This window comes from Nicotiana tomentosiformis, chromosome 4 (genome assembly GCF_000390325.3).
Source record: "Nicotiana tomentosiformis chromosome 4, ASM39032v3, whole genome shotgun sequence".
Lineage (NCBI taxonomy): Eukaryota > Viridiplantae > Streptophyta > Magnoliopsida > Solanales > Solanaceae > Nicotiana > Nicotiana tomentosiformis.
Window position 1 is genome coordinate 2083386 of NC_090815.1, and position 72089 is coordinate 2155474.

At 37.4% G+C, this 72089-nt stretch overlaps 3 protein-coding genes and 1 pseudogene across 4 annotated transcripts; 3 read left to right on the forward strand and 1 right to left on the reverse strand.

The window, feature by feature from the left end:
- The first annotated feature begins 11239 nt into the window (after window positions 1–11239).
- Window positions 11240–23142, forward strand: LOC104095793 (nuclear pore complex protein NUP93A-like). Of its 2 annotated transcripts, none has more exons than XM_009602000.4 (15): window positions 11240–11415; window positions 11666–11757; window positions 12367–12433; window positions 12998–13060; window positions 15212–15301; window positions 15530–15799; window positions 16712–16807; window positions 16906–17040; window positions 17397–17450; window positions 17602–17685; window positions 18559–18645; window positions 18723–19622; window positions 20732–20913; window positions 21041–21332; window positions 22622–23142. In XM_009602000.4, the coding sequence occupies exons 1-15, from the start codon at window positions 11314–11316 to the stop codon at window positions 22697–22699; spliced, it is 2592 nt and encodes an 863-aa protein (XP_009600295.1). In that variant the 5' UTR covers window positions 11240–11313; the 3' UTR covers window positions 22700–23142. The 2 variants fall into 2 exon arrangements, with proteins under 2 accessions (XP_009600295.1, XP_009600297.1); XM_009602002.4 differs by having other exon boundaries at window positions 11241–11415; window positions 13001–13060.
- Window positions 23143–23832: 690 nt separating this feature from the next.
- LOC104095794 (zeatin O-glucosyltransferase-like) lies at window positions 23833–25619 on the forward strand. The gene has a single exon (XM_009602004.4). The coding sequence runs from the start codon at window positions 23943–23945 to the stop codon at window positions 25344–25346; it is 1404 nt and encodes a 467-aa protein (XP_009600299.1). The 5' UTR covers window positions 23833–23942; the 3' UTR covers window positions 25347–25619.
- Window positions 25620–37805: 12186 nt separating this feature from the next.
- On the forward strand, window positions 37806–38168 carry LOC138909172 (zeatin O-glucosyltransferase-like). Its single transcript, XM_070200357.1, has one exon. It carries the CDS (start codon window positions 37806–37808, stop codon window positions 38166–38168), a length of 363 nt encoding a protein of 120 aa, XP_070056458.1.
- Window positions 38169–64030: 25862 nt separating this feature from the next.
- Window positions 64031–65058, reverse strand: LOC108947527 (zeatin O-xylosyltransferase-like; annotated as a pseudogene).
- Window positions 65059–72089: the final 7031 nt, after the last annotated feature.

Genomic DNA, 72089 nt, shown 5'->3' on the forward strand with positions numbered 1-72089 from the left:
AGATTATAAGTATTATGATACTTCAAACAAGTGATAAGTAAACTCGTGAAGGTGAGAGAGTAAGCAAATCAAAAAAGTGAGTTTTCGTCGAAGTTTGACAATTTGGAGATAAAATACGGTTCAAGCTATAATACCCCGTATTTATGGACTTGTGCCATACAAGGTACCATATGCCCATGAAAGTGAGGTGTATAAGGTATGTTAAACGTGATTAGTATTTTAAGTAATTTGGGATAATTCTTAATTATACGAGTAAATAGTTAATTATTGGATTAGTGGGAGATTAATAAGTTGATTAAGGAAATGGATAAATTATTTTAGATAAACTTGATAGGCTCCTAACGTGACAACAACTTTTGGCCAAATTAATGACTCTTAAGTCATGTAATTTGGTGGCAAATTAGAGGACTTGTGGACAAAGTCATCAAAGTGTGAGGCCCACACCCACTAATACAAAAGACTTCTTGAATTCATAAAATAAGATACTTACACTTCTAAAGTGAAGGATGGACTTTAGTAAAGAAAAGTTATATAAGATTATGATCAAATTCAAAAGTGATGGCAAATGGTGGTGGACCCCACTGTCCAGTGATTACAACTATTATATTTACTTTTTGATGGATAAACTTATGTCTTGAAAATCTATGTATATCATCAGCAACGCTTTAGCAAGTGTGGAGGAAATAAATATTTTGCCTCTTCTCAACATAGTTTAGAAAAAGGTCCCCTTGAAAAATATGAGGTACAACGTGTGGAGGTAAAGATATGTACTTGCATGGAAGAAAAATGCGAAGAACGACATAGAGATTATGCCTACGCCGATTTCATCCGGATGATTGCAAATCAGCTTCATTGCAAATCAGCAAAGTAAGTTAGAAGAAGAGTGTAATCTTTCTCAAAGACAGTATACATGTTTTGCGCACTACCTCGATCTCGTTGTTCTGTTTTGGCGTGTTGGTTAATCCGAGCTTTTTCCATGTGAAGTAAGGAGGAATAAGAGTATTTCTTGAAAAATAAGGTATGAATTTTCCTCTCCTTGGTATATTTAAATTCTTCTAGGTAATGGCTAAATTGTAGGATGAGAATTATGGGATTAATAACGGAAACTCGTATTTTGACGTTGTTATTGTTGTATCAGTTATTCGGTAATTTTCTAAGTTTTTTTTTTCCGTGGCTGGAAATCATTGGAGTAACTTAGATATATAGTTATAGTCATCATTGATATGTGTTTTGAAGGAAATAAAATATTAAAGAAGTATGTTTGATAATCGTAGCGGAGCTTGCCGCTCGTTGTATCATAGTTTGGGTTGTAAAACTTATTGTGGGAGTTGCTAGTTGTGTTGTTGTATTACCTTGACCATGGTAGGCTTGAGGGAATGATAAGAACTAGGAAAATGTCGCATGTTTCATTGTAATATTGGTTACCTTCTCTTATGGATTAAGAGAATTGTTAGTGTGGTTGACAATAGTATTATTCGTGTTATTGATAATTATATATTGCTGGATTGCTCTGGTTATTGTTGTTGGTATATGGTATAGGAGGAGGCTCTTGTTACGGGGGAGATGCTGCCCAAATTTACATAAACGAGCTACTAGTTTAAGTTGCGGACTTAGCCTTTACTCAACATTAATTTTGAATCTCCTTATGCTATGGTAGATTAAGTTGAGTTGTTTGAAGTATTGCTTGGAAGGTATTACAGACTCAATGGAGTTAAGGTATGTTAAGGCTATCCCTTTTTCCTTTTGGCATGATCCATACGATACAAACGAAACGAGTAAACGCACAACTTTCATAAATATTTTATTCATAGAAATACTAGAGATGCCTATATTCTTGATTCCCCATGTGTCCTTTTATTCTATCATCTGTTCATGGGTCTCGGAAAATACGTAAGTTGATTAAGTTTACTTTGTGACATTAATCAAAGGTATAACGATCTTATGGCATTCCGAGAGATTTTATTGATGTACTTCTCATGCATTGCATTCATTTACATTGACCCATGACCCGATGGCGTTATATACGCGTATATATGTATGTGGGATATGAAAAAAGGTTACGACATTATATACGCACCATCACCTGATCAACTGGTATACATTGATGATTTTCCCATGGTTGCCGAGATGATACGATGAGATGCCCTCAGAGGCTTGATGGTGTTATGAACGTATATACCTATGCATGGTATGACAGTTATACGCATATGCATGACGTTATAATATTAAATTATTCACAAAACTATTCAAACTTACATGTCAAGTCTTTTACTCCATGTTTATCTCATGTAAATGATTTATTGATTTTCATTCCTTACACTCAGTACATTATTTGTACTGACGTTCCTTTTGCCTGGAGACGTTATGTTTCATGACCGCGGGTCCCGATAGACACGTCGAGAGTCCTCCAAATATGTTATCAGCTCAACGGAAGATGTCGGTGCGCTCCATTTGCTCCGGAGTTGCTTATTTGGTCAGTATGATTTGGGCGTGTATTGTTTAGTATGGCGGGGCCCTGTCCCGACCTTTATGAAGTTTATGTACTCTTAGAGGCTTGTAGACATATGCCACGTATATGTATACTTGTATGGCCTTATCAGCCTATGTTTTGAGTATACTAATGATCATGTCGGCCTTATAGGCCCGCATGTCACATGTATGAGTTTTTATATCATGTTGGGTCGAACTGTGTCTAGTATTCCCTTATGTTTTATTCCCGTTATCTCATGACGGCCCTTCTGGGCCACTTACCTATGATAGTATGACAAGAATGATACGTTACGTTGGTACTCGATTGAGTTAGGTATCGGGTGCCCGTCGCGGCCCTACGGTTTGGGTCGTGACACTTTCGCATAACGTCTTCATGCTTTTATAAAAGTAATAGATAATAAGATTAATTATACATTTTCAAAACGAAGTAAAAGAAATAGGTAATTTGCTTATCAATTTTGAATTTGAGGAAGGATGGGATAGTTAAAAATTAACATTCCAAATAATTGAATTTTAATGATTTATTTTTAGGGTAAACTTTTAATTGATTTAAGTCCTAAATTTTAGGTACATAATTCAAATATGAAAAGATTTAATAACCAAATTTTAATAGATTTTTCAGTCCTTAATATTAGAAAAATAATTGAATGACTATTTTGTCTAGTGTGAAATTTATTTTTAAAGGGTAAAAAAGACGAACAATATTTCGTTAAGGATTTTCGTGTTTTTAATATATAGTAATAATAATAATAATATAATATAGATATAGATATAAATTAACCAAACACAAAATATTTTTCAAAAAGAAAAAATACTTTTAAAAAAAAATATTTTTGAAAAAACACTTACTATCAAATAAGCTGATTTAAAAAGCTTGACCAAAAAGACTAATATTGAATTACATGTTTGGTGATACCAACTAATTTTCGATTAGGCATATTATTGTTGCTTTGGGAGTAGGTTTCTTTGTCAGCCACTTTATTATATTCTTCGCTTTGTGCTATTTGAAATGTTATTTTATTTTTTAGGTGTTCATCTGCTAGTGCTTAATTGCCGTTTGAAACATTATTTCAATCAACTAATCAAAGAATTAAAGCTATAACTACAAATTTGATTTGAATGCTACAGTAAATATGTTGGCTGAAGAATAAGAAGTTGCAATATTGACTAGTCTGAAGTTGTTTAAAGTTGGCTAAATTTTAAATAATTATTTTAAATTGAATCTATTTTCCTCAAAGCAGCTACATGGTACGTGAAATTTATTATTTCTTATATTTTAACATTAACCTACATTGGATTCATGTTTCTTTGTTTGATCCATTTTCTTTTTGTCGATTACAACATATTTTCTAATGCTATAACTACATTAAAGCAAACTACTAAAAGTTTCACTTTTAACAAAAGATCCTTCACAAAATTCATATATGATTTATGATATAGACGCTAAGTAAATAATTTTGTTAATATCTAGATAACTTTACACTATGCTAGTTACTGTTCGTGATTGCGAATTAGTATTTATCATAACTAGTTTTGCATGTAATCATGTTTTAAGTGATTTAATACTGCAAGTATTTTTCACATCGTTAGTGTTTTTAAATTAAATTTATATGAATTAAAATTTCACAAATGCTTGGTAAATATGTGAGCGAACTTAATTAACTATATTTCATAAGCTATTACATTTCTATTATTATTATTATTATTTTACATATTATTTAAAATTCTACATATAATTAGTATTATTTTTCTTGCTTGTATATGGCTAGTTAATTTTGAAGTAGTAACTAAGTATATAAAGCTAAAAGAATTATAGGTTTATAGTGCAACTTTAGTAGTCCTAAGTCCTAACATCAATGAAATATTAAACACGGGAGTAAGGTGTAATTGATGGATTGATCGAGCTTGAAAATGAGGCACAACTAACGATAATTAGATAGATTGATAGATATTGACAATATATGAAGTATCAATATATAACACAACAAATCAGCTCACCATGTATTTGATTGTGAATATTTGCAAGTACTTAAAGTAGTTTTATTTACTTTTGACCTACTTTTTGATTTACGTGATAGACAATCCCAACCATATACATGTATTCATCTTATATTTGTTATGTCAAGTTATACTATATGACTAAATAAAATATTCTATAATAATAATAATAATAGTAATAACATTTAAAAATATTTTTTTTGTCCATTTATGGGTTACAATTAGCTTAAATTATTTAATAGCATGTTTGGCCAAGCTGGAGAAATCAGCTTATTTTGAGAAATGCTTTTGAAAAAAGTACTTTTGGACAGAAGCAATTTGTGCTTGGCTAATCACTCTGAAAAGCACTTTTGAACAATAATTTGTATTTGACCAAGCTTTTCAAAAAGTGCTTTTAAGTATCAAATTACGAATATATTTACTTAATAGTTAATATTATAAGTAAATAAATAATCTCAAAAATTATTATTATAGACAATAATTAAATCTTTTTATTTTATTTAAGTAAAATATGAAAATAAAATTTAAAAGTTCTTAATTCTTTTAATATAAATTAAATATATTAAAATTCATTCAACAAATATAAAAGCATTCACCCCTAAAGTCACTATATATTAGAAAGTTATCCTAAAAATAATAAGAAATATGTATACATTAATATCCTAAGTATTAGCTTTAACGGTTATTTTGGTATATACTATATTTTGTTAAGGGTATTCTTGGTAAGAAGAGAAGTCAAAACTGCTTTTGCTTCTCCTTTTGGGAAAAAATTATTTTTTTTTGGTTCTCAAAAGCTGCTTCTGCTTCTTCCCAAAAATATTTTTTTTCCCTAAAAAAATTTGGCCAAATACCTCAAGTTAGGGAAAAAAGTATTTTTGGGAAAAAAAAAATACTTCTGCCTCTTGGCCAAACATGCTATAAATATGGATGTGTTATAAAATAAAAACTGTAAAGTAAAGACAAGTGTAGAGAGAAACTGATATATTATTCAAACTTATGTACATAATGAACTGAAAACTCCTCTATTTATAGAAGAAAGGAAGCAGCTGAAAGGTTTTTCAGGAAGCAGCTGCAAGGCTTTTCTTTAGCTGCTTGTAAGTTGTCTACATGAGTTGCTTGCAACCTGCCTGTTTAATAAGAAGCTGCTGCAAACCATTTCATTGAGCTGCTTGCAACTTGCCTGCATCAGCTGCTTGTAGATAAACTTCAACAGAGTACTAAATGGATAATCTTTTTCACGAAGATTATCTATAGCGGAGTAATAAATGAACATCCACAATATAATTATTTTCATAACACTCTCCCTTAGATGTTCATTAAAAGGTATTATGCCTCGTTAAAACCTTACTAGAAAAAACCCAGTGGGAAGAATCCTAGTGAAGGAAAAAAAGTACACATATTTAGTAATACGCATTTCTAACTGCCTTATTAAAAACCTTATAAGGAAAACCCTGTGGAAAAAAATCTTAGTAAGGAAAAAAGAGTACATAGCGTATTTTACTCCCCCTGATGAAAACCTTGTTTCAAATATTTGAGTCTCCACATTCCAATCTTGTATACCATCTTCTCAAAAGTTGAAGTTGGCAAAGATTTAGTGAATAAATCTGCCGGATTGTCACTTAAACGGATTTGTTGCACATCAATGTCACCATTTTTCTGAAGATCGTGTGTGTAGAATAATTTTGGTGAAATGTGCTTCGTTCTATCTCCTTTTATAAATCCTCTCTCCAATTGGGCTATGCATGCAATATTGTCTTTGTATAAAATTGTGGATCTTTTATCACACTCCAAACCACATTTTTCTTGAATAAAATGAATCACTGATCTCAACCATACTTATTCCCTACTTGCTTAATGAATAGCTACTATCTCAGCATGATTTGAAGAAGTAGCAACAATTGACTGTTTTGTGGAGCGCCATGATATGACAGTACCTCCATATGTAAACACGTATCCGGTTTGAGATCGAGCTTTATGGGATCAGATAAATAACCTACATCTGCATAACCAACAAGATCTGCACTACCTTTATTAGCATAAAACAAACTCATATCAAGAGTTCCCTTTAAATATCGCAAAATATGCTTAATCTCATTCCAATGTCTCCGAGTAGGAGAAGAGCTACATCTTGCTAGTAAATTAACAGAAAATGCTATGTCAGGCCTTGTAGCATTAGCAAGATACATAAGTGCACTAATTACACTGAGATAGGGTATTTCAGGACCAAGGAGTTCCTCATCCTCTTCTAGAGGTCAGAACAGATCCTTATTCACTTCAAATGATCGAACAACCATTGGTGTACTCAATGGGTGCGCTTTGTCCATGTAAAAGCGTTTTAAGACCCTTTCTGTATAAGCAGATTGATGCATAAAAATCCCGTTTGCTAAATGTTCAATTTTGCAATCCAAGACAAAGTTTTGTTTTTCCACGATCTTTCATCTCAAATTCTTTCTTAAGATATTCAATTGCCTTTTGGAGCTCTTCTGGAGTTCCAACAAGATTTATGCTATAATAAACAGCAAGTATAACAAATTCTAATGTCATTTATAAAAATACATGGACAAATAACATCATTTATGTAACCCTCTTTCAGTAAATATTCACTAAGGCGATTATACCACATGCGCCCAAATTGCTTTAAACCGTACAAAGATCTTTGTAATCTGATTGAATATATTTTCCGAGATTTCAAATATGCTTCAGGCATTTTAAATCCTTCAGGGATTTTCATGTAAATCTCATTATCAAGTGACCCGTACAGATTAGCTGTAACCACATCCATCATATGTATTTCAAGTCTTTCACATAAGGCTAAACTGATGAGATATCGAAATGTTATGCCATCCATAACTGGTGAATATGTTTCTTCATAATCGACTCCAGGTCGTTGTGAGAATCCTTGTGCGACAAGGCGAGCCTTGTATCTTTCAACTTCATTTTTGTCATTCCTTTTTCGCACAAAAACTCATTTATGACCAACTGTTTTTACACCAGCGGGTGTTTGGGCTACTGGTCCAAAGACCTCTCTTTTAGCAAGTGCGTTAAATTCCAATTGAATTGCCCCTTGTCATTTTAGCCAATCAGATCTTTGTTGACATTCTTCGACAGATCGGGGTTCACAATCCTCACTATCTTGTATAATATTAAGTGCAACATTATATGCAAAAATATTATCCACCACTATTTCAGATCGATTTAAATTAATCCCATCACAGTAGAACTTATTAAAAGTTCCTCACTCACTTGAGTCTCGGGTTCATTGATTACTTCAGGAATCTCAGAACTAATCAGATCTTGGGTCTCTTCAGGAGATCCCTTCATAATATAATTTTGATTATTTGTCGATTTTCTTTTTCTAGGATTTCGATCCTTAGAACCCAAAGGACTACCACGTTTCATGCGTGCTTTAGGTTCACTAGTTCTTATGCTAGTAGATGGCCCTGCTGGGACATTAATTCGTATAGGCACATTCTCTGCAGGGATATGTGACTTAGTTATCCTTTTCAAATCAGTAAACGCGTCTGGTATTTGATTTGCTATATTTTGTAAATGGATGATCTTCTGGACCTCCTGATTACATATAGGGGTACGTGAATCAAAATGAGATAATGATGAAACTCTTCACATAATTTCTCTTTTGATTCCCTTTTTCTCCCCCTAATTGTGGGAAATTTATTTCATCAAATCGACAATCTGCAAATCGAGCAGTAAATAAATCTCCCGTCATTAGTTCAAGATAGCGAATAATAGAGGGTGATTCAAACCCAATATATATTCCTAACCTTCTTTGGGGGCCCATCTTACTGCACTGTGGTGGTGCTACTGGCACATATACAACACATCCAAAAATTCGTAGGCAATATTTGGTTCATGATCAAAAACTAATTGTGACAGAGAATATTTATTATAATGTGTTAGTCTGAGACGGATAAGTGATGATGTGTACAATATAGCATGGCCCCAAATAGCAATGGACAATTTTGTTTTCATAAGTAGTGGTCTTGCTATCAATTTCAGCCGTTTAATAAATGACTCTGCAAGACCATTTTGAGTATGAACATAATCTACAGGATGTTCAACTTTTATTCTAACTGATAGATAGTAATTATCAAAAGCTTGAGATGAGAATTCTCCAGCATTATCAAGGTGAATAGCCTTTATAAGATAATCTGGGAATTGTATCCTTAATCAAATTATTTGGGCTAATAACTTTGCAAATGCCAAGTTGCGAGATGATAGTAGGCAAACATGAGATCATCTTGAAGATGCATCTATTAGGACCATAAAATATCTAAACAACCCATTTGGTGGGTGAATAGGTCCATAATATCCCCATGTATACGTTCTAAAAAGGTAGGGGACTCAATGCCAATCTTCATTGGTGATTGTCTAGTGATCATTTTGCCTTGATAACAAGCATCACAAGAAAATTCATCATTTGTAAGAATCTTCAGGTTCTGTAATGGATGCTCACTCGAATTTTCAGTAATTCGTCTCATCATTATTGATCCATGATGGCCCAAACGGCCATGCCAAAGCACAAAAGTATTTGAATCAGTAAACTTCTGGTTTACGATAGAGCGTGCTTCAACTGTACTAATCTTTGAATAGTATAAGCCAGAAGATCAAGTTGGTAACTTTTCTACAACGCATTTCTAACCAGAAATATTCTTTGTAATACAAAGATATTCCACGTTCATTTCATCTATTGTCTCAACATGATACCCATTTCGGCGGATATCTATAAAACTCAACAAGTTTATTTGGGACTTAGAGGAGAATAGTGCATTGCCTATAATAAGTTTGTTCCCTTAGACAGAAATACAATAGCTCTTCCGGAGCCTTCAATCAAACTTATATTACCAGAAATTGTAGAAATATTTGCTTTTTCCTTGTGCAAATAAGAAATGTATTTCTGATCTTTGAATATGGCATGAGTTATTCCACTATCAATTACACTAATATCTTCACGATTGGTCTTTGATCCAAACATAATTTGAGGATTATCCATATTCTTCAAAATGACATAAACAAAATAAATATGATAGTAAACATTATTATCAAAGCATAACTTTTATTTATGTATAACAATTACATAACCATACTATCTACTACAAACAACAAAAATTAAAATATTTACATTTCTACATATTCACTACCGACCGCATGACTTGTTTCTCCTTCTGGGAGTGCAAAATAATCAGCTACATCCAAATACATAAAGTCTAAATTATCTTCAGAAATAAAATTTGCTTCAGCATTTTTCTCTGTCTTCTTCAGGGAGGCTTGATACAGCTCAACCGGGTGCTTTGGCGTACGACATGTACGCGACCAGTGCCCTTTTCCTCTACATCTATAACATGCATTTTCTGGCTTTGTTGCTTGCACCGCTTCATGCTCTTGTTCCTTCCTTTTCCACTGATCGTGGTGAGGAGGGTTCTTTGGTGCATTGTTATTACCACGATTAGAGTTTCCTCCCCGACCACGGCTATGACCACGACTGGGGCCATGTCCTCTTCCACGCTTAGCTTGGTGGAAGTTCGTCTCATTCACTTCAGGGAATGGACAAAAACCAATAGGTCGGCTTTCATGGTTTTTCATTAATAACCCATTATGTTGCTCGACTACAAGAAGATGTGAAATAAGTTCAGAATACTTTTTAAATCCCATCTCTTGATATTGCTGTTGCAGGAGCATATTCGAGGCATGAAAAGTGGTGAAAGTTTTCTCCAACATATCATGATGAGTAATATTATCACCACATGGTTTCAATTGAGAAATAATTCTGAACATAGCAGAATTATACTCACTGATAGATTTAAAATCTTGTAGCTTTAGATGAGTCCAATCATAGCGTGCCTGTGGAAGAACAATCATCTTCAGGCGGTCATATCTATCTTTCAAATTATTCCACAGTATGACTGGATCTTTAACAGCAAGATATTCCATTTTCAGGCCCTCATCAAGGTGATGACGTAGGAATATCATTGCTTTGACATGGTCTTGGTTTGATGCCTGATTTTTATCTTTGATGACGTCTGCCAGACCCATCGCATCAAGATGAATTTCGGCATCAAGCACCCAAGACATGTAGCTTTTGCCCGATATATCCAGAGCTACAAACTCAAGTTTAGAAAGATTTGACATTATTTAGAAAAAGAAAGTTCGTACCTCTAATACTTTCAAAGTATTTTCTCGAGATGGCAGAGTCTCGTGCTGATAACGTGTTATAAAATAAAACTGTAAAGTAAAGACAAGTATAGAGAGAAACTGATATATTATTCAAACTTATGTACATAATGAACTGACAACTCCTCTATTTACAGAAGAAAGGAAGCAACTGCAAGGTTTTTCAGGAAGCAACTACAAGGCTTTTCTTTAGTTGCTTGTAAGCTGTCTGCATGAGCTGCTTGCAACCTGCATGTTTAATAAGAAGCTGCTGCAAATTATTTCATTGAGCTGTTTGCAACTTGCCTGCATCAGTTGCTTGTAGATAAACTTTAATAAAATACTAAATGGATAATTTATAGCGAAGTAATAAATAAACATTCATAATATAATTATTTTCATAATAGGATGACCTTTTTATGCTTTTTTCGGTTTTAAATAAGTTTTTTTAAAAAGGTCACCCGTTGAAATTGCGACCTCCTTAAAAAAATTTCTGTAGGGGTAAAACAGTCATTATATTACAGTGTGCCCGATTGCAGAGAATAACTAAAGAGTAACTAAAGAAAAAGGAGAAACTTTACCGCTCAAATTAGGGCAGCTCTCTCTCTCTCTCTCTCTCTCTCTCTCTCTCAGTTCAGTAGCCACAGGGCAAAAAAAATGGCGAACGATGTAGACATGAGTGGGTGGAGTGAGCTTCTACACTCTTCTTCGAAGCTTCTAGAACAAGCCGCTCCTTCTGCTCAGTTCCCTCCTCTTCAGGTTCCATTTATAAAACTCCTTCATTCCTTTTTTTTTTTTTGAAATTTCAATATTTATTAACGGAGGAGAAAATGTGTTAATTGACAGCTTTGATTAGTTTAAATTGTTGAGTAATATATTCCGAAATTTCAATGTTTTGAAAACGTGTGTGGATTATCGTTATTTTCTCTTAAAATTTTGATATTTATTGTAGTTTTGATAGTTTAAGATGTGTAATGTTTTTTTCTAATTTTTTTGTTGGAATATTTAGAGGAATTTGGATCAATTGGAAGCATTAACGAAGAAATTGAAGGCTAAAAATCTAAGAACTGAAGCTCCTTCTCAATCTATTGCTGCGACCAGGTACATTTACTTCTTATGCATGCATTATTAGTACTAGTTTTAATTTAATTTAAAATCCTCATTTTTTTTTGTAAAGTGATGTATTTGATTATGAGTTTTAGCATTATTCTTTAGGATTTTGGTAAAGTAAAGTTGCAACTTGTGGTACTTTTGTATATCAGTATTTTGTAAAAAAATCAATTCATATCCGATCTAGCTTCAAATGTAGATTAAAGATTTTAAGTTATGTGCACAGCTGGTTTAAAGAATATTTACGTAATCAGTCACTTATCAGGTAGTTATAGGTAAATCTCTTAATAAGCCTTAAATTGGTAACCTTGTAAAAGTAGCAATTAACCTGCTATCATAGGTTAAATTCACCCATAAAACCTTATTTCTCTTCCTCTTTATCTCCTTATTTCCCCTCCTTCCTGTAGTTTCCAAAATAGGGCTAGTTTCATATTCCCACATGTTCTTTCAAAACATTTTTGAAGTTTTATTTATGTACTCGTAATCTTTTTGCATACATTTTCAATAGATCAGGGGTTAGTGGTGGGAAATATGGAGACTTAAGACTAATGGAAATGTAGGTTATGCACTGTTTGATTGTTTGTTCCTTTGTTCTGAAAGGCTACTAGCTCGTGAGGGCATCAACGCAGAGCAGCTTGCTCGTGATCTTAAGTCTTTTGAGTTAAAGGTACAGTTTTCCTTCTCACTTTGAGCTTTGCAAGTTTGATATTTATTCAGTGCTTATATTTGATAGTGCTCCACTTTGAGAATTTATACACATAAAAGATGATTACATAAAATGATTTTGAGGTAATGGATGAAAAAATCAAAGGTTTGGTAGATTTTTTGTTAATGATGATGTTTATCCAACAACATCAGATGTGAGTACGTATGAGTCTTACTTTAAGTCGTGCCAACTGTTTGTCCTCCTCTTTGTGCTTATAAATAGGCCCTGAGAAGGATGTGAGCACTATGCATGACTATAGTCCTTTTGCTGCATGCGAGTGAGTTAGCTCATCGTAATGGCATACTAGATTGGAATTAAAATTAGTAGTTCGTAATATATAAGAATAAAATAAGGGTTTCTCCTTTTTCCTTTTTTTTTTGAATAAGAATCTAAAGGATCATTTTCTGCTACTGAATTCTAAATTAGTTCTGGTGTGAAATTGGGTTAGAAAAATGTCCCTGACAGTTTTTTTCTGATTGTACCTTTTGTTCATTTTCTTTCCATTCATCTGTTCACTTCCCTTAGCAGACGACATTTGAAGATGTTTTCCCTGCGGAGGCAACAACTGTTGAAGAGTATCTGCAACAGGTATATTCATCTTTTAATGTGCAGATAACGTTCTGTGTAAGTACTACCGTGATGTTACTATCATGCTGCATTTTTTGGCAAGTCATATGGATTGCTCATTCACATTTTTTTGAGAAGAAATAATGGACTGTATAACTTGATCTGTCCGTCTTTTGGGAGATTGGTCATCAAAGTATTGTTAGAACAGTAAGGACTACGATGAGCAGATTCACATAGGGTAACTTAGCTGGCAAGGTAGTGTCTAGAGGTGAAATATAGAAGCATCATGAATAAGTAAGTGGTGATATGGATATAGATAATGAAAAGGAAAGCAGAATTAGCTTGGACACGCCTTTGCTTGTAGGTGTCCTTATATCCTTGTTAATGGCTCTCGTGATATTTGAAAGGTAAGATATTTCCTAGATTTAGTGGTGTAATTTAGTGTGGCGTGCGAGAAAATTGTTTGACTTCAATTTGAGATGCTTGGTTTAAACTCATACTAAGGGTCTCGTAGCAAGATTTGGCGCATGCATTTTAATAGCATAAGCTAATAAGTGAACTTCAAATATATTAAAACAGACTGGAATACAACATGAAGAAGTGTCGGCTGCAGTAGGATTTAGATTTTTACCAGTCATTGATCACTTTATGCTCTTTCAATTTTGTCGGATGTTCCTGAAGGGTCTGACAAAAAATTTAGGATATCAGAAAAACCATTTGACAACAAAGCAAGTAGAAGAATGCAGTTGTCTGGTAGGGCCAATTGTTATGTCTCATTGGTGTCAGCATTGTCACTCTTCAATGCACTTTTTCTACAACTCTTCTGTGCACTTGAAAATCCCAAATCTTTTAACTAACAACACTTTCGATAGTGAAGAGTTAAAATGTTATTGAAGGATATTCGAAGGATGAAAGCATGTGGAAACTGTCCTATTTTTGTCTTTCCTTGTTTAGTATATGTTACATGTTCTCTTTCAAGGGCATGTAACTGAGATGGGTGTGTTTAGGTATCAGCTATGCCTACATGCAATTTTTTGCTAATTGAAAGTGTATTTTCGATGAATCTGCACGAAGTGTCTTTACCCATGTCAGATCACTTCGACATGAGTCGAATAAAGAAATCGTTTATCTAGGTTTCAGTGTCTGTCAACACTCCTATCATGAGGCAAAGTGAGGCTGCATGAGCTGGATGAGAATTGGAGAAGGGAGAATGGTGACATTTAGGGATTGGAGATGAGAAATGATATCATCGAATACAAGAGATTGATATTTTGTTACAGTAACTAGGTTTCAATTTCAACACTTCTATTGAGAAGCAAAGTCAGACTGCATGAGCTGGATGGGAATTGGAGAAGGGAGAATGGTATGTTGAGGGAGTGGAGATGAGGGATGATATCATCAAATACGAGGGAATGATACTTTGTTAGAGTGACAACCAATTATACCTTAGTCCATTATTTTGGAACGATTAGTGGTGTTAAGGGGGAATATTCCTGAGGAGAGAGGGATAGCAAACTAGCAGTGTTGTAAAGTCATTTCTCTTTCATATTTTCGTTTGGTGTAAGGAGAAAATGCCCTTATGCATAGATGTTTGGTGCAACATGTTAGAAGATGATTGTTGAGCCACTTATTCACATTGCAATAATTTTGGTACCATCTTGATGCGATATCAATGATCAAAATTTGATTTATCAAAAAGAAATAACACTTTTCCCCCGATCAGGAGATCCTGCAACCAAAGAGAGATTGTTCTTGTTGTTGTGGTTTTTCTAATTATGGATTTTAGGAGTTGTAAGGTACTTGTAAAAGCCACAAATTTCTTGTGTGTTTTGCAAGACCTTTTAGATGTTTTTCTGCGCACTGTGCTCAATCTAATTTAAGTTCTTTCAAAATGGATATTCTCTACTTAGTGCTGTCTTCTTTCCCTCCCAGCAATGAGTAAAGGAATAAATTTCAGCATTCTCAACGGGTGACCTTCTGTTTCTCTTGAAATGCATCATCGTCTCAGGATATCACATATCCTCTTCTGCTGTTTGATCTTTTGTTCTTTGTCAGTTTGATACTTTTGTAATATCCAACTGCATCATCATATTTTGTGCATTGCTCTATTTTACTTCATACGATAAAGGATAATAATGCTTGATGTTGTAATCTTGGAATGCTACAAAACAGATCCATGAAATGGCGATGGTCTCTGCTGTTCAAGAAGCTCAGAAGGATAACCTAAAAAATTTCAATGATTACATGATGAAAGTTCTGGAGGTTAGTTGTGCCGCTGCTTTCCATATGGTTATCTTCTTTGTGGTGTGAGTTGCTTACATCTTTTGATTCTTATCAGAATCAATCATTTGCTGCTTAAGGTCGACATGAAAAGGCTATCAATTACTTTTATTATATTTCTTTTCCATCTAGATTTTGATATGTATCTATTTGGTTCCTTTGTTTTTATGCTTATTTTAAGGTCTAGTTGCATTGTGGACTTTGTTACAGAACGACTGGAAGAAGGAAAAAAGGGACTTCCTCCAGAGCCTAAGCCGAATTTCAACCTTACCTAGGACCAATATCAGTGAATCAAGCCCTTTAGGTGGTCGTCAGGGGCAAATAGCGTCTTTGACATATAGCCCTCAGATTTCGTCTGGTACAGCTAGCGTGGAGTCTGTACCATTAGCCAATAGGCCCATTGTTGAGAAAAAGGCTGCTGCATATGGAGAAGTTGTCAAGAATCTCAATAGTGCAAGAGAGCGTAGTTTTCCCTTCAAAGTAAGTTCCCTGTCTTGGTTCTTCATTTGGTTCCTCCTTCCTGTGAAGCCAGTGTATTTCTTCTATTTAGTTTTTGTGATTATATCTGGTACTGCTTTATTATGTAGTCAGAGGACTAAGATGTCAATTGTTACGCCTTTAAAAGAACATGAAGATTGTGACGTGGGGACTTGAAAGGGAGTAGTTGCTAAGTACTTAAATTCTAAGAATGCTGCCCAGTCATCTAGCAAAAGTCAAAGGGAAAAATGTACTTGAATCGCTTATGTTGTAGTTTTCTTGGACAAATAAAGTAGTATATTAGAAAAAAAGCATGCAAGAAAGAACACAGACAAGATTGAAATACTGTAGTACACAAGACGCAATGTTGTACTCTCTGCTTGCTCATCAAAAAAGAAAAAAAATGATATGTTCTGCCTGTCCTACTTCATATGACGATGCTGTACTATTTGAAGAGGCATAGTTTTTTGATTAATTGTTTTTTTCAAACATATCAAAGTACTTTAAAATAAGTAAAGTTGATTTATGGTAGTTTTTATGTTGTCTCTAAAAAGATTTATTTTTTCAAAAAAAAATGAAGGAATTGATGCTCAAATGAACATATAAAATGACATTCATTGACCGTCGTTCACCAATCCCCGTCTTTCCTTTTTGGGACAGAGGGAGTATTTGCATATTGCTGTTGGACACTAACTAGATAAACCCCAATACTTGATAATTCAAATTAAGAATTCATGCATACTATCACTTTGGCCTCTTTATTTGGTAGCCTCCTCTTGGTGTTCATTTGATGTTTCACTATGTTGATCTTGTTTATTGGATGGTCTTCTTAATCACTTTAAAGAATTTTCACTGTGTTATTGTATTTGGTTAATTAATTTTTGTATTTGGTTAATTAGTTGTTATTATTGTTAGCCTGCTACAGCTTTTAAGCATGCTCTTGAGGGTTTGGGTCTCAATGCATATGGTGGGAAGTCAGTTGGCATTCAGAAGATCTGGCATCTAATGTCGGTATGGTGGCAAACTTGACTTTGAATCTCTCTTTTAATCTTATGCTGTTTAGATTTTCCATCTGCAAATGGTTATCAATTAACAAAATTTAATGATAGGCATTGATGGGTGAAGATCCAGCTTTCCAACATAATATTTCAAAGAAAATGTCCTTGGTAATTGGAGCTAGACGCCACCTAGAATGGGGTCACGAGAAGTATGTCATGGAAACAATTCAAGCTCATCCTGCTCAGGTAATGTATTGGGGCTGGTGTTGTCATTTGATAAGCATTTCTTTGGTTGACTACATGCTCTGCAATCTATTTAATGTACTGTTAATTGGATTTTTCAAATTGACTGAAGGATATCTTGTTACTTTGAGTGTGTATGAAGTCTCTTTTGGTCCTTTTCAACATTCTGTTTTATTCTTACCCTCACCCCCCCCCCCCCCCCAACAAAAAAAATGAAAGGAAAATTCTGTCTTCTTGGTTTTTCTTCATTTTGGGTGGGGGGGGTGCGGGGAGAACGGTTTCTTCGGCTTGTCACTATTTGTTGCCAATTTGATTTAAATTGACATTACTGATAACTGAGGTCCTGCCGACTATTGTAGGCCGCACTTGGTGGTGCTGTTGGTAATTTGCAGAGAATCCGCGCCTTTCTCAGGGTTAGTTTGGCATCTCTTCAGAATGTCATTATTATCTGCAATCTTCGTTTTAGGAGGCTTGCATATATCATTTTCCATAGTTATAGCATTGTGGAGATTGGTTTTCATTTTCTATGACTGGCATTAGCGTGATTGTTTTTCCCTACCTCAGATCCGTCTAAGGGACTATGGGGTCCTTGATTTTGATGCGGTTGATGCCCGTAGACAGCCTCCTGTTGATACCACCTGGCAGCAGGTTTGAATGCTCTACTCTGATGACATAAACCATCACTATGCAGGCTTTTGCATTTTGTTATGAACTTTAGATGTTTCCATTAAGGTTTCTTTTCTTTTTCTTTTCTTCCCTTTTTGATAGGTGATATTTCAGTTATGGTTTAGATCAATCAATCTAATCATATGTGCAAGTTACAGCTCCATTCTTATTTGTTCTTGTATTTCAAGAATTGCCATTCCTTGTGTAAAACCTTCAGGTTTGCAAATCATGTAATTGAAGCATATCAAATAAACTAGATCATCTCCTTGTGATTTGAAATGAAATTTGACCATATTCTTTTTATAAACATATATGTTAGGCTATATTCTGTGCAATTGAGTAGTTTCACTTTCTTGTTTTTTCGTGAGCTGGCTGGTGTTATTTTCCTTCAGGATCTTAGTGTTGTTTGAGATTTAATTTATCTAACAATTTCTTGAATTAACTAGGGGGGTCTTTTCTTTTCTCTTATATTTTCTTAGCAACCGTTTTTGTCTTTAGATGCTTTCCTTCCAATATTTGCTGGCTTATGATTATTCGACAATCTTAAATGCATAGTTGGTATTTGTTATACCTCTTGCTTCGACCAGCTGAAAAAGTTTATATAGTTTCTCTGCTCTAAACTTCTGCTATTTTCGTCATTTTAGATTTTCATAATTTACTATCAATCTAGCAACATGGTAGTAGTAGAAGAAAGTAAATACGAGTAGAAGGTATTGCTCCTATTATAAAATGTGCATTTTTGCTGCTTTACCATGTTTTGGAACAACTTGAACTTTTAACTGCACATTTAACTTTACCAAGAAAATGTATAGATCAAATCATCAAACTGATTCGGTTTATTCCATCTTAAAATAGATATACTTTTGCTTGAGAACTGGCTACTACAATGAAGCAAAAGAGATTGCCCAACTATCTCGCATGTCCCACCAGTTTGCTCCTCTGGTATGTGGTCTCTCGATTTCATATTTCGTATATGTTATCCATTCATCTTTAATTTTAACAGTCCCTGTTTATTGCAGCTGACAGAGTGGATTTCCAGTGGAGGCATGGTATCAGCAGAGACAGCAGCAATTGCTTCAGAAGAATGTGAGAAGATGTTAAGGTTGGGTGATCGAGCAGGTCGACCAATGTACGATAAGAAAAAGTTGCTACTCTACACCATAATATCTGGTTCCCGTAGGCAAATTGACAGATTTGTTCGAGAATTCCCTACACTTTTCTCTACTATAGAGGATTTCTTGTGGTTCAAATTATCTGCTGTACGTGAGAGTCCTGTCAGGTCTTCTGTTGTCCTAAATGAGGGGTTGGCACCTTACACTTTGGATGATTTGCAAGCTTACCTAAACAAGTTTGAGCCATCACACTACACTAAGAATGGAAAGGATCCTTTGGTTTATCCGTATGTTTTACTTTTAAGCATCCAGCTACTTCCAGCCGTCCTTTATTTGTCCAAGGATATGGGAGATGAAGGATATAATGTAGATGCTGCTCATATGGCTATTGTGTTGGCAGATTATGGAGTCCTCTCTGAAGGTACAGGGTTAGGGCAAAAATCTGGGGCCATGGATGCTTTTGCTGAAGCTTCTAGCATAATTAGGCAGTATGGATCATTTTACCTGCGTCATGGTGATATGGTAATGGCATTGGAATACTATGTGCAAGCAGCAGCAGCAGTTGGTGGTGGGCAGTTGTCATGGAGTGGACGTGGTAATATGGATCAGCAAAGGCAAAGGAGCTCAATGTTGAAGCAACTTCTTACAGAGCTTTTGTCGCGAGATGGTGGTATTGATATTTTACTTGGTCCAAGGGGTACTGGAGAAGAAGGTCAACTTGGAAGGTTTTTAACAGATGAAAAGACAAGACAACAGTTTCTGCTGGACGCTGCTCGGCAGTATCAGGATGCGGGGCTTTATGACAAGGTAAGCTTTTCTTTCTTCCTTTTACTTAGTGACATAACCAAGTTTCAAACTTATTGCTCTAACGTGTGCAGTTCGAGATAAGTCTTAATAATCAATAAGTGTTCCTTTCTCCATTCAATGACAATTGATTATCTCTTATGTACTGTAGCATGAAATCCTTTTTTCGGGCTTGATTTGAAGTCTTCTTTTCTTGGGCAATTGTTGTGCTCAGCGAATGTCTTGTCATGTACTTTCTGTTGATCTATCTGTAGACAGACAATTTTCTCCTTTCTATGCTTTCATCATAACCATGGTGGTCTTGAGCTTTAGGCATATTCTGCTTAAGGATTCTTGACCATGTCGTAGTAGTGAATCTTTTTGTACTTGGTTAATGAAAAGAGGCCAAGTAATAGAAATCATCCCAGTTGGCTGAATCTGAAGTTGCAAAATGTGAAATTGGGGATAGCCCCGAATGCAACGTGGATCCTTTGTCCTACTGAAGGATAACTGGTCAATTGATTGCTACTCTCGTTCATTTTGAACAAATCTTCTCTTTCGTGGAAAAAAGGCCAAAATGTTGCTGGGCTAACTTGTGCTGCTGTCTTCTTCATGTTTTCAGAACTTCTGCATGGAAGTTTTGTTTTCATACCTTCTCCTATGCGACAGTTTTTTGCCCCTTTTCATATATAACTTGATGGGAAAAAGATATTATTGCCCCATGCTTTCTTTTCCTCTTTCAATTGAGGAAGGTTAACTTTTGTAACACTTTTCTTCCTTCATTACCAAATGCGAATTAAATCCTCAAGGTGGTTCATTTGCAGTTCTAAATTTATGATCACCTTTATTTCTGTTACTTCACCTGTCCAAAATTTTGACGAGTTCTGATGAACACATGGAAAGCTAATGTAGATCCAAATGCACATTATTGTGCATGAAATAAAGCTGCTATAACATTTCCTTGTATGAGTGTTTCTAAAGTTCTTTAATTTTTATCTTCCAGTTAATTGTTTACTATTTTCACTAATCAAGTTTGTCTTCTTATCTCTATGCTCCAGCCCCTTCCCTTCTCTCTTCTGTGGTATAATGTACTTATCAGTTCGTGAATTTTGTGTGCTTTTAACATTTTTTAGTCCATAGAGATTCAAAAGAGAGTGGGGGCATTTTCAGCTGCATTGGATACGATAAACAAGTGCCTTTCTGATGCAATATGTGCCTTGGCACGTGGAAGGTTGGATGGGGATAGCCGGATATCTGGGCTCATTCTTTCAGGAAATGAGATCCTGGATATGTTTAAATATTACCCCGACATCAGGTAATATGCAGAATTGGCTGGTGGTCAAACATTATTTCGATGCGGCTATAAATCATTTCTTATAATTATTTTTTGAATGCCTCGTAACTGTTCTGGAATGGAAGCCTAATCTCATCCTTTTGTGCAGTCCCCAAGAGAGAGAGAATGTGTTGGCGCAACAAATTGTTCTAAGACAGCTGGAGGCTGTGCTATCTATTCATAAGCTTGCAAGACTTGGGAATCACTTGGATGCTATAAAGGAAGTGGCTAAGCTCCCATTCCTTCCTTTGGATCCAAGGACGCCAGATTTCGCCACAGATGTCTTTAAAAAATTGTCTCACCATGTCCAAGTTTGTGTACCAGACCTCCTAAAAGTTGCGCTTCATTGCCTGGAGAATGTTAGAGATACTGATGGGTCACTTCGTGCTTTAAGGGACAAGGTAAATCTTAAAGCATACATGTTCATTCTCATCCATTTTGTCTTTGGTTGCTCTTTGCTCAGTGGCTCTGCTCCTATTTACCGTTGACTATGAATGTAGTGCAATATGATTATAAATTCTTATAGGTGCCCTTTGGATTTATGCTCACTTTGTTTATTACTTCCAGTTATGTTGTGTGCTTGTCCTTCATGACTCTCACTTTTCCCAAGTGTTTTTTCCTTGCCGTCATTGCTTGATTCACTCTTAATAGGCAAGACACAATTGGGGAGCACATCCTTTGATTTAATCTGAGGTGGTTTTGTATTCAATATCCAATGAAATGAGTTGAGCGAATTATATTCTGAGGTTGTGACTAGGGTCGCTGCCAGCTAAAATTTTCTTATGCATGTGCCTTTGGGGCTGCTTGATTTGTTGGGTGGAGTACAGCATATTAGGCTGTAAATAAATGGAACATGTTGGGCAATGGGATTTTAACTGAAGTTGTGTAGTGAAGGCAGCTTTCTATGTTTTTACTTTTGTCAGCCTATTTTTGTATGGTTTTAGATAAAATGACAGCTTGGATTCAGGCGAGATGAGGTGGATCTGTCATGCATTTCTTTTGAATAGTGGATCCGTCATAAATTTCTCTTCACCTTGTTTTTTATTTTCTGGCTTCCCAAGACTCTTTGAATAGCAACTTGGTTAAAGAAAATTGAATGGAAGGAGTGTATTAGATGTATCTATCAAAAAAGTAATTTGTATGTAACATAATATTCTCTTCAAGTGTCCAGCTAGAATCTAAGAACACGTTTTTGCCTCTGTTTTGTGTTCATATTGGGTACAGTTCAACCAACTTCTAACCATTTATATCGTACTTGATGTCTAATTACTGAATGAACGAGTGAGCTGGAATGTCTTTCTCTTATTTAGATGTAATAATATCTGTTTATAGATTGCTTATAAGTCCTGCCATCAACAGAGTGTTTACAGTGTATTTTTGCTTTTGAATGTCATTGACTAAGTCAGATAGAAAGCATCTAATACAATGTTTATTTCTTACGATGTTATCTAATGCATCTGTGAGAATTTGTTCTTTAATCTCTCATGTTATACAGCAGGTTCTTTACTCCCTTTAGTTAGTGTTTTTTCTTTAGTTTTAAAAAATTAGTTTTACTCAAGATGATGGTCTTTTGAGTTTTGATGATGTTGTACAATATTTGGATCAGTAATTGGACTTCTCATTTATTAAGTTACATCACTTTTAATTAACAAGAACATCTTATGAACTTGATGTGAATTTGGTTCTGCAGATTGCAAACTTCCTCGCAAACAATATGAATCAGAATTGGCCTCGTGATCTGTATGAAAAGGTTGCTCGCAGTTTGTGAAGCTGAAGAAATACCAGTTGGTCTGTGCGTGGTTAACTTTAGATGCTCAATATTGTACAGAGATGGTTGTACATGCCAAGTCCTGTCGAAATGGTGATAGCCGTACATCCAGAATGTATTTGCTTGGTCTTTACATCTTCTAGGTGTAATTTGGTAAATGGATCTCGACAGATTTGCTTGGATCGATATGTAATGTCCACAATGGCAATCTGGCAAGACAGTCAGGATTTGTTCTCTCCTTTTGATCTCAGATGCAAGTCTTGCCAGTGCGTTGGTTGCAAATTTTTCTAGTACTTCAGTGTTAGTGTAACAGGTTCTTTGTTATGAATTGTGTTGTCTGTTAAGTGTTCTGTGCAATGACAAAGACACTAGAACCCTGGCAGTTTAACACAGACGCTATATTTGAGGATTGGAAGTTCTATAGATTAATCATTTCTTGATAAGCACACGGCATATAAAAGTATGATAGACATTTTTCTTTGAATCTTGTCTTGATCATAGCAACCACTTTACTTTGACGGAAGAACAGTTAAAGTTAAAAAATAAAATAAGTTAAAAAAAGATCAACACATCCTTATTAGGTGGCTTTCAATGGAAAAATAAACTATAAGATGGCTTTCAATGTACAAAAAAGGCTTAATACATAGTTTTACCCTTGAGCTTGTAGATAAATTCCTGTTATACGGGAAATTTTTCTATAAGACCAAATGTTTCCCCAGAGTGTGTCTAAGACTAGTCCAGCACCGAAGTAGTGTGTCTTAGACCAAAAAAAAAAAAAGTTCGATGCACTAAGCTCCCGCTATGCGCGGGGTCCGGGAAAGATTGGATCACAATGGTCTATTGTACGCAGTCTTACCTTATATTAGTACAAAAAACTGTTTTCACGGTAAAACTGTTTTCACGGTTTGAACAAGGTCGCAAGACACCAACTTTACTAGTTAAGCGAAAAGAGAATGTATAATACCTTACCTATCAACAGATGCATGCATAAATGAACTTGGAGTGCACGGCAGTCAAATGAGTCAACTTCATTTCTCATCCAATTGATTAAAATTTATTTTTTACATGACGTAATGATATACGTCATTCTTCATGTGCATCTTTGTATCGTGACAAGAAGATTAGTCTAATAAAGTAAGCTGTTTATATTTGTATATAAAACCATTCCAATACAAACTTTATAAAAAGGCAATCAAACTCCTCTGTATACTTCAATTCAAATTCTCAAACTTGTATTCTCCATATGGATAGCAGCAATGAAAATCTTGCAAACCATGAAATAGCTATAGTCTTGGTTCCATTTCCAGCTCAAAGCCATCTCAATCAACTTCTCCAACTTGCCTGTATATTCGCTTCATCCTATAAACTTCCAGTATACTATGTTGGTTCAGCTACACATAATCTTCAAGCTCGGGTTCGAGCCAACGCCTTAAATCCTTCAGACATAGCCAAAATCCATTTCCATGATCTCCCAACTCCTGATTTTGCTTCCCCTACACCTGATCCTAATGCCTTGAGCAAATTCCCATCTCAACTTTTCCCATCCTATGATGCTAATTCTAAGCTTCTGCGCAAGCCTATTGCTTCTTTCCTTCGAGATGTTTCGTCTAAATCAAGACGAGTTATCGTTGTTCATGATGTTCTAATGTCATATAATGTTCAGGATGTTTCTTCTTTGCATAATGTAGAGTCCTATATATTTAACTGTGTTTCTGTTTTCTTTATGTATTGTAGTTTCATTTGCATACCTAAGGGAATGCCTATTCCACTTGAAGATGAATTACTTGAAAAGTTACCTTCACTTGAAGCAGATGCACCTGAAGAGATTAACAAGTTAGTAGCTTTTCAACTTGAGTATAGAGATATTAGATCTGGTGATTTATACAACTCAAACAAAGTACTTGAAGGTACTTTTCTTGATTTGATGGCAAAATTTGCTAGTACACAAAACAAGAAGCAATGGGCAATCGGACCGATTCTACCTACTAAACTAGATCTTGTATCAAATAAGAGAAACGTATGTTTAGATTGGCTTGACAACCAACTTCCAAGATCAGTTCTTTATGTATCTTTTGGATCGTCGACTACATTTTCTGATAAGGAAATCATGGAGCTCGCGATGGGATTAGAGCGAAGTGAACAAAAGTTTATATGGGTGTTGAGAGATGCCGATAGAGGAGATATATTTAAAGGGGAAGATAGAAGATTTGAGTTACCAGAAGGGTTTGAAGAAAGAGTAAAAGGGGTCGGGTTAGTTGTTAGAGAATGGGCGCCACAACTAGAAATCTTGGCTCATTCATCGACAGGTGGATTCATGAGTCATTGTGGTTGGAATTCTTGCATAGAGAGTATTACTATGGGAGTGCCAATAGTTGCTTGGCCTATACATTCTGAGCAACCAATTAATGCCTTTTTTGTGACGGAAATACTGAAAATAGGCGTGCTTGTTAGGGAGTGGGAGAAACGCGAGGAGCTAGTGTGTGCATCCACCATTGAAAATGTTGTGAGTAAGTTCATGGCATCAGAAGAAGGCGATGATTTTAGAAAAAGGGCAGAAGAATTAGGAGCAGCAGTAAGGCAGTCCAGAGAGAAAGGGGGTTCTTCTCAACTGGAGTTGGATTCTTTCATTGCTCATATCACAAGATAGACTTTTGGAAAAAACCTCTCTACTCCTTCGAGATAGGGGTAATGTTTGCGTACACACTAACCTCCCCAGGTCCCACTAATGATATTTTACCGAGTAGTTGTTGTTTGTTTGTTTGTTTATGTCCTACATAGAAATATTTTATGAAAAAAGATTTTGTTTGTGGATTGCTGTGTACTGTTTTGGCTTTTGTAACTCTTGGATGATTGTTTATATTTTGGCAGACCCGCTACCTGTAAAAGTTGTATGTAAAATAAAGCATGCTAAATTATTGTACCTTTCACCTTGTCACAATAAGAAAGGACCAATTATATGATAAAAATTGGGAGATATGGCAAGAAAAGTATGTGGTGAGGGTGGACATCGGTCGGTTCGGTTTTGTAGAATTTCAGTTCGGTTAATTCGGTTTTCGGTTTATGATTTTAATAACCAAAACCGAACCATAATAACTTCGGTTTTATTTTGACTGTTTTTCTTCAAAAATTTATCCTCCAGTGCTTTCCATAATTTACTTGCAGAAGTTTCCTTTGTGTATGGATATTTCTGCTCTCTAGCAAGGTAGGATCGAATGGTACCGCAAGCAACACGATTGATAATTTTCCAATCTTCTTCTCCAATAACATCTGGCTTCTTTTCTTCAATGGCAAGATCTAGCCCTTGTTGAAAAAGAACATCTAGAACCTCGCCTTGCCACATCCCAAAATGTCCTGACCCGTCAAAAATTTCTACCGCAAATTTCGCATTTGACACAATTCTTGTCATAAGCGAAGATGCCAACGATGACGTATTATTGACACTTGATGTAGATTCTTCTTGTTTACTGTCTCCCATTTTGACACAAATATTATTTAGTAGCTGACGACACAAATCAAGATTATTTCCTTTCTGGTGTGGAAGATCAGACTAAGCTGCAACCACAGAGCATACTCAGACAGAACCTTGACTCAGTTACCAAGATAGATCTTTTCTGATGTGGAAGATCAGACTATGCTGCAACCACAGAGCATACTTAGACAGTACCTTGGCTCTGATACCAATTGTTGCGGAAGCCAAATGTATATAGTGTGAATGAGTCACAACTACTATACCAAAAATTATGACAACCACTAAATAATAAACAAGACAATAAGACAACAATAAAAGAACACCAGAATTTACGAGGTTCGGCCAATTTTGCCTACTTCCTCGGACACAATCAATATTTTATTCCACTCCAAAATTACAAGTGAAATAATACTAAAGAGAGAAGATACAAATGCCTTAAGAAGATAAAAGGCAAATGAGAGGTGTATTTAAATCCTAAACATTAGGCCTCCTTTTATAGGGTGAAATTCTCATTCAAAATTGTCATCCACCGATGTGGTACTTTTGCCAATTTCAACAAATCTCCACCTTGGCAAAATTCCACATCTTCAATTTTCTCTCAATAACAAATTTTGGTTGTGTCTTCATCTTCAATCTTTAGTGTTCAACAATGTTGATCAAATCCAAACAATGTTGAAACTTGACCGCAGTCACCACTTTTGTCAGCATATCAGCAGGGTTCTCCGTAGTATGAATTTTCTTCACCGTGACTCCACCTTCTTCTATGATTTCTCGTACGAAATGATACCGAACATCAATGTGCTTCGTCCTTGCATGATAAACTTGGTTCTTCGCTAATTGAATAGCACTTTGACTATCACAAAAAATTGTAATATTTTTTTGTTCAATACCAAGCTCCTTTAGCAACCCCTGAAGCCAAATTGCCTCCTTCACAGCCTCCGTAATAGCCATGTACTCTGCCTCTGTTGTAGACAAAGCAACTGTTGACTGCAAAGTAGACTTCCAACTAACTGGTGCCTTTGCAAAAGTAAACACATAACCAGTAGTTGACCTTCGTTTGTCCAGATCACCCGCAAAATCTGAGTCACAATATCCAACTACAGACCGATTGCCTTCCTGCTCAAAAACTAACCCAACATCTACAGTACTATGAATATACCGTAGAATCCATTTCACAGCTTGCCAATGCTCCTTTCCTGGATTATGCATATATCTGCTAATAACTCCAACGGCTTGTGAAATGTCAGGTCTCGTACAAACCATTGCATACATCAAGCTACCAACAACATTTGCGTATGGTACCCTTGACATATACTCCTGTTCAGTTTCATCCTTTGGCGACATAGTAGTACTTAGCTTAAAATGGGGAGCAAGTGGCGTACTAATTGGCTTAGTCTTCTTATCTATGCCAAAACGCTGTAGTACTCTCTTTAAAGATTCTTTCTGAGATAAACAGAGTTTCTTTGAACGTCTATCTCTTATTATCTCCATGCCAAGAATTTTCTTTGCCTCACCCAGATCCTTCATCTCGAACTCCTCCTTCAGTTGAATCTTCAACTTATCAATTTCTTCTGAATTCTTGGAAGTTATCAACATATCATCAACATATAGGAGAAGATATACAAAGGAACCATCATTAAGTTTGTGCAAATACACACAATGATCGTATTTGCTTCTCTTGTACCCTTGCCGCAACATAAACTTGTCAAATCGCTTGTACCATTGTCTAGAAGATTGTTTCAATCCGTACAACGATTTTTCAAGTTTGCATACCATATTTTCTTTTCCAGCAACTTTGAATCCTTCTAGCTGATTCATGTAGATTTCCTCCTCCAAGTTTCCATGTAAAAATGCAGTTTTTACATCTATCTGAACTAGTTCCAAATCCAACTGTGCTACCAAAGCCAACATAATTCTAATGGAGGAATGTTTTACAACTGGAGAAAATACTTCATTGTAATCAATTCCCTCCTTCTGAGCATATCCTTTGGCCACCAATCTTGCTTTGTAGCGAACATTTTCTTGGTTAGAAAATCCTTCTTTCTTTGCAAATACCCATTTGCACCCAATTGTTTTCTTTCCCTTCGGGAGATTGGCCAATTTCCATGTATGATTCTGATGAAGGGACTGCATTTCTTCATTCATGGCAATCCTCCACTTATTTTCTTCTGAACTTTGGATTGCATCTTTATAAGTGGTAGGAACACCATCAGCTACAATTGAGGTTGCGCAAGCAACCGTCTCTATGAGACGAACAGGTTTCGTTATTGTCCTTTTTGGCCTGCTAGTTGCTATTGATTCAAGTTGTTGTCAAGGTTCCTGAATTGGAATATCCCTCTCTACTGGCTTTTCTTCCAGAGGGTAATCTTCATGAGTTTCCTCCTCTGCTTCTTGTGTAGGAAAAATAAATTTTTCCTCAAACTCCACCTGCTTTGATGCACCACCAGTTTGTTTGACATCTTCAACTGTCACCTTATCTGTTATGGCAGATTCATCAAAGGTAACATCTCTGCTGAATATAATATTCCTTGTCTCTGGATACCATAAGCGGTATCCTTTGACTCCAGAAGTAATCCCCATAAATATAGCCTTCTTTGCTCTCGGATCCAATTTTGACTCTTTCACATGATAGTATGCAATTGAGCCAAACACGTGCAAAGAGTCATAATCTACAGCAGGTTTTCCATACCATTTTTCAAATGGTGTCTTGCCATCAATGGCAGCAGATGGTAGACGATTAATGAGGTGGCATGCATATGTAATTGCCTCAGCCCAAAATTCTTTGCCCAAGCCAGCATTGGACAACATACACCGTACCTTCTCCAGTAAAGTCCGGTTCATACGTTCTGCCACTCCATTCTGTTGTGGTGTATATATGACAATGAAGTGTCGGACGATGCCATCATTTTCAAAGACCTTATTGAAATGATCATTTTTGTATTCACCTTCATTGTCTGTGCGAATACACTTGATCCTCCTGCCTGTTTGATTCTCCACCATCGTCTTCCATTTGAGAAAAATTCCCAACACTTCATCTTTCCTCTTCATTGTATACACCCACACTCTTCGGGAAAAATCATCAACAAAGGTTACAAAATAGTGCTTCCCACCCAATGAAGGTGTTTTGGAAGAACCCCAAACATCAGAGTGTACATAATCCAAAATGCCTTTAGTATTATGGATCGCTGTACCAAATTTAACCCTTGTCTATTTTCCTTTGACACAATGCTCGCAAAACTCCAAGTTGCAAGTCTTTACGCCTTTTAACAATCCTTGATTAGATAGAGCTTTCAAGGATTTCCCTCCAGCATGTCCCAAGCGCATGTGCCATAGCATGGTTGCTTCTGCCTCTTTGTCATCACTGGATGTCACTGTCGCTATCCCAATAACTGTACTACCACGATATGTCTGATGATGTTGATAACTCTGTTGTAACTAATGAGAAGTCTGAATCATCACAATCAGCTACATTTGAATCCATAATGGCCTTTCCATTGTTATGTCTGGCCTTATTCTTCAACTTCGGACAGTCTTTCTTCCAGTGCCCCTTTTCTCGACAAAAGGCACATTCATCTTTGCTGGGTCTAGATCTCGACTTGGATCTTCCCTTCTTAGTCCTCGTTTGATTTTGAGGACGACCCCTCACAATTAGTGCTTCTCCTTCTCCGCCCTTCTGTTTTTCTCCCTTTCTTTGTTCATAGCTGTACAAAGCCGAACAAACTTCTATGAGAGAAATTTTGTCATTTTCATGGAGTAGAGTAGTTTCAAGGTGCTCGTACTCATTAGGAAGTGACCCCAACAACATCAAGGCCAAGTCACCGTCATCAAAAATTGCTTTCATATTTTGCAAATCTGTGACCAACTTATTGAAACTGGTGATATGTTCATTCATTGTGGTACCAGGAACATAGGTGAAGCGAAACAGTCTCTTCTTCATATACAATTTATTTTGACTGTTTTTCTTCAAAAATTTATCCTCCAGTGCTTTCCATAATTTACTTGCAGAAGTTTCCTTTGTGTATGGATATTTCTGCTCTCTAGCAAGGTAGGATCGAATGGTACCGCAAGCAACACGATTGATAATTTTCCAATCTTCTTCTCCAATAACATCTGGCTTCTTTTCTTCAATGGCAAGATCTAGCCCTTGTTGAAAAAGAACATCTAGAACCTCGCCTTGCCACATCCCAAAATGTCCTGACCCGTCAAAAATTTCTACCGCAAATTTCGCATTTGACACAATTCTTGTCATAAGCGAAGATGCCAACGATGACGTATTATTGACACTTGATGTAGATTCTTCTTGTTTATCGTCTCCCATTTTGACACAAATATTATTTAGTAGCTGACGACACAAATCAAGATTATTTCCTTTCTGGTGTGGAAGATCAGACTAAGCTGCAACCACAGAGCATACTTAGACAGAACCTTGACTCAGTTACCAAGATAGATCTTTTCTGATGTGGAAGATCAGTCTATGCTGCAACCACATAGCATACTTAGACAATACCTTGGCTCTGATACCAATTGTTGCGAAAGGCAAATGTATATAGTGTGAATGAGTCACAACTAATATACCAAAAATTATGACAACCACTAAATAATAAACAAGACAATAAGACAACAATAAAAGAACACCAGAATTTACGAGGTTCGGCCAATTTTGCCTACTTTCTCGGACACAATCAATATTTTATTCCACTCCAAAATTACAAGTGAAATAATACTAAAGAGAGAAGATACAAATGCCTTAAGAAGATAACAAAAGGCAAATGAGAGGTGTACCTAAATCCTAAACATTAGGCCTCCTTTTATAGGGTGAAATTCCCATTCAAAATTGTCATCCACCGATGTGGGACTTTTGACAATTTCAACAAAAGCAACTTGATGTTGACTTATATATAGTTTTTGAAGGGCATGCCGATCCAAGGAAAACTTGACATGTCTTAATTTGGAAAACTCATAGTTTGGTAGTCGAACCTTTAAGGTGATTAGTAATGCAAGGAGCTGAGCAAGAGCAATGGATGTGGAATTCCTATTAAATTTGGGTTTGGAATTTGAGTCCTATTAAGTTATTGGATTCTAAACTAATAATTTATATATATTTAATAGATTTCTCAAGACAAATACATAATTTGAATTAAAGTTACTGGATTTGGTCAAACCCGAAAGCTATATTCTAGCTCCGCCCTTGTTCATAATTGATCAGTTTTCAGTACTCGAGAATCACATGCCCGAGCCATAATTTGAAGTTTATGGGTTCATGATTATAATTTTTTTAAGTTATTATGTTCTACATTAATAATTTATACATATCCAATGAATTTCTTAAGACAAATACAGGGTTTGAACCAAAGCTAGTAGGTTTAGCTGAACCTAAAAATTATACTCTAGCTCCGCCCCTGTTCATGATTGATCAGTTTTCAGGAGAAACACATGCCAAAAATTGTACCCAAGAATCAAATAATGTAGAGATTCTACTGAAAATTGTCATGGCCTTAGAATTGAGGGAATTGTACAAAATGTTGGTGATGTTATTTATGTGGTTAGTTATGTAGACTGGTGAAACAAGATGAAGTAGCTGTAGTCATAGTTCCATTTCAAGCTCAAGGCCATCTTAACCAACTTCTCCAACTTGCCTGGTTAATCTCCTCTTATGTGTTACGGAAGTCGATTATATAGAGAGTGATTAAATCACAACTACTATATCTAAAGGTAGCTAATAAATAGTAAATGAGACAATAATAAAATGAACACCAGAAATTAACGAGGTTCGGCAAAATTTAATTTTTTTGCCTAGTCCTCGGACACAATCAACTCAAATTTATTTCACTCCAAAAATACAAGTGAAATACTACAAGAGAGAAAGAAGATTCAAATGCCTTAGGAGATAAGAAGGCAAGTGAGAGATGTTTACAAATGAACAAAACCCTTGCTATTTATAGAAGAGAAATGGCCTTAATAATGTCATGCATGACATCATATTAAGTGTGAACATGCAATGTAGATGCATGAAAAATGCATCTACCAATTTCTTCCTAAAAGGAGGCTTCAAATGTTCACACTAGTTCACATTAATCTTGTCAAAATTCAACAAATCTCCACCTTGGCAAGATTTCACTTTTGCAATTTTCTCTTACTGATTAAATTTTGATTGTGTCTTCAACTCCAATCTTCAAAGTTCAACAATATTGATCAAGTTCAAACAATGTTGAAACTTGATCGCAGTCACTACTTTTGTTAGCATATCGGCAAGGTTGTTTGTAGTCCGAATTTTCTGCACCATGACTCCACCTTCTTCTATAATATCTCGTACAAAGTGATATCAAACACCAATGTGCTTCGTCCTTGCATGATAAACTTGGTTCTTTGCTAATTGGATAGCACTCTGACTATCACAAAATAGTGTGATGTTTTCTTGACCAATACCAAGATCTCTAAGCAACCCTTGAAGCCAAATTGCCTCCTTTACAGCCTCCGTAATTGCCATGTACTCTGCCTCAATAGTAGACAAAGCAACCGTTGACTGCAAAGTAGACTTCCAACTAACTGGTGCATTTGCAATAGTGAAAACATAACCAGTAGTTGATCTACGCTTGTCCAAATCACCCGCATAATCCGAGTCACAATATCCAACCAGATACTGACTATCTTCCTGCTCAAAAATCAACCCAACATCTACAATATTACAAATATGCCGTAGAATCCATTTCACAGCTTGCCAATGCTCCTTTCCTGGATCATGCATATACCTGCTTACAACTCCGATAGCATGTGAAATATCAGATCTTGTGCAAACCATTGCATACATCAAGCTACCAACGGCATTCGCATATGGCACTCTTGACATATACTCTTGTTCAGCTTCATTCTTCGGCGACATAACAGCACTAAGCTTAAAGTGAGGAGCAAGAGGAGTGCTAACCAACTTCGTGTTCTCATTCATGCTAAATCGATCTATTACTTTCTTCAAGTATTCTTTCTGAGATAGATAGAGTTTCTTTGAATGTCTATCTCTTTTTATCTCCATGCCAAGAATTTTCTTCGCCTCACCTAAATCCTTCATCTCAAACTCCTTTCTTAGTTGAATCTTCAACTTCTCAATTTCCTCTTGACTTTTGGAAACTATCAACATATCATCAATGTATAGGAGAAGATATATGAAGGATCCATCTTCAAGCTTGCGCAAATACATACAATGATCGTATTTGCTTCTTTTGTACTTCTGCCGCAACATAAACTTATCAAATCGTTTGTACCATTGTCTAAAAGATTGTTTCAATACGTACAACGATTTTTCAAGTTTGCACACCATATTTTCCTTTTCAGCAACTTTGAATCCTTCTAGTTGAGTCATATAGATTTCCTCTTCCAAGTCTCCATGTAAAAATGCAATTTTTACATCTAACTGAACTAGTTCCAAATTCAACTGTGCTACCAAAGCCAACAAAACTCTAATGGAGGAGTGTTTCACGACTGGAGAAAACACCTCATTGTAATCAATTCCCTCCTTTTGAGCGTACCCTTTGGCCACCAATCTTGCTTTGTAGCGAACATCTTCTTGGTTAGGAAATCCTTCTTTCTTTGCAAATAACCATTTGCACCCAATTGCTTTCTTGCCCTTCGGGAGATTGGCCAATTTCCATGTGCAATTCTGATAAAGGGACTGCATTTCTTCATTCATGGCAATCCTCCACTTATCTTCTTCTGAACTTTGGACTGCGTCTTTATAAGTGGTAGGAACACCATCGGCTACAATTGAGGCTGCACAAGCCATTGTCTCTATGAGACGAACATGTTTCTTTATTATTCTTTTTGGCTTGCTGGTTGCTATTGATTCAAGTTGTTGTTGGGGTTCCTGAGTTGGAATCTCCCCTTCCATTGACTCTTCTTCCAGGAAAAAATCTTCTATTGTTTCCTCGTTTTCTCCATGTGTTGGGAAAATTAATTTTCCCTCAAACTCCCCCTGCTTTGAAGCACCATCAGTTTGTTTGACATCTTCAAATGTCACCTTATCTATTATGGAAGATTTATCAAAGGTAATATCTCTGCTGAATATAACTTTTCTTGTCTCTGGACACCATAATCGGTATCCTTTGACTCCAGAAGTAATCCCCATAAATATACCTTTCTTTGCCCTCGGATCCAATTTTGACTCTTTCACATGATAATATGCAATTGAGCCAAACTCATGTAAAAAATTATAATCTTCAGCAGGTTTTCCATACCATTTTTCAAATGGTGTCTTGCCTCCAATAGCGGCAGATGGTAGACGATTAATGAGGTGGCATGCATATGTTATTACCTCAGCCCAAAATTCTTTGCCCAAGCCAGCATTGGACAACATACACCGAACCTTCTCCAGCAATGTCCAGTTCATGCGTTCTACCACTCCATTCTATTGTGGTGTATTTCTGACGGTGAAATGTCTCAAAATGCCATCATCTTCACAAATCTTATTGTAAAGATCATTTTTGTATTCTCCACCGTTATCTGTGCGAAGACACTTTATCTTTCTGCCTGTTTGAGTCTCTATCATCGCCTTCCATTTAAGAAAAATTCCCAGCACCTCATCTTTGATTTTCATAGTATACACCCATACTCTCAGGGAAAAGTCATCAATAAAGGTTACAAAATAGTGTTTCCCACCTAATGAAGGTGTTTTGGAAGCACCCCAAACATCAGAGTGAACATAATCCAAAATACTTTTAGTATTATGGATTGCTGTTCCAAATTTAACCCTTTTTTGTTTTTCCTTGACACAATGCTCACAAAACTCCAAATTGCAAGTCTTTACTCCTTTTAACAATCCTTGATCTGATAAAATCTTTAAGGATTTTCCTCCAGCATGTCCCAAGCGTATGTGCCATAGCTTGGTTGCTTCTGCCTCCTTGTCATCACTGGATATCACTGTTGCTGTCCCAATAACTGTACTACCACGATAGTGGTACATGTTATTATTTTGCCGGATTTCCTTTATTACCACTAGTGCACCAGAGCATATTCTCATTACCCCATTTTCTGCAACGACTTTGAGCCCCTTTAACTCTAGGGCTCCTACAGAAATGAGATTTTTCTTCAATTCCGGTACGTATCGAACATCTGTTAATGTTCTGATCAATCCATCATGGTTCCTTAATCGGATTGAACCAATACCATATGCGGTAAGAGGATTGTTATTTGCTGTGTGAATAACTCCACATTCTCCTTCTTGAAAATCAACGAACCAGTCCTTGTTGGGACACATATGATAGCTACAAGCTGAATCCATCAGCCATATGTTAGATGGTTTGAATGGCTCAGTTGTAACTAGCGAGAAATCAGAGTCGTCACAATCAGCTACATTTGAATCCATGACAACCTTTCCATTGTTAGGTTTGGCCTTGTTTTTAAACTTTGGACAGTCTTTCTTCCAATGCCCATTTTCTCGGCAAAAGGCACATTCATCTTTGCTGGGTCTAGATCTTGACTTGGATCTTCCTTTCTTCGTTCTCATATGATTTTGAGAACGACCTCTCACGACCAGTGCTTCTCCTTCTCCACTCTTTTGTTTTTCTCTCTTTATTTGTTCATAGCTGTACAAGGCAGAACAAACTTCTTTGAGAGACACTTCATCATTCCCATGAAGTAGAGTAGTTTTGAGGTGCTCGTACTCATCGGGAAGTGAACTTAATAACATTAAGGCCATATCTCCATCACTAAAAGTCACGTCCATATTCTGCAAATCTGTCGCCAACTTATTAAAGCTGGTGATATGATCATTCATTGTAGTACCAGGAACATATGTGAAGCGTAACCGTCTTTTTTTCATGTAAAGTTTATTTTGACTGTTTTTCTTCAAGAATTTATCCTCCAATGCATTCCACAATTTACTTGCAGAAGTTTCTTTTGTTTATGGATACTTCTATTCTCTTGTGAGGTAAGATCGAATGGTACTACAAGCAACGCGGTTGATAATCTTCCAATCTCCTTCTCCGATATTGTCTGGTTTATTTTCTTCTATGGCAATATCTAGCCCTTGTTGAAAAAGGACATCAAGAACTTCAGCTTGCCACATCCCAAAATGTCCTGACCCGTCAAAAATTTCAACTGCAAATTTCGCATTTGACATAATTCTTGTCATAATTGAAGATGCCAACGACGTATTACTGACACCTGATGTGGACTCTTCATTTTTATTATCTCCCATTTTGCTATAGATACTATTTATTTGCTGACAGTACAGAACACCAAAGTACTTCTTTTCTGATGTGGAAGTTCAGACTATGCTGCAACCACAGAGCATACTAAGATAGAACCTTGGCTCTGATACCAATTGTTGCGGAAGCCGAATATATAGAGAGTGATTAAATCACAACTACTATATCTAAAGGTAGCTAATAAATAGTAAATGAGCCAATAAGAAAATGAACACCAGAAATTAACGAGGTTCTACAAAATTTAATTTTTTTGCCTAGTCCTCGGACACAATCAACTCAAATTTATTTTAATCCAAAAATACAAGTGAAATACTACAAGAGAGAAAGAAGATTCAAATGCCTTAGGAGATACGAAGGCAAGTGAGAGATGTTTACAAATGAACAAAACCCTTGCTATTTATAGAAGAGAAATGACCTTAATAATGTCATGCATAACATCATATTAAGTGTGAACATGCAATGTAAATGCATGAAAAATGCATCTACCAATTTCTTCCTAAAAGGAGGCTTCAAATGTTCACACTAGTTCACATTAATCTTGTCAAAATTCAACATTATGGTCTCCCCGACTACTATGTTGGTTTAGCCCCTTACAAATAAAGAGACGGATCCAAGATTTAAATTTTATGGGTTCAATATTTAAGATTTTTAGTATTGAACCCATCATATTTTCAAAGTTATGGGTTCATATTCACTGTTTCTTACAGTTTTAATAAATCTTTACACATAAATTTATGCTCCGACTCAAAAGTTATGGGTTCAATTGAACCGTAGTTATAGTGCCAGATACGCCCTGCTTACAATCGTCAGGCCAGGGTCCGCACCAACGCCTTAAATCCATCCGATATAGCCAAGATTCGCTTCCTTGACCTTCCAATAACTCCTGACCTTTCCACTGCCCCTCGATCCCAATGTCTTGAGCAAAATACCTGTATCTTTATATCCACTATGGAATGTTTGTATGCTTTTACGCGACCCCTTTGCTTCCTTCTTACGAGATATTTCATTTAAAGCAAGACGAGTTGTTGTTGTTCATGATTCTTTAATGTCCTATAATGTTCAGGATGTTTCCTCATTATGCTGAATCTGTCAAGACCCAATTTTTCCTATAGGCCGTGATGACGCTTAACGTCGCCCCTAGACAAGCCAACTAGTTATATGTAGTCTTCATTTCCCAATGCTGAATCCTATATCTTTAACTGCATTTCTAGTTGCGAAATGTGCTGTAGTCATATATGCACAGCAGCGGGGTTGCCTATCCCGCTTTCACAAGAACTACTTCAAAGGCTACCTTGATGTTACAGTGATGAAATCAAACACCTAGGAAGTTTTCAGGTTTAGTATATAGGTATTAGTGCTGGTGATATCTATAATACAAGCCGTTTATGTATCTTTTGGAACGTCAACTTCATTTTCTGATGAACAAATCAAGGAGCTCGCGATGGGATTAGAGCGAAGCAAACAAAAGTTCATATGGGTGTTGAGAGATGCCGATAAAGGAGATATCTTTACAGGAGAAGCTAGAAGATTTGAGTTGCCAGAAGGTTTTGAGGAAAGACTAAAAGGGGTAGGCTTATTAGTTAGAGAATGGGCACCACAACCAGAAATCTTGGCTCATTCGTCGACAAGTGGATTCATGAGTCATTGTGGTTGGAATTCTTGCATAGAGAGCATTACTATGGGAGTGCCAATAGCTGCTTGGCCAATGGATTGTGATCAACCAAAAAATGGTTTTCTGGTGACGGAAATATTGAAAATTGTCGCGACCCTAAATTCCTACCTTCGGGACCGTGATGACGCCTAACATTTCACTTGCTAGGCAAGCCAACGTTAGAATATAATTAGTCATTTTAACACAATTTTAAATTAATTAATAACAAAAAAACAAATGCGGAAATAAAGTAAATAATCCATAATAAATGTGATATATAAATATCATCCCAGATCTGGAGTCACAAGTGCATGAGCTTCTAGAATAATATAAATAAAGGTCTGAATAAAATTCAAGTTGTTTGAAATATAATACACACCTGAGATAAGATAGAAGGGGACTTCAGAACTGCGAACGCTGTGCAATTATACCTCAAGTCTCCACTGGTAGCTGTATCCGGACAAATCTACAGTGCGCCGCTGGGACCAACTCCGAAATCTGCACAAGAAGTATAGAGTGTAGTATCAGTACAACCGACCCCATGTACTGGTAAGTGTCGAGCCTAACCTCAACGAAGTAGTGACGAGCCTAAGGCAGGTCGCTTACATTAACCTGTACTTAATAATAATAATAATAATAATAATAATAATAATAATAATAATAATAATAATAATAATAATAATAATAATAATAATAATAATAATAACGGGAATAGTAGTAAGACCCGATCCCCCAATATATTTATTTTCATTTCCGTTGCGGCGTGAAACTCGATCCCCCCATATATTTTAACAACACTTAAATGTAATAAAAATACTCCAATAAATACCACGTTCAATGAGAAACTATTAAGCATCCAGGCATACAATAATTATAATTTATTTATGAAACAAACAATGACGAGTAGCAATTAATGGTGGACATCAGGGAGAAAATAGGCAGTCTAATATTTAATATGCTAAATGTCAAGTAGCAACTAAGACACATAAATCAAGTAAGCATGTAACAATTATTGCAGGAATTCAAGAATTAATATTAGACAAGGAATATGAGAGAAACAATTATTATAACAATTAATTCGTGTCTTAAAATAATTTAAAATGTTTAAATAATTAAGCAAATAATTAATTTAACAAAGTATAGGCACTCGTCACCTTGCCTATACATCGATACACATGAAATTCACATAGCAAATAATTCAAGGGTTCTATTCCCTCAAGTCAAGGTTAACCACGACACTTACCTTGCTTTGCAACCAAATTCAAGAATTCAATAAACCTTTGCCTCGCGAATTCGTGTCCGAAATCCTCAAATCTAGTCATAAACAATTCAATATACTCAATACAAATCGTAGGAATTAATTCCATACGAATTTATAATTTTTTCGGATTAAAATCCGAAATTTATTTAAAACATTTAACAGTAGGACCCACTTCTCGAATCCCGGAAACACTCACGAAATCCGAACATCCATTCCGATACGAGTTCAACCATACAAGAATTATCGAATTCCGACATCGGATTGGCTTTCAAATATTTATTTTACATTTTTGGAAGATTTTATAAAAATATGAATTTTCTTCCATAAATTCACGGATTCATGATGTAAATGAGTATGGAATCATGAAATATAATCAATATAGGATAAGGAACACTTACCCCAATATTTTTCCGTGAAAATTTCCTTACCTGAGCTCAAAATCTTTAATAATGAAAAATGAGATGACATCTGATTTCTAGAACTTAAGTTTTGTTGTCCAGGAATTTCTTCTTCACGAACGCGATAGCACCCTCGCGTTCGCGAAGCACATTTTTGTGTTGTCCTAGATTTCTTCTTCGCGAACGCGAGGGCAGTCTCACGAACGTGATGCCTTGCCAAACTTGGCCTTCGCGAATGCGGTCTCCCCTTCGCGAACGCGAAGCCTTATCGCCTGGTGCCCAGCCAGGCCTCGCCCTTCTATGCAAACGCGAACGCTCCCACGCGTTCGCGATGAACAATGCCCTCTACCCCTTCGCAAACGCGGTCCCCTCTTCACGAACGCGAAGAGTAAATTTCTCCTACCTCCAGTTCCTCTTCGCGAATGCGTGACCTCTATCGCGAACGCGAAGAAGGAAACCATACAGTGCATCAGAAAAATTCCAACAGAGTACCAAGTCCAAAATTCAACCTGTTAACCATCTGAAACTTACCCGAGGCCCCCGGGACCTTAACCAAATACACAACCAAGTCCTAAAACATCATACGAACTTAGTCGAAACCTCAAATCACATCAAACAACGCTAAAACCAGAAATATTACCATAATTCAAGCTTAAGGGACTTAAGAATTTTCAACTTCTACATTCGATGCCGAAACCTATCAAATCAAGTCCGATTGACCTCAAATTTTGCACACAAGTCATAAATAACATAACGGACCTAAAAAAAATTTCAGAACTCGAATCCGACCCCGATATCAATAAAAGCCAATTTGTGGTCAAACTTTGAAATCTTTAAGCCTTTAAGCTTCTAGTTTTCGCCAACTGGCGATAATTCAAGCTAGGGACCTCTAAATTAAATTCTGGGCATACGCCCATGTCCCAAATTATGATACGGACCTACCGAAACTATCAAAATACTGATCCAAGTCTGTTTGCTCAAAATATTGATCAAAGTCAACTTAGTTGAGTTTTAAGGCTCTATTTCATATTTTAATCAATTTCTCATGTAAAGACTTTTTGGAAAATTATACGGACTGCGCATGCAAGTCGAGGAATGATAAATAGTGCTTTTTGAGGTCTTAGAACATAGAAATAAGTAATAAATTTAAAGATGACCTTTTGGGTCATCACATTCTCCACCTCTAAAATAAACGTTCGTCCTCGAACGAAATTAGAAAAAGTACCTGAGCTGGTGAAAATGTTTGAATATTTACTCTGTATGTCCGACTGGGACTCCCAGGTAGATACTTCTACCGGTTGACCTCTCCATTGTACCCTAACTGAAGGATAACTCTTAGACCTCAACTGTCGGACCTGCCGGGCTAGAATTGCTACCGGTTTCTCTTCATAAGTTAAATCTTTGTCCAATTGGACTGAGCTGAAATCTAGTACATGAGACGGATCATCATGATATTTTCGAAGCATAGACACATGGAACACCGGATGAACTGCTGATAAATTAGGTGGTAGTGCAAGCATGTAGGTTATTTCACCCACCCTTTCAAGATTTTCAAAGGGCCCTATATACCTAGGGCTCAACTTGCCCTTCTTTTCGAACCTCATTACACCTTTCATAGGTGAAACCTGGAGCAATACTCTTTCTCCAACCATGAATGCAATATCACGAATTTTACGATCGGCATAACTTTTTTGCCTAGACTGCTCTTTGCGAAGTTGATCTTGAATAACCTTGACCTTATCCAAGGCATCCTGTACCAAATCGGTACCCAACAATCGAGTCTCTCCCGGTTCAAACCAGCCAACTGGCGATCGGCATCATCTTCCTATAATGCCTCATATGGAGCCATCTGAATGCTTGACTGGTAGCTACTATTATAAGAAAACTCCGCAAGTGGCAAGAACTGATCCCAAGAACCTCCAAAGTCTATAACACGCTTGTGAAGCATATCTTCTATCTGAATAGTGCGCTCTGACTGTCCATCTGTCTGTGGATGAAATGATGTACTCAACTCAATCCGCGTGCCTAACTCACGTTTTACAGTCCTCCAGAAGTGTGGGGTAAACTGCGTACCTCGATCTGAAATAATAGACACGGGCACACCGTGAAGGCGAACAATCTCACGAATGTAAATTTCAGCTAGCCGCTCTGAAGAATAGGTAACTGCCGCTGGAATGAAATGTGCTGACTTGGTCAACCTGTCTACAATGATCCAAACTGCGTCAAATTTTCTCTGAGTCCGTGGGAGCCTAACAACAAAATCCATAGTGATACGCTATTACGCTCCGCAGTATTACGTCGATGTTACACTTTACAGTATTATATTACGATGATGTTACGCTCCACAGTATTATATTACGACGATGTTACACCCCATATTTTAGTACGTGAAAGTACGCCATAAGTAAATTGATGGAAGTTCGGAAATGAGATGTTACATCCCGTATTTTCGTGTATTAAAGTTTCATCGTAAGTTAATCGACGTAAGTTCGGGAATGAGATTATTTTGAGATTATAAGCATTATGCTATTTCAAACAAGTGATGAGTAAATTCGTGAAGGTGAGAGGGTAAGCAAATCGAAGAAAATGAATTTCGTCGAAATTTGACATTTTGAGATAAAATACGGTCCAAGCTACAATACCCCGTATTTATGGACTAGTGCCATACAAGGTACCACTTGACCATGATAGTAAGGTGTATAAAGTATATTAAAAGTGAGTAGTATTTTAAGTAATTTGAGATAATTCTTAATTATGTGGGTAATTGGTTAATTATTAGATTAGTGGGGGATTAATGAATTGATTAAAGAAAGGGGGTGAATATTTGGATAAGTCTTAGGGAGGCTCAATGTGGCAGCCAAGAGCAAGGTAAATGTGACTCTTAAATTAGGTTGAAAGGTGGCATAATTTGGACATTCTTTGGCCAAGTCTTACTTATCAAGGTGGGGCCCACGCCACCAAGAATTAAAAACTTCTCTACAATCATAAATAAAGCTTCAGCAAACTCATTCAAAACAATAGCAACGTGATTTGCAACAAATATTCCTTAGCATCTTAGCAACGTGACATGTTTTTGCAATTCTAAGGAAGTCCGGTATAATCTTTCTCAAGAATATCATACGGATTTTTCCTACTAAGCAACAAGGCACACAATAATTATAATTTATTTATGAAACAAACAACGACAATTAACAATTTATTTAAGGAAATCAGTGAGAAAATAGGCAGTTTAATATTTAATATGCTAAATGTCAAATAGCAATTAAGACACATAAGTCAAATAAGCATGTAACAATTATTACAGGAATTCAAGAATTTATATTTGACAAGAATATGAGTGAAACAATTATTATAACGATTAATTCGTGTCTTTAAACAATTTAGGATGTTTAAGCAATTAAGCTAACAATTTATCTGACAAAGTATAGGCACCTGTCACCTTGCCTATACATCGTTATGCATGAAATTCACATAACAAATAATTCAAGGGTTCTATTCCCTCAAGTCAAGGTTAACCACGACACTTACCTCGCTTTGCAACCAAATTTCAAGAATCCAATAAACCTTTGCCTCGCGAATTCGTGTCCGAAATCCTCAAATCTAGTCATAAACAATTCAATATACTCAATACAAATCATAGGAATTAATTTCATATGAATTTATAAATTTTCCAGATAAAAATCCAAAATTCATTTTAAAAATCAACAGCGGGACCCACGTCTCGAATCCCGGAAAAACTCACGAAATCCAAACACCCGTTCCGATATGAGTTCAAACATACAAAAATTATCGGATTCCGACATCAGATTGGCTTTCAAATCTTCATTTTATATTTTTGGAAGATTTTATAAAAATCTAATTTTCTTCCATAAATTCACGGATTCATGATGTAAATGAGTATGAAATCATGAAGTATAATCAATATAAGATAAGGAATACTTACCCCAATGTTTTTCCATGAAAATCGCCCAAAAATCGTCTTACCCGAGCTCAAAATCGAAAATGATAGAAAATGAGACGAAATCCCATTTCCAGAAGTTAAGTTCTGTTTGCCTAGATTTCTACTCATCGCGATCACGGGAATTCATTCGCGATCGCGTAGAACAATTTCTGCATGGGTCCATTTTACTCTTTGCGATCGCGAAGCATATTTTGGCTGCCCATATTTTTAACTCTACGCGATCGCGTAAATGGTCATGCGACAACGGAGAATATTTTCTCAGCCTTACGCGATCGCGTACTGACTTGTGCGATCGCGTAGCACAAATGGCATGCCCAGCTTCTGCCTTCATTCCTTCTATGCGAACGCGGCTTGACCCTCGCATTCGCAGTGCACTGGAAGTTAACCTTCCGCGATCGCATACCTATCTTCGCGAACGCGAAGGGTAAAACTCACGGTTCACAATTTCCTCTTCGCGATCGCAGGAATGGCTTCGCGATCGCGAAGCACAATGCACCAGATGACAGCAGAAGCTAAAAAACCAGATTTTTCTCAAAGTTCAAATGGTCCGTAGGCTATTCGAAACTCACCCGAGCCCTCGGGGCTCCAAACCAAACATGCACACAGGTCCAAAAACCTCATACGAACTCGCTCGCGCTATCAAAACACCAATTTAACGCCTAGAATTACGAATCGGACACCAAATCAAATAAAATTTTTAAGAAAACTTTAAAACTTCTATTTTCACAACCGATCGTCCGAATCACGTCAAATCAACTTCGTTTTTCACCAAATTCGACAGACAAGTAATAAATGACATAACGAACCTATGAAAATTTTCAGAATTCAAATCCGACCCGATATCAATAAAACTCAATTTGTAGTCAAACTTTGAAATCTTTAAGCCTTTAGGCTTCTAGTTTTTGCCAACTGGAGATAATTTAAGCTAGGGGCCTCCAAATTAAATTTCGGGCATACGCCCAAGTCTCAAATCACGATACGGACCTACCGGAACTGTCAAAACACTCATCTGAGTTCATTTGCTCAAAATATTGACCAAATCAACTCAGTTGGGTTTTAAGGCTCTATTTCACAGTTTAATCCTTTTTTCATATGAAAACTTTCCGGAAAATTAAACGGACTGCGCACGCAAGTTGAGGAATGATAAATAGTACTTTTCAAGGTCTTAGCATACATAATTCATTATTAAATTTAAAGGTGACCTTTTGGGTCATCACACCCGAGCTCAAAATCTTGTATAATGAAAAATGGGACGAAATCCCATTTCTAGAACTTAAGTTCTGCTGTCTCGGAATTTCTTCTTCGCGAAATATACCTAGGGCTCAACTTGCCCTTCTTTCCAAACTTCATTACACCTTTCATAGGTGACACCCAGAGCAATATTCTTTCTCCAACCATGAATGCAATATCATGAACTTTACGGTCGGCATAACTCTTTTGCCTAGACTGAGCTGTGCGAAGTCGGTCCTGAATAACCTTGACCTTATCCAAGGTATCCTGTACCAATTCGGTACCCAACAACCTAGCCTCTCCTGGTCCAAACCATCCAACTGGCGAACGACATCGCCTCCACAATGCTTCATATGGAGCCATCTGAATGCTCGACTGGTAGCTATTATTATAAGCAAACTCTGCCAGTGGCAAGAACTGATTCCAAGAACCTCCAAAGTCTATAACACAAGCGCAAAGCATATCCTCCAATATCTGGATGGTGCGCTCTGACTGTCCGTCTGTTTGTGGATGAAATGTTCTACTCAACTCAACCCGCGTGCCTAAATCACGTTGTACAACCCTCCAAAAATGTGAGGTAAATTGCGTACCTCGATCTGAAATAATAGACATGGGCACACCGTGAAGGCGGACAATCTCACGAATGTAAATTTCAGCTAACCGCTCTGAAGAATACATAACTACCACCGGAATGAAATAGGCTGACTTGGTCAACCTGTCCACAATGACCCAAACTGCATCAAATTTTCTCTAAGTCCGTGGGAGCCCAACAACAAAATCCATAGTGATACGTTCCCACTTCCACTCAGGAATTTCTAACTTCTGAAGCAAACCACCAGGTCTCTGATACTCGTACTTCACTTGTTGACAATGTAGACACCGAGCTACATATGCAACTATATCCTTCTTCATTCTCCTCCACAAATAATGTTGTCGTAAATCTTAATACATTTTGGCGGCACCTGGATGAATAGAATACCTGGAACTGTGGGCCTCTTCCAGAATTAATTCACAAAGCCCATCCACATTAGGCACACAAATATGACCCGACATTCGCAAAACTCCATCTTCCCCCACAACAACCTATTTGGCATCACTGTGCCGCACCGTGTCCTTAAGGATAAGCAAATGCGGATCATCATATTGTCACTCTCTGATGCGCTCGTATAAAGAAGACCGAGCGATTGTGCAAGCTAGAAACTGACTGGGTTCTGAAACATCTAACCTCACGAACTGATTAGGTAAAGTCTGAACATCTTCAACTAACTACCTCTCACCAAACGGAATATACGCAACACTGCCCATACTCACAACCTTTCTACTCAAAGCATCAACCACCACATTGGCCTTTCCGGGGTGATACAAAATAGTGATATCATAGTCTTTCAACAACTCCAACCATCTTCTCTTCCTAAAATTGAGATCCTTTTGTTTGAACAGATATTGAAGGCTATGATGATCGGTAAATAACTCACACGAGACACCATAGAGGTAATGCCTCCAAATCTTCAGTGCGTGAACAATGGCTGCCAATTCTAAGTCATGGACATAATAATTCTTCTCGTGAACTTTCAATTGTCGCGATGCATATGCAATCACCCTGCCATCTTGCATTAATACTGCACCAAGCCCAATGTGAGATGCATCACAATATACCGTATAAGATCCTGAACCTGTGGGTAATACCAACACTGATGCCGTAGTCAAAGCAGTCTTGAGCTTCTGAAAGCTCAACTCAAACTAGTCTGACCATCTGAATAGGACACCTTTCTGGGTTAGTCTGGTCAATGGGCTTGCTATAGATGAAAACCCTTCCACGAACCGACGATAATAACCTGCCAAACCTAGGAAACTCCGGATCTCTGTAACTGAAGTAGGTCTAGGCCAATTCTGAACAACCTCAATCTTCTTAGGATCCACCTTTATGCCTTCTGCCGATACAACATGCCCCAAAAAGGCAATTGAGTCTAACCAAAATTCACATTTTGAAAATTTGGCATATAACTAATTATACTTCAAAGTCTGAAGCACACTCCGAAGATGCTGCTCATGCTCCTCTCGACTGCTGGAGTAAATCAAGATATCATCAATGAATACAACCACAAAAGAATCCAAATAGGGCTTGAACACCCGATTCATCAAATTCATAAATGTTGCTGGGGCATTTGTCAACCCAAATGACATCACTAAGAATTCGTAATGCCCATACCGAGTCCGAAAAGCTGTCTTAGGGACATCAGAAGCCCTAATCTTCAACTGATTGTAACCAGACCTCAAATCGATCTTCGAAAATACCTTGGCACCCTGAAGCTGATCAAATAAGTCATCAATTCTTGGCAGCGGATATTTGTTTTTGATAGTGGCCTTGTTCAACTGCCTATAATCTATACACATCCGAATAGAGCCATCTTTCTTCTTTAGAAATAGTACTGGTGCACCCCAGGGCGAGATACTGGGTCTAATAAATCCCTGATCAAGTAAGTCTTGTAACAGCTCCTTCAATTCTTTCAAATCCGGCGGGGCCATACGGTATGGTGGAATAGAAATGGGCTGAGTGCCCAGAGCCAAATCAATACAGAAGTCAATATCTCTGTCATATGGCACCCCCGGCAAATCTGCAGGAAATACTTCTGGAAATTCACGAACAACTGGTACTGAGTCCATAGAATGAACATCTGCACTAGGATCGCGAATATAAGCCATATAGGCTAGACACCCTTTCTCGACCATACGTAGAGCTTTTACATAAGAAATAACCCTACTGGTAGAATGACCAAGAGTTCCTTTCCACTCTAACCGAGGTAGCCCCGACATGGCTAGGGTCACTGTCTTGGCATGACAATCCAATATAGCATGATAACGTGACAACCAATCCATACCCAAGATGACATCAAAATCTACCATATCAAGAAGTAGAAGATCCACACTAGTCTCAAGACTACCAATAGTAACCACACACGAATGATAGACATGATCTACTACAAAAGAGTCTCCCACCGGTGTAGATACACATACAGAAGCACTCAAAAAAACTCAAGGCACAACCAAATATGAAGCAAAATAGGAGGACACATAGGAATAAGTAGATCCTGGATCAAATAGAACTGAAGCATCTCTATGACATACTGGAATAATACCTGTGATCACAACATCAGATGACTCGACCTCAGGCCTAGCTGGAAAAGTATAAAATCGGGGCTGGGCCCTACCACTCTGAACTGCGTCTCTGGGACGGCCTCTAACTGGCTGGCCTCCACCTCTAACGGTCTGAACTCCACCTCTAATGGCCTGACCTCCACCTCTAGCTGCCTGACACCTACCTCTAACTAGCTGAGTAGGCGGTGAAACAACCAGTGCCGGTATGATGGCACGAGAATCCTGCCGAGATCTGTTACTCAAAAACCTAGGGCAATACCTCCTGATGTGACCAATATTCCCATACTCATAACACCCATCCTGATGTCGTGGCTGCTGAAGCTAAAGTTGACCCGAACGTGCTGGATAACCGTTGTAGTGACTCTAGAGTGGTGGTGCGCTGATAAGAGATGAATGTGCACTAAATGCTAGCTGCCCAGAGTAAAGCATAAAAGGACCGTGACTCCCTGAAGCACCGGGAGATGCCTGAAGTGCTGAATGAAATGGTCTGGGAGGATGACCTCTACCAAAATTAATCCTGCCTCCAGACGAGGCACCACTGAAACCACCGAACTGATGAGGCCTTTTATCAGACCTCTGCCCTCTCTCCTGCACAAGAACCATCTCGATCCTCCTCGCGACATTAGCAGCCGCCTGAAAAGAAATCTCACTTCCGGTCTCCTTGGCAATCTGAAGCCTAATAGGGTGAGAAAGTCCCTCAATAAACCTCCTCACACTCTCTCCATCGATAGGTAGTAAAAGGAGAGCATGACGGGCTAAATCCACAAAACGGGACTCATACTGAGTAACATTCATACTGCCCTGCTATAGACGCTCAAATTGCCTGCGGTAATCCTCTCTCAATGTGATAGAGAGGAATTTCTCTAGAAATAGCCGTGAAAACTGCTCCCAGGTCAATGCAGGCGATCCAACTGGTCCGGTCAATGTATAATCTCTCCACCACCTCTTGGTGGAACCCATCATCTAAAATACAGCAAAATTGACCCTATTGGTCTCAACTATACCCATGTTCCGCAGTACCTCATGAAAACGGTCAAGATAGTCCTGTGGGTCCTCAGAAAGTGTACCACTGAAGTGAACTGGAAAGAACTTAGTAAACTTATCCAGTTTCAATAAGGCCTCAGAAGACATGGCGGGCCTATCACCGGCCTGTGCCGCAACAACTAGCTGAACTACCCCAACTGGCGGGACTGCTGGAGCCTGATTCTAGGGAGCCATCTGCTCCAGAGCGGGAGTAGTGGGAGTTTGTGCTCCTCCCCCAGCCTGTGAGACGGCTGGTGCCACTGGAAATATACCATTCTAGGCCACGCCCTCCATAAGACTTACCAAACGGACTAGAGCGTCCTGAAGCACTGGAGTAGCTACAAATCCTTCTGGGATTTGAACTGGTCCAACTGGTACAGACTGAACTGGAACCTCCTCCTGAAGATCCACCTGAGGTTCTACAATAGGTGTTGCTGCTCGATCTCTAGACTGAGCTCTACCTCTGCCTCGGCCTCGACCTCTAGCACTGGTCATAGTTGCCACCGGTGGTTCGGGTCCCTATCCGTCGGTAGATGTTTTACGTGTTCTCGCCATCTGCGAGAGAATAAGAATAGAATGGTTCAATTATAGATGATTGAATAAGATCGCACGACAGAGTAAGAAAGAAGTGATATTGTTCCTAAACCTTATAGCCTTTGAAAGATAAGTACAGACGTCTCCATATCAATCCTTCAAGCTCTACTAAGTTTGCTCGTGACTCGTGAGACCTATGTAACTTAGTGCTCTGATACCAACTGTCACGACCCGAAATTCCCACCTTCGGGACCGTGATGGCGCCTAACATTTTACTTGCTGGGCAAGCCAACGTTAAAATATAATTAGCCATTTTAACAAATATTTTATTAATTAATAACAAAGAAACAAATGCGGAAGTAAAGTCTGAAATATAGTGAATAATCCATAATAATAGCGATGTCTAAATACCATCCGAGAATTGGTGTCACAAGTGCACGAGCTTCTAGAATAATACAAATAAAGGTCTGAATAAAATTCAAGTTCTTTGAAATATAATACACAATTGAGATAATATAGAAGGGGACTTCAGAACTGCGAACGATGTGCAGTTATACCTCAAGTCTCCACTGGTAGCTGTATCAGGGAAAATCTACAGTACGCCGCTGGGACCAACTCCGAAATCTGCACAAGAAGTGCAGAGTGTAGTATCAGTACAACCGACCCCATGTACTGGTAAGTACCGAGCATAACCTCAACGAAGTAGTGACGAGGCTAAGGCGGGTTACTTACATTAACCTGTACGCAATAATAGTAATAACACCAATAATAATAACAGGAATATTAGTAAGACGAGTAAGTAATATTAAAAATTGAAATCCTCTCAGCAGTCACAATCCCTCAATATTTTTCCATTGCGGCGTGCAATCCGTTCCCCCAATATAAACTTTAAACAAGTCTGTTGCGGCGTGCAACCCAATCCCCCAATATAGACTTTTAAATGAGTTTGTTGCGGCGTGCAACCCGCTCCCCCAATATATTTTAACAACTCATAAATGTAATAACAATTACTCCAATAAATACCACTTTCAATGAGAAACTACTAAGCAACAAGGCACACAATAATTATAATTTATTTATGAAACAAACAACGATAAATAACAATTTATTTATGAAAATCACGGAGAAACTAGGCAGTTTAATATTTAATATGCTAAATGTCAAATAGCAATTAAGACACATAAGTCAAATAAGTATGTAACAATTATTGCAGGAATTCAAGAATTTATATTTGACAAGAATATAAGTGAAACAATTATTATAACGATTAATTCGTGTCTTAAAACAATTTAGGATGTTTAAGCAATTAAGCTAACAATTAATTTGATAAAGTATAGGCACCCGTCACCTTGCCTATACATCATTACTGTCACGACCCAAAGTAACCTCAGTCGTGATGGCGCCTATCGTGGAACAAGGCAAGTCGACTCATTTCCAAAACAAACCGATATTTTCATTTTCAAGATAATTTCAAGGTTATTTAACATAAAACCTCCATTTAAAGAGTTCAAATAAAAGAAAAACAGAAGTGCGGAAAAGAAAAGCTCGACATCGGGGTGTCACTAGTCATGAGCATCTTCTACAAGCTGTCTAACAATATCAAGGCTAACTCAGCCTGGAAAATAGCTAAATACAACTAGAGGAAGATAAGAGGGAGAAGAGCAGGGGTTGCGATCGCCAAACAACTACCTTGCTATCTCCAAGAAAATCTGCAACCAGAACACTCAATAACCGCTACCGTGTCCAGCTACACCTGAATCTGCACACAAGGTGCAGGGAGTAACGTGATTACGCCAACTCAGTAAGTAACAACAATAAATAAAAACTGAGCAGTAGTGACGGGCAATAAAGCATATAACATTCATATCAGGAAATCTCAGTAAAGTACCACATGCTCTTAAAAATCAAGATTTGAATAAAACATCTCGTTTAAAACCAATTCCAGTAAAAATCATTTAAAGACATTTTTCGAACAGTTTTTCTAACAAAGGCTCAATGCAAAGGTGAGCAAAAATGATGAAATCATAATCAACCCCTCGATTTCTGCCCAGGTTTTTCGCACCTGCGGCCATTTTCTCGCACCCGCGCGACCGCACCTGCGGTCCAAGAAGCCTCACCTACGCAACTCACTTAATCACCCAGCTTCCGCACCTGCGGACACCTTCCTCGCACCTGCGGACTCGCATCTGCGGTCCCAGGTGCGCATCTGCGAAACCAGCCCAAACTCCTCATCTCCGCATCTGTGCTCAAGGCCTCGCACCTGCGGGCTCGCAGATGCAGCCAATTCTTCGTACCTGCGTTCTAAGCCTTGGCCCAATGTCGCCCGCACCTGCGCACTCCCCACGCGCAGCAGCGGCCTCGCACCTGCGACCCTTTTCTTGCGCAGGTGCGGAAATAGCAGAAGCAGCAGCTCCAACTGAAATTTCCAACTTCAACAAATCCGTACACCACCCGGAATCACCCAGAGGCCCTCGGGACCTCAACCAAAAATACCAACAAGTCATATATCAACATACAAACTTAGTCGAATCTTCGAGTCACTCAAAACAACATCCAAACACCAAATTACTCTCGGATTCAAGTCTAAGAACTTCTAAATTTCTAAATTCGGCAACCGATGCCGAAATCAACCAAACCATGTCCGAATAACCTCAAATTTTGCACACACTTCAAAAATGACACTACAGACCTACTCCAACTTCCGGAATTTCATTCTGACCCCGATATCAAATTTTTCACTGCCGACCGAAATCGTCAAATTTTCAATTTCGCCAATTCAAGCCTAATTCTATCACGGACCTCCAAATCACATTCCGGACGCACTCCTAAGTCCAAAATCACCTAACGGAGCAAACAGAACCATCAAAATTCCAATCCAAGGTCAAATGCTAAAGAGTCAAATTTTGGTCAACTCTCCCAATTTAAAGCTTCAACAATGAAATTCCTTCTTCCAATTCGATTCCGAAATACCTGCGACCCGAAACCAACGATTCACACAAGTCAAAGTACATCATACAGAGCTACTCATGCCCTCAAACAACCGAGCGAAGTGCAAATGTTCAAAACGACCGGTCGGGTCGTTACATCCTCCCCTACTTAAACATACGTTTGTCCTCGAACGTGCCTAGAGTTGTTCCAAAAGCCATCGCTGTGTAGCTTTCAGATGCACATACCCGAGGGTGATCCCACGTCACCCTATCCCATGCAGGTCCGATAGCACAGCATAACTGAAATTTCTCAATTCAACCTAGCCCACAAGCCTTCGAATCAAATTTCCAATATCCGAAATTTCCTATAAGATGAGAAGTTTGCATCTACATACCGTATAAGTCTGAACAATCTGTACCAAAAGCCGTAACCATAACTCAAATACTCAAATTCAAATACCGCATAGCTCGAATGCTCGAAGCAATGATTTCAATCACAGTATTGACTCAAATCAATCCAGTGCTAGTAATAACCGCATATCAAACAAACCCTCGTTCTAAAACCTTCATACAATGCCGATGATGAAAGAAACATACCGAATTCATAACCATTCATTAGACCATCAGGCCATGGAGCTCTCGTTCCTTATACAAGAACTATCGCAAATTTCAAAGCCGATTTTCGATATTATCCTCCTAATTATACCACAATCAAATCTGATAGCATCCATTCTAGGCCCAATGACCTCGTCTCCTCCAACACGACCACTCTAGTGACATGACCCATCAATACAATTTAAAGCCACAACCCGTGCAATCCGTGCACCAGATAACAACATTCCAAATGTACCCAATCGTAATAATGACCCAAACAGGAGAACCGTTCCCCAAGCTCAACGAGTACCACCCCGCTAAAATCAATAACCATGAGCAATTCGACATCAAGTACCCAAAGTGCATTACCATAACCACAGAGAAGCAAACGACACCATGCCACATAAAACCCGAAAGAACATGACCAATACGTCATCAACCAAGTAATATCCAATATTATTCTCGCTCAAATTCCGCTATAAGGCCACAATAGAACCGCACCATATGTGCATATAACCACGAATCACAACTCCTCGTAGCATAGAAGAGTAACTCACCGATCATTTCAGAGCACGAATAAGCTTCACATCAACCGAATGGCACATCCTTCAACAATAGCAGTATGAAGCCAATCAATCCGACTCGGTGTAGAATACACATCCTAATTGGGCCTACCAATGGGCTCCGAATCAACTATGGTCAGCCACCAATAGATAAACAACCTCCGAAAGTCCACAATGACGGAATCATAACACCTTCTATCATCTGGCAAGCTCCAGCCACAACTTCACAGCCCACCACCATGAAACAATCTGCTCATGAGAACTCCCAATCTTCAATTCCATAGAACACATGAATCACCCTATTTGATTCCACCTCCACCGCCCGAATGCCTAACACCTCTCTCATACACAATCCTCCCACGAGAAATACTTTGAAACTTCTTCCGTGCCACCTTGAAATTTTTTGAATATCAACAGTCGATCAACCAGGAGAGTGTAGCAATACCATCGAAGTACCCATAAATCAAAACACACTGCCCCTTCTGAAATGTACACTCTCATCAAGCTATACCAGATAGTAATATCATTTACCTAGTCATCGGAAACCGTTCATGCTGCCTAAGAATTTATGTCCTTCCCTTCAAAATTGAACTGTGACCTGGTACATGTAAATCTTATTCCCGCACAACATACCACATCTATTATGCCATCATGTGACAAGCATAAGAATTCCATTATCAACTCTGAGTCACTAGCAAATTACATACCTTATTAGTCAGAAACCTCTTTCTTGCTTCTTTCTAGGAGAAAATCATAACACATAACATGCTCCATACATCGGTAGAAATTATCCGGTTTAAACCATGGTAGAACCCATCATGAACACTTTGAAATCCATTTGCACATAATCAAGCTATCTGAATTGAATTCCTCTAACTTTACCAAGCCACACAGGTTGCCAAATCCGGGAGCATTACCACGAAACACCTGTAGATACTAGCCACGTCATAAGTACACAAATAACTGATCATACCCATTATTGTGCTACCCCAACTTACTTCCAAACTGTCCTATTTCCCCAGGTCCTTTCCAAATTGCCTTCAAATTGCTATTTTATTTCCTTATTAGAACACTACTATCCTTAACTAAAACTTGCCTCACGAACTCTAGCATAGAATCACACCGCCCTAAGGCTTATAAGCCACCGAATACCCTTTTTATGTATTCCAAAGGTTCCACAACCAAACATGCTTACTCCGAAGAGACTTTATAGGAACCTAAAACTGTTTTCTTCACCTTCTTGATACTGAAATGCATAATTCACAATGATATGAGATGCAACGAGTCTCAACACCGTTCAATGCAACTCCCAGTTTTCTAGCCATATTTATAAATCTTGAATCCATTGTAACCATTCTCGAATTAACCGACCAAACAGACCGAAACAACATGTGCCCCATTAGCACATCAACACCCAAGGGAATAAAGAGTAACCCTCACTCCTACGCTACCGAGCAAATTCCCGCTCCATGTACACTACATTCTCTATGAATAAACACTCAATTATTTTTATGGTCCTCCTATAACCATAGAGTGTAATACAACTTGTGTACAGAAATTCCTTTACCCGAGTCATCCTCAATCTCGACCTCTGCAAGTCATAACTGATTCACCGGCATACCCCGAACCGAAACTAATACGACCCATAACCGTGCAATCAACTCGTCGATAGAAGACTCCCCCACTTAGCCTTAAGCTGCAATAATATAAAATTAGAACCCGTAAGGATTTCTCCTTCTCAATTACCAAGGTCTCGCACCGTTAACCTACCAGACTTTTCGAAGTCTGTTATTAAGCCTTTCATGAACATTCTGAATCTCCAGCCAAAATTACACACGCAACCTCCTACCGAGTAGCTAGTAATATTCCTCGCAAAAGCTTCATCAACATCACGCCACCGCTAGCTGCACATAGGAGATAACCTACCTATGGAATTCCTTACTGACATCTCCCAATGACACTGCACTGAGTGCAACGACCACGAAATTCATAAATTCTCCTGAGTTCATGCTCGCCCACCATTTATATAAGTCTGCACTTTCCCTATTGACATCAACTGTACGTCAACAATACCTTCCGAACTCAAGTCATAATGCACCTGACACAATAATCAGATCTTCACGCCTCTATTCATATCAAACACACTCCTTTCTGCCATATTCAATTTTTTTTCCTTTGTACACTAACCATCACTCCAAATAGAGTATGCAGGCTGATTCACATATTAACATGATTCCAAACCATTCTACACTTTCTCAAGGCGCACGACTACCCTACTAGTGAATTCATATGCTAATCTGCCACTCTTACTTCAGTTAAATCATCTCCTTTAAGAAACTTCTCAACCTCTACTTCTCCTACTTGACCTGCTAGTACTTCAACCATCGCGAAACACTTCCCGCCATGTCTTCCCTCATATTTTTCTACCCAACTGCTGCATCAAATCAAAATGTATTTCTGTCGCACCTGAACCAATAAAATGTTACCGACTCTAAGTCTCTTCAAAGATTATCTTTCCCGAGCCATCGACATCAAAATACCCATTCGTAACCACCATTACTACACAACCACTTACTCTTATTGAGTTCAAACTCATTGACAGACATGAGAATTTAATTTGCCCCAAAATTTAACAACGTGAAAGATCTTTCAAAACATTCACACTCGAGACTGTACGTCGCATAAAAACGAAAATCAAGCACCCAATGGCCTTCCTTTACATTTCAAGAAAATACTTCTCATCACATTAACATAATCTTAACACTTCCCGCAGTTACGTCATACTCACCACAAAGCCATTCCACTACTCATCGAGCCACAATTCAACTCGTAGGGACATTATCAGACATATGAGTCCAAATGTATAGGTTACAACTAAAGCTACCGAGCCAAAACTACGGTTTAAACCTGGCCTCAAGTCCTCCAGACTAGCCCATCACCAAAACACATAATACACATCTAGAACCTCATTCATAGAATCACAATCCGGCGATGCACAACAGATACCGAGCGCTCATGTGCGCACACGAGATGTGTGGAAGGAATTCAAAGAGTTATGTCTCAAGCTGAATCATTTTCGCATGATAGAATACAAGAAAGTGAAATTTTCCTAAGGGTTCTGCAGCCTCCTGAAGATAAGTACAGACGTCTCTGTACCGATCCGCAAGACTCTACCGAACCCGTTCATGACTCATGAGACCTATGTAACATAGGCTCTGATACCAATCTGTCATGACCCAAACTAACATCTGTCGTGATGGCGCCTATCGTGGAACTAGGCAAGCCAACTCATTTCCAAAACAAACCGATATTTTCATTTCAAAGATAATTTCAAGGTTATTTAACATAAAACCTCCATTTAAAGAGTTCAAATGAAAGAAAACAGAAGTGCGGAAAAGAAAAGCCCGACATCGGGGTGTCACTAGTCATGAGCATCTTCTACAATCTGTCTAACAATATCATCAAGGCTAACTCAGCCTGAAAAATAGCTAAATACAACTAGAGGAAGATAAGAGGGAGAAGAGCAGGGGCTGCGATTGCCAAATAGCCACCTTGCTATCTCCAAGAAAATCTGCAACCAGAACACTAAATAACCGCTACCATGTCCAGCTACACCTGAATCTGCACACAAGGTGCAGGGAGTAACGTGAGTACACCAACTCAGTAAGTAACAACAATAAATAAAGACTGAGCAGTAGTGAAGGGCAATAAAGCATATAACGTTCATATCAGGAAATCTCAGTAAAGTACCACATGCTCTTAAAAATCAGGATTTGAATCAAACATCTCGTTTAAACCCAATTCCAATAAAAATCATTTAAAGGCATTTTTCCAACAGTTTTTCAAACAAAGGCTCAATGCAAAGGTGAGCAAAAATGATGAAATCATAAATAGCCCCTCGGGCAAAACATCACTCATATACAGCCCCTCGGGCAAACCTCACAGTCACTCGTGCCACTCTCGGGCATACCTCACAATCACTCTTGCCACTCGGACATACCTCACAATCACTCATGCCTCCCAGTCACTCAGCACTCGCACTCAGTAGGTACATACGCTCACTGGGGGTGTGTACAAACTCCGGAGGGGCTCCTTCAGCCCAAGCGCTATAATCTGCATGGACAACTCACGTACTATAATAATAAAGTATGTTGTAGGCGGGCAGCCCCGATCCACACTCATCCTCACAAATCAGGCCCTCAGCCGATATCAAAAATAAATATGCTGCAGGCGGGCAGTCCCGATCCACACTCATCCTCACAAATCAGGCCCTCGGCCTCATTCAGTCATAAATATGCTGCAGGCGGGCAGCCCCAATCTACACTCATCCTCACAAATCAGGCCCTCGACCTCACTCAGTCATAAACCTCTCAAGCCACTCGGGCATTTTAGTAAAACATGGCATTCGGCCCAAAATATTTATATGCATCAAAATAGAGTCATAAAACTGAGTTATGCGGTAAACACGTATAAACATAACTGAGTATAGAGTTTCAATCGAAAGCAATAAGAGGATGGTAAGAAACAGCCCCTAAGGGTCCAAACAACATTGGCGCAAGACCTAAACATGGCATTCAACCTAATTTACAGAAATTCTTTCTAAAACATATAAGTATCATATGGTTTCAACAAAGTATGCAACTTTACAGTTGCTACGGGGCGGACCAAGTCAGAGATCCCCAACAGTGCACGCCCACACGCCTGTCACCTAGCATGTGCGTCACTTCAAAATAGTAGAATGATACGAAATCCGGGGTTTCATACCCTCAGGACTAGATTTACAATCGTTACTTACCTCAAACCGGTTAAATCTCTAACCCGCAATGATCTTGCCTCTAAACTCAGCTTCCAAATGCTCCGAATCTATTCACAATCAGTACAATACCATTAATACACGCTAATGGAATGAATTCCACAAGAAAAACTACAAAATTAGACCAAAACCCGAAATTGGCTCAAACCCGGCCCCCGGGCCCACGTCTCAAAATCCAACAAAATTTATAAAACTAGAAAGCCCATTCACTCACGAGTTTAACCATACCAAATTCATCAAAATCCAACATCGTTTGGTCCTTCAAATCCTTAAATTACTCTCCAAATATTCCAAGCCCTAACCCTTCATTTTTCACTAATTACCATGATTAAACAACGGAAAATCACCATATATACAAGTATTAGGGCTCAAGTAACTTACCTCAATGAAATCCACTTGATTCCCTATTCAAATCTCTCCCAAAAGCTCCAAAAACCGAATAGAAATGGTGGAAATAAACCAAAATCGCGAAAGGTTCTATTTATGGTTTCTGCCCAGGTTTTTCGCACCTGCGGCTATTTTCTCGCACTCGCGCGACCTCACCTGCGGTCCAAGAAGCCGAACATGCACAACTCACTTAATCACCAAGATTCCGCACCTGCGTACACCTTCCTCGCACCTACAGACTCACATCTACAATCAGGTGCGCATCTGCGAAACCAGCCCAAACTCCTCATCTCCGCATCTGCGCTCAAGGCCTCGCACCTGCGGGCTCGCAAATGCGGCCAATTCTTCGCACCTGCGTTCCCAGCCTTGGCCCAGCATCGCCCGCACATGCGCACTCCCCACGTGCACCAGCAGCCTCGCACCTGCGACCCTTTCTTCCGCAGGTACAGAAATAGCAGAAGCAGCAGCTCCAGCTGAAATTTCCAACTTTAACAAATCCGTTAACTATCCGGAATCACCCCGAGGCCCTTGGGACCTCTACCAAAAATACCAACAAGTCATATATCAATATACAAACTTAGTCGAATCTTCGAGTAACTCAAAACAACAACCAAACACCAAATTACCCTCAGATTCAAGCCTAAGAACTTCTAAATTTCCAAATTCGGCAACCGATGCCGAAACCAACCAAACCATGTCCGAATAATCTCAAATTTTGCAAAAAACGTCACAAATGACACTACGAACCTACTCCAACTTCTGAAATTCCATTCCGACATCAAATTTTTCATTGCCGACCGAAATCGCCAAATTTTCAATTTCGTCAATTCAAGCCTAATTCTACCACGGACCTCCAAATCACATTCCGGACTCACTCCTAAGTCCAAAATCACCTAACGGAACCATCAAAATTTCAATCCGAGGTCAAATGCTAAAGAGTCAAATTTTGGTTAACTCTCCCAATTTAAAGCTTCAACAATGAAATTCCTTCTTCCAATTCGATCCTGAAATACCTGCGACCCGAAACCAACGATTCACACAAGTCAAAGTACATCATACGGAGCTACTCATGCCCTCAAATAACCGAGCGAAGTGCAAATATTTAAAACACCCGGTCGGGTCGTTACAGTTATGCATGAAATTTACATAGCAAATAATTCAAGGGTTCTATTCCCTCAAGTCAAGGTTAACCACGACACTTACCTCGCTTTGCAACCAAAATTCAAGAATCCAATAAACCTTTGCCTCGTGTTCGAAATCCTCAAATCTAGTCATAAACAATTCAATATACTCAATAAAAATTGTAGGAATTAATTCCACATGAATTTACAAATTTTCCGGATAAAAATCCGAAATTTATTTTAAAAATCAACAGTGGGACCCACGTCTCGAATCCCGAAAAAACTCGCAAAATCCAAATACCTATTCCGATACGAGTTCAAACATACAAAAATTATCGGATTCCGACATCGAATTGGCTTTCAAATCTTCATTTTATATTTTTGGAAGATTTTATAAAAATCTGATTGTTCTTCCATAAATTTATGGATTCATGATGTAAATGAGTATGTAATTATGAAGTATAATCAATATAAGATAAGGAACATTTACCCCAATATTTTTCCGTGAAAATCGCCCAAAAATCATCTTACCCGAGCTCAAAATCGAAAATGGTAGAAAATGGGACGAAATCCCATTTCTAGAACTTAAGTTCTGTTTGCCCGGATTTTTACTCATCGCAATCGCGGGAATTCGTTCGTGATCGCGTAGAACAATTTTTGCATGGGTCCATTTTACTCTTCGCGATCGCGGATAACGCTTTGCAATCGCGAAGCATATTTTGGCTGCCCACATTTTCAACTCTAAGCGATCGTGTAAATGGTCATGCGACCGCGGAGAATATTTTCTCAGCCTTACGCGATCGCGTACTGACTTGTGCGATCGCGTAGCACAAATGGCATGCCCAGCTTCTGCCTTCATTCCTTCTATGCGAACGCGTCTTGGCCCTCACGTTCGCAGTGCACTGGAAGTTAACCTTCCGCGATCGCATACCTATCTTCGCGAACGCGAAGGGTAAAACTCACGTGTAATAATTTCCTCTTCGCGATCGCAGGAATGGCTTCGCAATCGCGAAGCACAATGCACCAGATGACAACAGAAGCTAAAAAACCAGATTTTTCTCAAAGTTCAAATGCCCCGTAGGCTATCCGAAACTCACCCGAGCCCTCGGGGCTCCAAACCAAACTTGCACACAAGTCCAAAAACCTCATACGAACTCGCTCGCTCGATCAAAATACCAATTTAACACCTAGAATTACGAATCGGACACCAAATCAAATGAAATTTTTAAAAAAACTTTAAAACTTCTATTTTCACAACCGAACGTCCGAATCACGTCAAATCAACTCCGTTTCTCACCAAATTCGACAGACAAGTCATAAATGACATAATGAACCTATGAAAATTTTCAGAATTCAAATCCAACCCCGATATCAATAAAAGTCAATTTGTAGTCAAACTTTGAAATATTTAAGCCTTTAGGCTTCTAGTTTTTGCCAATTGGCGATAATTCAAGTTAGGGGCCTCCAAATTAAAGTCCGGGCATACGCCCAAGTCCCAAATCACGATACAAATCTACCGGAACTGTCAAAATACTGATCCGAGTTCGTTTGCTCAAAATGTTGACCAAAGTCAACTCAGTTGGGTTCTAAGTCTCTATTTCACAGTTTAATCTATTTTTCATATGAAAACTTTCCGAAAAATTAAACGGACTGTGCACGCAAGTCGAGAAATAATAAATAGTGCTTTTCGAGGTTTTAGCACAAATAATTAATTATTAAATTTAAAGATGACCTTTTGGGTCATCACACCCGAGCTCAAAATCTTGAATAATGAAAAATGGGACAAAATCCCATTTCTAGAACTTAAGTTCTGCTGTCCAGGAATTTCTTCTTCGCGAACGCGATAGCACCCTCGCATTCGCGAAGTACATTTTTTGTGTTGTCCTAGATTTCTTCTTCGCGAACGCGAGAGCAGTCTCGTGAACGCGATGCCTTGCCAAACTTGGCCTTCGCGAACGCGAAGCCTTATCGCCTGGTGCCCGGCCAGGCCTCGCCCTTCTACGCGAACGCGAATGCTCCCACGCGTTCGCGATGAACACTGCCCTCTACCCCTTGGTGAACGCGGTCCCCTCTTTACGAACGCGAAGAGTAAATTTTGCCTGCTTCCAGTTCCTCTTCATGAATGCGAGACCTCTATCGCGAACGCGAGACCTCTATCGCGAACGCGAAAAAGAAAACCAGACAGTGCATCAAAAAAATTCCAGCAGAGTTCCAAGTCCAAAATTCAACCCGTTAACTATCTGAAACTCACCCGAGGCGCCCGGGACCTCAACCAAATACACAACCAAGTCCTAAAACATCATACGAACTTAGTCGAATGAAACCTCAAATCATATCAAATAACGCTAAAACCACAAATCATACCACAATTCAAGCTTAAGGGACTTAAGAATTTTTAACTTCTACATTCGATGCCGAAACCTATCAAACCAAGTTCGATTGACCTCAAATTTTGCACACAAGTCATAAATGACATAACGGACCTATGAAAATTTTCAGAACTCGAATCCGACCCCGATATCAATAAAAGTCAATTTGTGGTCAAACTTTGAAATATTTAAGCCTTTAGGCTTCTAGTTTTCGCCAACTGGCGATAATTCAAGCTAGGGACCTCCAAATTAAATTTCGGGCATACGCCCAAGTCCCAAATCACGATACGGACCTACCGGAATTGTCAAAATACTGATCCGATTTCGTTTACTCAAAATGTTGACCAAAGTCATCTCAGTTGAGTTTTAAGGTTCTATTTCACATTTTAATCAATTTCTCATATAAAAACTTTTCGGTAAATTATACGGACTGCGCACGCAAGTTAAGGAATGATAAATAGTGATTTTCGAGGTCTTAGAACACTGAAATAATTATTAAATTTAAAGATGATATTTTGGATCATAACAAAAATAGGCATGCTTGTGAGGGAGTGAGAGAAACGCGAGGAGCTTGTGTGTGCATCCACCATTGAGAATGTTGTGAGGAAGTTAATGGAATCAGAATAAGGTGATATGATTAGGAAAAGAGCAGAAGAATTAGGAGCAGCAGTAAGGCAGTTGACAGAAAAAGGGGGCGCTTCTCGAATGGAGTTAGATTCTTTCATTGCTCATATCACTAGATAGACTTGTTTCTCACAAGAAATTTGCTATGGTTCTTGCTTTTCCTTATTCCGTCTTTATTTCTCTTTTCAAGTTTCGGTTTACCTTTTCAAGTTTTTCAATCCTGTTTGAATTCTCTATTTGTAGCTCAGACTAGATCATATCTAAAATATCTTAAATGATCTTGGAATGCTTCAGTACTATCTGAAACTCTTCATCCATATTTGGTTATACGACTATATGATTTTGACGTACCAGGAGGCTAGGGGTTCATGCCGTGGAAACAGGCTCTACAACTACATAAGTTAAAGTGAAGAAGAGTTTTGGCACAACTTGATGAACTGGAGATAATTGGTAATGAAGTAATATAGCTGAAGATTTCATTTCAAGAAAAGTTAAGTATTTACATTAAATGCAGCAAATTTATAAAGAGATTTTGGTAATATCTGTAGTTCAAAGCTTATAGGTCAACAATTTAATCATGTTCATTTTCTGTTCTAGAGGACAATTATCAAAACTGCTTGGTATTAACATGTCTAAGTACAGACTACCTGTGTGTTGGGCTAAAACAATCCAAAGATACTCCGCAACTAGCTTCTTCTTGTCTATGTGCGTCTCTAAGCTTGTAAGAGAAAGTAAACCGAGCCCTACACTATTATTTTGCCATCGCCATATTCGTCACGCGGAACCTCGGCTCTAATACCAGTTGTTGGTCTAAAACAACCCAATGATACTCTTAACATGATGTAATATTGTCCGTTTTGGGCCAAGCTCGCACGGTTTTTCCCAAAAGGCCTCACACTATTAAGAGATCCCTACACCTTATATGTAGACTCTCAATCTTTTCAGCAACCAATGTGAGACTTTGTTCGCACACCCAATATTATAAATCAAACATCATTGCAGAGCAAGAAAAAAACATGCAGCAAACAAGAATCTATATAACTAGTCTTTTGTCATAAAACAGTGTAATATAGGATATATGGATACAACCAATTTATCATATGCAAAAAAACTGAGAGAAATACAAAGCAATAGTTAGAACCATATTTATTACTATTAGTTAAGCTACTCTCTCTTCACTGAGAGAAATACAAAGCAATAAGTTGTCTATCTTGTGATATGCGCAATGAAAGAATCCAACTTCATTTGAGAAGATCCCCCTTTCTCTGTAGACCGCCTTACGGCTTCTCCCAACTCTTCTGTTTTTTCCTAATCGCATCACCTTCTTCTGATGCCATTAATTTCGTCACAACATTCTCAACGGTGGATGCATTCACCAGCTCCTCGTATTTCTCCCACTCCCTAACTACTAACCCCACCCCTTTCACTCTTTCCTCAAACCCTTCTGGCAATTCAAGTTTTCTAGCTTTCCCAGGAAAGATATCTCCTTTATCGGCATCCCTCAACACCCATATGAACTTTTGTTTGCTTTGCTCTATTCCCATTGCGAGCTCCTTAATTTGTTCATCAGAAAATGAAGTTGATGTTCCAAAGGATATATAAAGAACTGATTTTGGAGGTTGTTTGTTTAGCCAAACCAAACATATGTTGTCCTTATTTGAGAGCTGATGTAGACGTTTAGTCGGGAGAATTGGTCCAATTGCCCATTGCTTCTTGTTCTGTGTGCTTTCTAGTTGTGCTATCAAGTCAAGAAAAGTAGTACCTTCAATTACATGGCTTGTGTTATAGATATCACCAGCCCCAATGCCCGTATACGGAGAATAAAAACGTCGTCCTAGGTTTAAGATATCATCAGAGTAACATCCTTTAAGGGAGGGCAACATTTTGTTTTATCTTGAAATATGTTTTTTCTTCATCTACTTCATCTTGTTTTAAGCTGCAGTTGAGTTCATGGTTTGCAACATTTTCACTGTTAATATCCATGGGACAAAAAAGGAGTCACAGGATTCTGTTTTTCTTTAAAGTAATGAAGTGAAGTTTGTGAGATTGTTTTGGTTGGGGTTTAAGACATAAACAGCTTTATATATAGCTTAGAGTATGTCCTTACTTCATGCAACTCATTCTAAAGTGTCTGAATTCACGTGAACCAAATAGCTTTTGTTCAGACTCTGTGTATGTATTAAAAAATCTACTCGCTCTATGTGATACATTTTGAATTCGAGAATCAAACGATTTTTCTTTGACCATGATTTTCTCATATGCCTTTTCGATAATTTCTATTATTAATTATATTGTGACTTCTAATACTTTTATGCCGTTTCTTCAATATGTAAAATTTATTTCAAAAAACTTAAAAAACTCTATGTTCAAATTCGTTGTCAAAATTAAGAAGTTTGACTTTCGAAATCCAACGACATCACGTAAATTGGGACAAAGGGAATAAAAAATATTTATAAATATTTGACTGCGATCCCAATTCTTATTGTAGATAAACTTGAGGTCGTTGTGGGAGCTCATATATTTCAAATCTTGGATCCGCCTTTGACATCTACTTATTTAAGCTGAGTTACAAAGGTTATGTTCTTGATACAACAACAACAATAACAACCCAGTATAATCCCACTATGAGGTAGAGAGGCTGTTTTCGATAGACCATCGGCTCCCTCCCTCCAAGAACTACCCACATTGCTCTTGAGGTGACTCGAACTCACAACCTCTTGATTGAAAGTGGAGGGTGCTCACCACTAGAGCAACTCATTCTTGTCGCATGTTGTTGATAGAACATACATTATCCAATTAAAGTATTGGGTTAGTTATACGTTTACTTTTATGTTATTTCTAAAAGTCTTTTCACTTGAGCCTCTCTTTCTTAAATATATAAGAAGAGAAGTTTCAACGGCAATTACTAGAATTTTAGGTTGAGTGTAATAGTTTTTCTAAGTAGGTACGTGATAAAATTAACTATTCTTTCATTTGTATCCATTTATATTTGTTTTTTCTTATTAGCTTTTGTGCATGTCTCCTTTATTTTGGCTGAAGTAAGTCTTTTGATGTGAAATTTCATGAAAGTTTTACTCCTAATGTGTGACTATCCGATGCGAATCTTAAATTAGTTACATAATGCATCTAATGGAAGCACTTCTAGAATAACAGAAATTAATATTCAATAAAGTCTCACCCTTTCGCTCGAGATATATATCTTGAAAATATGTTTTCTCTTGCCCTCGGTTCAAGTTTACCATCTCACACATAAGCATACCGTGACAACTGACAACCAAACACTCTTAATTTGAGAGTAATCAGCATGTGAATTGATTATAGCTATTATTTGTTCGCATATATTAAAAAAGACCGTCAAATGAATCCGGTGGATGCGATTCAACTTCGATTTTCAAAAAATAAATAAATTTTACAATGACACTGCACAACTTCAGAAAGTATAGGAGCTGCTGCTAGTTGTGAACTCTTTTTCCATAGGAACAAATATTAATTAGTACTATGTTGTACTTTTACCTTCATCATTGCTATTAATTGGCAGGTACATTAATCATAGTCATATAAAAATCATTTAACATTAATTATTCTAATTGCCTTCATTTTTATATTGGATTTTGTACCAATGATTCTGACTTCCTACCTGGAAAAATATATATTCCTTTTTCCAACAACATACCCAAAATTATTCTACACCGTAGTGTATTGGGAGTGTAGTGTGTACGCAAACCTTACCCCTACCTTGTGAGGATAGAGAGGCTGTTTCCAATAGACTCTCGGCTCAAAAAAGTATAAGCACCACATTAATGAAAATATAGACAAGAATGGATAATACCAAAAAGCCATATAAAAACAGAATAAAATTACCACATTAGCTTCTGTGCATGCCTCCTTTATTTATTTTGGCTGAACTCAAGTCTTTTGATATGAAATTTCATGAAAGCTTTACTCTTAATGTGTTACTATTCGATGCGAATCTAAAATTATTCACATAATGCACCTAATGAAAGCACTTCTAGAATATTGAAAATTAATCTTCAACAGAGTCTCATCCTTTCGCTCGAGATATATATCTTGAAATATGTTTTTTCTTGCTCTCGGTTCAAGTTTACCATCTCACACATAAGCATACGCATGACAACCAAACACTCTCAATTTGAGAGTAATCAGCATGTGAATTGACTATAGCTATTATTTGTTGGCATATATTGAAAAAGACCGTCAAATGAATCCGTTGGATGCGATTCAACTTCTATTTTCAAAATAAAAATAAAATTATTACAATGACACTGCACAACTGCAGAAAGTATTGGAGCTGCCTGCTGCTAGTTGTGAACTCCTTTCCCATATGAACAAAATATTAATTAGTACTACATTGCTATTAATTGTTGTACTGTTGCCTTTTGTACAATGTTGTACTGTTGCCTTTTGTATGACAACATTGCTATTAATTGAAAGGTATGATAAAATGGTTAAAAGAAAATAGTTATCCACTCATATTATCTATATTATTATAAAAGTATGAATAAAATATTAAATTATAAAAATAATCTTTTATTATTAAGCATAATAACTCACAATAAAAGGATATAATCGGAATTCTAGACATTAGATTGGCTTTGTAGTCCTATTAGTTATAGGACATATTACTACACGTTAGAAATCCTGCGTGATTACCTTTAGGAATTCTATTAGTATAATTATTTTCGGGCATAGATATATAATACTACATGTAAGCATATAAACCTAATACCGTTAGGAACATGTTAGATTTTCTATTAGTATAATTACTTTCGGGATATGGGCATAATTTTAGCCATGTAATCCTATTACTTTTAGGATATACTTCTTAAAAAAATGTCTATTACTAATTTAATTTAAAAACGTATTATATTATCCAAATCCATTTAGAAACAAGAGAGCCACTATTATTATAAAAGTATGAATATAATATTGATAGAGCAAAATAACCCTAGAATATTAAACAGAAGAACTCATAGGGAAATGACATAGCTGTAGTAACTTATTTTTATGGATTACAATAACTTCTATGTTAATTTTTTTAATATTTAAAATTAATACAATCTTGTCTATTGAATTCTTATTAAAAATATGTAGGAAGGTTTAATAAAATCAATTTCATAAGAATCCTCCATATTGGTAATACTTTATAATTCTATAAAGTAGCTACACGGACTGCATAAAGCGTTGAAATTGAGAAAACAATCCCCACGATAATATATTTATTATATTATATTTGAATTGCTTTTCTACTAGAATAATATTTTTTTATTATTAAGTTTTCGTGTAATATAAAACAATATACCCAATTATTAAAGAACAACTAAGATTTTTTTAAGAATATAAATGTGTGAGAAAAGAAAGAAAAAGGTTGGCAAGAATCAATACCACTAGTGATTTTGCAAACATTTAAATCTAAAAGTGGAATGTCAGGTTGATTTTTTTTTTACTTTTTGAAAATAAAATTTGTTGTGGATATTATTATAATTGTAATGTCCCAACTGGTCATTTAACTTTTAGAACCCCGTTCCCTAAAATAAAACTTCTCGTATGTACTTTTAATGATTTATGACTTGCGGGGATGGTTGGTTCGGGATTTGAAAGTGTTTGGGTTGAAAACGGAACACTTGGTTCCTTAAGTTGGCCTTCAAGTGTTAAGTTTGACTTCGGTCAACATTTTCAGAAAATAACCCCGGAATAGAATTTTGACGATTCCAACAGCTCCGTATAGTGATTTTGGACTTAGAAGCGTATTCGAAATTTTATTTGGAAGTCTGTAGTTAAATTAGGCTTGAAATGGCTAAAATAGGAATTTAAGTTTGGAAGTTTGACCGGGGAGTTGATTTTTTGATATCGGAGTCGGAATCCAGTTCTGAAAATTTTCATAACTCTATTATGCCATTTATGACTTGTGTGCAAAATTTGAGGTCAATCGGACTTGATTTGTTAGGTTTCGGTACCGAATGAAGAAGTTGAAAATTTTAAGTTTCATTAAGCTTGAATTGGAGGATGATTCGTGATTTTAGCGTTGTTTGATGTGATTTGAGATTTTGACTAAGTTTGTATGATATTTTAGGACTTGTTGGTATAATTGGTTGAGGTCCTGAGGGGCTCGGGTGAGTTTCGGACGGCTAACAGATCATTTTTGGCTTTTGGAACATTTCTGATAGCTGTTGGAAATTTTCTTCTAATTTCCTTATACGCGATCGCGTGGATTGGGTTGTGATCGCGTAGGCTTAATTTGGCAGCTGAGAATTTGTTCTATGTGATCGCGTGGGCAAGTCCGTGATCGCGTAGGTTAGATTCAGTTGTGCTATGCGAACGCGTGGCTAAGGCTGCGTTCGCGAAGAGGAAATGAAGCAGAAGCTAACCACGCGCTTCATGCTTCGCGATCGCGTAGGCTTGCGCATACTGTGCTTCACGATCGCGTGGGATTTTCCGCGATCGTGTAGGATTAATATTTGGGCAGTAAAATTTATGCTACGCGATCGCGTGAGGAAGTTCGCGATTGCGTAGAAGAAATCACTAGGCAGAGAGCTTAAGTTCTGAAAATGGGATTTCGTCCCATTTTCCATTTTTAACGATTTGGATGTCGGATTTAGGTGATTTTTGGGAGATTTTTAAAGAAAACAATGGGGTAAGTGTTCTTAACTCAATATTGGTTAAATTACCCGAATCCCTCACTATTTTTATCATTTAATTGGTGAATTGAGTTGGAAAAGTTTGAAAACCCTCTTGGATAGATTTGAGTATTTGAGGGCTGAATTGTTATCGAAATTTAGTGATTTTGGTATGGGTAGACTCGTGGTTGAGTGAGTGTTAATATTTCGTAACTTTCGCCGGATTCCAAGACGTGGGTCCCACAGACGAATTTTTTATTAATTTCGGAATTTTTATTGAAAATGTAGTATTTTCTTATAGAATTGATTCCTATAATTTTTAGTGATTGTATCGAATTATTTTTGGCTAGATTCGAGCCAGACAGAGTTGGATAATCGTGAAAAAGTCCTTCTAGTGGATTAAATTGGAGCAAGACGAGGTAAGTCTCTTGTCTAATCTTGTGTGGAAAAAATTATCTCATAGGTGATTAAAATTAAATAATTGTTGCTAATTGTGGAGGCTACGTACGCACGAGGTGATGAGAGTCCGTACGTAGCTACTATTAATGCTAAAGTCCGGGTAGTTTAGAAATCAAAGCATGAATTACTTGTATAAATTGTATTCTTTGTTTAATTAATATTACTTATATATATATATATATATATAATATTAAAGGATGAAAATCTCATATACTTGATTTTTCTGTTTAAATTAATTAATTGTTAAGAGAAATTGTTCTTCCTCCTGAATATATTTTAATACAAATATACTCTCATTCCGGAGGTACACAAGAAAATGTCCTCCTTTCTTGTGGAGCGGGCCGAACGCCTCGACAGGATAGATGCATCTATGGATCGTGCCGCACGTCCCTCTACAGTGTACACGACACTCTAGACCGGGCCGTACGTCCTCGACAGAAATCGTGCTTAATAATAATAAACACATGATACCTTAATAGCTTATTTCAGCTTGCGAAGCTAATTGATAAATTTGAGAATCCTTGGAATTTAATGAATTATTATGCCTGCTTGTTAAGGAATTAATTTTTATTCCTGTAAATGAGATTTAATTGATAAATTGAAAATTATTTGAATTGAAGGAATTTAATTAATATATTGAGAATTGTTGCATTTGAAGGAATTTGATTATTTTCGCTGGTTAAATAAATTATTGTAAATTCTGTGAATCATACTGATTTAAATATTCTAGTCATATTTTAATTATTATTATTGACCCATAGTGAGTGTCAAAGTTGGCCATCTCATCTCTACCACTTCGAGATTAGGCTTGATACTTACTGGGTATACGTTGTTTACGTACTCATACTACACTTGTTGCACTTTTTGTGCAGGACCTGAGGTAAGTACTAGTGGGGGACCTATCATCTTACACCTACACTATCCAGGGGCATAGTGATGAGCTGCCTTTCTGAGCCGTTCTGCAGTTACTAGTGTCTATCGTATTTTTCATTCTGTCTATTTTATTTCAGACAGTATTTGAAGTTTTGTATAATCTATTGGATGCTCATACACTTGTGACACCAGGTTTTGGCACACACATTGGTAGAATTTGGTGTCTTATTATTTTTTTTGTTTTTAAATTTTGTCAATATATGCTTATTTTATTAAGTTGGCTTGCCTAACTGTAGTGTTGGGCGCCATCACGACCTATAGGTGAAATTGGGCCGTGACAATAATTACGGTTAAATATTCTAACATGAGATGAACTAATATTAAGAATATAAATCAACAGAAAATAAATTATATTTTATGTTAAAATCAAATAATCAAATCTTTCAAATAATTATTTAGCAAGATAATCCAATTAAATTATTTTTTCAATTCATCATATGAGTAAAATTATTTTTCAAGTTAAAAAAAAATCTTAGGATACAAAAATTTATTCCATAAAAAGAGTGTTAGAGATTAAAAAAAATAGATCACAAAGTAAAAGAAATTAGTATAATATTAAGAAGGCCATACAGGTGTTTGAGTAAGCACAATCAAAGCTAAATATTGGACAAGAATAAGCTTTCAAGACTATATTATAAAAAGTCGACTCTGGTATAGGGGGATTATCCTTTGTAGATGCCTCTGGCGGAATCGAAATAATATTCCTATGTTATGCATTACTTACAAATGTCATATCAAGAGGCATGATATTGTTAGCAATAAGAACAAGTGGTGTACCATCAATGATTTTATTATGATGTCGTACAACTCACTTTAGATTTGACATACCTCTTTAAATAACTGAAATAACTATCACAAATATACAAACCAGAACAATAATGCTAAATTTATAAGGAAAGCAAAAGTGATAATATGGGATGAAGCGCCTTTGGTTAAGAGTCAAACAATCAAAACAATCGCTTAGAGTTTTAGAGATATATTGGATATCGATGGACCGTTTGGTGGAAAAGTAAAGTTTGGGAGGTGATTTCTGTCAAGTACGATCAGTAGTACCAAAATTGACCAAAGCAAAAACTATAAAAGCTA

Excerpts from the sequence above, each read along its gene's own strand:
- LOC138909172 (XM_070200357.1), top strand. The coding sequence starts at position 37,806 with ATGGGATTAGAGCGAAGCAAACAAAAGTTCATATGGGTGTTGAGAGAT.
- LOC104095794 (XM_009602004.4), top strand. The coding sequence starts at position 23,943 with ATGGATAGCAGCAATGAAAATCTTGCAAACCATGAAATAGCTATAGTC.
- LOC104095793 (XM_009602000.4), top strand. The coding sequence starts at position 11,314 with ATGGCGAACGATGTAGACATGAGTGGGTGGAGTGAGCTTCTACACTCT. Across the intron at positions 12,434-12,997 it reads TTAAGTCTTTTGAGTTAAAG|CAGACGACATTTGAAGATGT; the intron begins GTACAGTTTTCC and ends CACTTCCCTTAG. Across the intron at positions 13,061-15,211 it reads TTGAAGAGTATCTGCAACAG|ATCCATGAAATGGCGATGGT; the intron begins GTATATTCATCT and ends GCTACAAAACAG.